A 72,089-nucleotide genomic window follows, 5' to 3' on the forward strand; every position below is an offset into this window, starting at 1 on the left:
AACTTGGGTTACAAGCCATGTCTGAAACCTACACCACAGTTCATGGCAACACCAGATCCTTAACCCACTGAGCAAGGCCGGGGATCGAACCTGCATCCTCATGGATGCTAGTTAGATTCGTTTCCTCTGAGCCACGATGGGAACTCTGATTTTTTTTTTCCTTAAGCTTGGAATGTATGTTTTAGAAGAAATTATAAAGATACTTAGACTTCTCTGAGAGGAGGGCCTGAGTCTGCAAAATTAAAGTGAAATAGTGAGCATAGAATCAGTGTCCTCTGTGTGGTGCTTCTAGGGGTATAATCATAATGACCTTCTCTCAATTCCTGGAACAAACCTAGCTTATTCTCATTGTCAAGCCTGAATATGTCCTAGCCCTATACCTGGAATTTTCTTTGTCCAATTGACTCCTTCTCAAGCATTAGATCTCAACTAAAATGTCACCTACTCAGGGAAGCCTTCCCTGATCACTGCCATGTAGGTTCCTCTGTTATACTGTAATACTGCTGTAATACTGCCCTCTATGTGTCATTTGTTGTGGTTTTTTTTTTTACTTGATTTTTGTCTTCATTCCCCCAAAAATGTAATCTTCATGAGTATAGAGACCTTGTTTATCTTGTTCCCTTTTTACTTCCAGCAACTGAAGCAGGGACCGGCACCCTTCAGGGACCCATAAATATTTGTTGAAAGAGTGAGTGAAGTAGTTTTTCCTAACAATCCTGAATTATCGGCATTGCTGGTAGGGAGCTAGGATTGGGGAATAAACAGAGATGAGGAATCCTGAAGCTGTTACACTGATTTAAATTTTTGTTCAACTTGAGGTATGACTAACAATAAATAGTTCCAATACAAAGTGTACAATTTGAGTTTTGATATATGTATATGGACATTAATCATCATTGCCATCAAGATAATGAACATGAGTCCAGCTTCTCCCACTGCTACTTTGTCATTCCCTCTGCCTTGCCCTCCTTACACATCATCAGACAAATATTAGTATGTTTTCTATGCTAAATATTAATTTTCATTTCTAGAATCTCATATAAATGGAATCAGAGAGTATGTAGGGTTTTTGGCCAGGTTCTTTACACTCAATAAAATTATTTTGAAATCCATCCATGGTATTGCATGTGTCAATAGTTCACTTACATTTGTTGCTGAGTAATAGCCCATACCACAATATGTTTACCTCTTCACTGTTTATGGAGATCTGGGTTGTTTCCAGCACGATAAATATATGTTTGGATTGCTTCACTATTGTATTGAATTGATCTTTTCATTATTAAATAATAATCCTTTTTATCCCAGGTAACATCCTTTGTTCTGAAATCTATTTGATCTAACATCAGTATGGGTCCTCCAGGTTTGTATCAATTAATGTAGGAATGGTGCCTGTTTTTCCATTCTTTGACTGTTAACCAACTCTGTATTTGTAGTTAAGTGGGTTTAAAATAATACTTCCTCTTCCAGCCATCGTAGTTATACCCTTCTACCTAAAACAACTAGAAAACTGGGTAAAATGTGAAACAGTTGTTTTCCTGCATTGAGCAGGGGAGCAACCCTCCAAGAGAGTAGAAACAAATGAAGTGAGTCCTATATTGTAGCAGTTTGCTAGGTGGAGAGTCTTTCCAGGTAGCAGTAGAAGAGGAGGGAAGTAAGACAGAGCCCACTGTTTGCTCCAAGTTTAGGAAATGAAGCTGGAATTCTAAGTAAGAAATTAATAGATCAGTGACATTGTAGACATAAAAATAGACACTATTTAAAATGAAACAGGAAAAAAAAAAGATGATCATCGAGCTGTAGGATAGCTTCAGGTGGCCTAATGTACATATAATTGCGGTTCTGAAGGAGAATGGGGAGAAGGAACAACAGGAAAAAAAAAGATTAATTGCTGAATTTGCTGAATTTTCCAAAGTTTTATAAAAACTATAAATAGATCTAAGAATCACAGTCATCCCCAAGCACACAATATGTAAAGAAAATTACACCAAGGCACATCAGAATGAAATTTCTGGAAGCCAGTGATAAAGAGAATATATTATTAGCAGTCTGAGGAAAAAAATGACACATTCCATACAGAGAAGCAAAGATAAAGATGGCAGAATTCTCATAGGAAACAAGCCAGAAGACAGTGGAGCAGCATCTTCCAAAGTACCTACTGAAAGCGAAGTCTATTAGTGTAGAATTCTATACAGAGCAGGAATATCTTTCAATACCGAAGACAAAATAAAGATTCCTCAGGCATAAATATGCAGAAAGCGTTCATCACCAGCAGACCTGTACAAAGGAAATGTTAAAGTTAAATCCTATAGTCGGAAGGGAAATGATGCCAGAGAGAAAGCCAGATATTCACAAAGGATTGGAAAGCAATGGACACAGGAAATGTGTTTGTAAATATTTATGTTTTTCTTTTTTTTTTGTTTTTGTTTTTTGCTATTTGGCTGCACCTATGGCACATAAAAATTCCTGAGCCAGGAATCAAACCTGCATCATAGGAACAACCCAAGCCACTACAGTGGCAACACTGGATCCTTAACCCACTGCACCACAAGAGAACTCCTGTGTTTTTCTGTATTTAAAGCATATTTTAAAAACGACTGACTGTTTAAAGCAAAAACAATAACATATACTGTAAACTGCAAAACAACCACTGACAAGGTATTGTTTATACACCAAAATAAATAAAATGGAATTATAAAAACGATACCTAACCCAAAGGAAAGCAGTAAAAGGGAAAAAAAAATAGATTAATAACACATCATAAATACAAAAAAAATAACAAGATGAAACCAAATTTTGCCAGTAAACACAGTAAATGTAAATAGAATACCCCAATTAAAAGTCAGAGATTGTAATGTAAGATTGGGTTTTTTAAGAAAAGGAGAGAACAACATCCAACTATTAAGTGCATAGAGCTACTTAGCTACAATATTTCTACTACATTTTTTAATTGTACCAAACAAAAGTATTAACTGTGGAACAATAAAACACACATACATAAAAATACACACAAATTGCCAGATAGATTTATGCATTTGGCTCAACATGAAACTAATGATTTAAAAAGAGAATAACATTTGAGTACAATTTGTAAAAATCACCTATATAACAATAGGTGTGGGGTAAGGTATCATTACGACCCTCCACTTATTCAATCTCTAAGCCCTCATTCCTGCTGGATATACTTACCATCCTAACTAATACACACTCAACTGTTTAATCTTCCCCTTTATCCATTCTTATCACTTCTTTCTGTCTTTGCATAAACTGTTCTCTCTGCCTGTAATCTTTCTGTACTTCTACATTTGAATGAATCCTGCCAGTCTTCCAAGATCTGGTTCATATGATACCTCCTCTGTGAAAACTTTCTCATTTCCTCAAGCTGTTTGATTTACGCATTCTAAATGATACATGCTTTAAACAAAGCATTCTCTTAATCCCATCCTTGAGTCAGGCAATAATAATGTCAAAGAAACATGGGATGAGAAGTTAGATAAATCAAGCAAAGTCATATGTATAACCTATGGCACAATCAGGATTTGAATAGCGGGTTTATAATTTATCCTAGTAAATAATAATTATTTCTAATTCATAATAGTGGACAAGGATATACATATATATATATACATATATATATTATATATATATATATAATTACATATATATATATATAATTCCAGCATTGTTTCTCACTGAAGTAGTTATACATTAAATAAGCTAATGGAAATCCTCCTTGAGCTTCTTAAAGGGCTTATGGTGAGTGTGTAAGTCTCTTTTAAATCAGATTATATGGGATAATATATGTGAGTGCATACAAACAATGTAATACCATTCAAATTCTTTTATAAGAAAATGAGATTCGCTGCTTAAAGTCTTCTATCATCTTCTCCTTATACCTAGAAAAAAAAAGGTAATTGAAATCATATATTTACAAGATACTGGGTTAGCCAGTAGCATTGTACAAGAATAGATTTAGAAGTCTTAGCTTTTCATGAGAAATGATATAGCCCCTAATTCCTAACTTGATCATAAGAATAGCATACAGGACTTAAAATCACTTTCATTTTTCTTCTCATCAAGATTAACACTGTTGCACTAGAGAATTTGCTTTCTACCTGGTGTCTATTATTATATATAAGACTATAACTCTCATTGACTTTCCCCATTGCAGTAGGATTGATATACCTTGCTTAGTTTTAATGCAAGACATTCCAGAAAGCTTACAAAACAGCTGATGGAGAAAGAGAGAAGTGAATAGGCCAGAACTAAGAGACACAACTTGACTATAGAATTGGTCTTTCCAATGATGTTGACAAGCAGGCTAAGTCATAATTTCTAATTGGCAAACTTTTGTCCAATTTGTACTGATATAGATCTTCTAGGTGTAGTGATGGGATTGGTAAGACACATCAATAGAAGATTCCAGACACTGATGATACCCCCAGGGTAGTGGAAGCATCTTCATTTGGTTCAGATTGCCATTAACTTCTCTGTAATAGATCCGTTTAGCAGCCATGTGATTAGATCGGATGAAATCAAAATGCTAGTCAACAATCAGAAGTACAAAAAGAGACTCCAGACATGTCAAGCAGTTTATCTCCTGGCATATCAAAAACTTTGATTTCAGAGCCTAACTTCTTATTAGCTGAAGCTCCTCATTTTTTGTCAGTTTTCATTCTAATTATGTTCATTGGAGCAGAAACTGCTGTTTAAAAGACTTAAGTAACTGCTAGTGAGAATAGCAAATACAGGAAACAGTCAACCATTGATCATGTTATTTAACTATTTCTACTTTTTAATTTAAGCTTTAGTCAATTTTTTTTTTCCTTTTTGGGGCTGCACCTGCAGCATGTGAAATTTCCCAGGCTAGGGGTCGAATCAGAGCTTCAGCTGCCGGTCTACACCACAGCAACTTGGGATCCGAGCTATGTCTTCGACCTACACTAGAATTCACGGCAACACCAGATCCTTAACCCAATAAGCGAAGCCAGCAATCAAACCTGCATCCTCATGGATCCTAGTCGGGTTCATTAACCACTAAGCCACAAAGGGAACTCCCTAGTCAAAAATTTTAAGAAAAGAAAGTCTCTGTCTAGCTTTGAAGTTTCAAATCAACTTATAGTAAAAAGACAAAGGGGGAAAAAAAGTAAACAGAGTACCCATTGTGGCTCAGCAGGTTAAGAACCCAACTAGTATCCATGAAGACACAGGTTCATTGCCTGGCCTGGCTCAGTGAGTTAAGGATTTGACATTGCTCTGGCTGTGGCATAGGCTGGCAGCTGCAGCTCTGACTTAACCTCTAGCCCAGAAACTTCCATATGAAGCAGGTGTGGCCATGAACAGAAAAAAAATTTAAAAAAAGTAAATGAAATTTTCCATAAAATAAAGATAATGCCAAATCAGAATCAAGAAAAGGCTAAAAATGCTTCAAAATTAAAACTAGACAAGTAAAAACATACTTATGAATATTTTGGGAGTTCCAGTTGTAGCTCAGCAGAAATGAACCTGACTAGTATCCATGAGGATGTCGGTTCTATCCCTGGGCCTGATCAGCAGATTAAGGATCCAACATTGCCCACAAGCTGCAGCATAGGTCACAGACACAGCTTGGATCTGGCATTGCAGTGGGTGTGGTGTAAGCAGGCAGCTGTGGCTCTGATTAGACCCCTAGTCAGGGAACCTCCATATGCTGCAGCTAAAGCCCTTAAAAAAAAAATCATACCAACTATTCAGAATTCTCCCAATGTATATTTCCCATTTTTAGGAGGAAAATAAATTCCTTTCATTGAATGAAAAAGTACTAGTAGTGCTGTTAGAGCATTCCTAACCTCTGCTCTCCAAAGCACCATAGTATGGGCGTGTCAGGAGCCAAGACAAGAAGTGTAGATCATGGAGGGAACCAGAATGTCAATGTGACAGTGCCAATAAAATGTGGATGGCAATCAGTTTAAATCAGAAGAAAGACCTTTGACAAATCAGATTGCACCCTGACCAAGACCAGACTAGAGATATATTAAGGAAAATAGCATTTCTGAGAGTTTATTTGACACAATATACTAAAATCCTCTGGTCACTCTTGCCTACTCCCCGACACTGTTTAAAAATTATCTGGTCCAAAGAAAAAAGTACTCTCATTAAAAAATGAATAACCATAACAAATACAAAGAAACTATGTAAGTTTCCTTAAATGAAAAACAGTAGGAGAAAAACGATTCAAATCATAAAATCTACAGAGCAGAGCAGACTTAAATTATGAACTATGTATAAATAAGGAATAAATATGACTTAAAATGCCTTAAAAGTAATGAAAATTAGAATTTCAAAGTGTTCAAAGAAGAGGAAAAAAATACCGCAGAATTAGAAAAAAAAAAAAAAACAGCTGGAAGGGATTAACAAAGAAATGAAAGAGATAAACAATGACAGTGTGAAAGTAAAAGTCACTCTGGAAGGACCAAAATCAAAGTCACTGCAAAACAGCAAAGATAAATAAGGTTAGCTTCAGAAAACTGAAATGGAACTGAAAAGAAGGCATGCTTAGAGAGAAAATAATAGACATAGAAGATGAAGGAGATCAACATACAAATACTTGAATCTCCCAATAGGAATAAGCTAAATAGAAAATAACCAATTATATGTATAGATAACACAAGAATAGTGACAAAAGTGACCAGAATTGTATGTAGTGGAGGTGAGAGTGGGGAAAAAGGAGATGAACAGACATTGTATACAATCAGGGAACAATCAGAAAAGTGGAATCACTGAGCGAGAGCTCTCTTTCTTCTTCTCTTCCACACTGCCCATTCAATATGAGATTTATCTTATGGATTTGAATTTATGCTATTTAATTGTGAGAGGTGGTTAAATAATCTATGAAAAAGAGTTGCTTCTATGTCTGGGGGTATGATTTGAATTCCACAGAGCAGTTGGTTAGGGAGAAAAAATGGACAACCAGGAAAAGCATGGACAAAAGGAGATTGCAAGGATGGACTAAACTAGTATTAGGCTCTCACTACTTCCAAGGCCCCAACTTTTGCGAGAAATGTGACTTGAGGAGAAACTGCTGCCCTCCTTCTCAGAACTAAACACACAGCTGGCCCAGTAGTCAGAGGAACTAAAGGAGGCAATATAGCACAGACTGGAGGAGTTGAATCCTGCTTTTGTCCCACTCTAAAAAAGTAAGATAGAAGAGATACAACAGCCTGTGAGAGCTGCATGAATCTGTCATGCCCTACATCAAACATCTGTGTGTGAAAATTATGACGACAATTTTTAAAAAGCAGTAATTTCTAAGAGTTAGTGGGAGGGAAGGATGAGCAAGTAAAACACAGAGAATGTTTAAGGCAGTGAAATTATTCTGTATGATACTATAATTGACAATGCAGATCATTATACAATTCATCCAAAACCATAGAATATGCAACTCAAAGAGTGAGCCCTATACATAGGGTTCATTCAGTGAAGTATGGATGGTATTATATGTCACTGTAGATTCATCAATTTCAGCAAACATAGTACTCTAGTGAAGGATGTCGATAGTGGGATAGGAGGCTATACAAATGTGGGCACAAGGGGTTTGGGGAAAAATCTCTACTTTTCACTCAGTTTTGCTGTGAATCTAAATCGCCTTTAAAAAATAAAGCCTAGGAGTTCCATCATGGTTCAGTGTAAGTGGACCTGACTAGTATCCATGAGGACACAGGTTTGGTTCCTGGCCTCGCTCAGTGGGTTAAGGATCCGGTGTTGCCGTGAGCTGTAGTGTAGGTCCCAGATTCACCTGGATCCCATGTGCTATGGCTGTGGTGTAGACTGGCAGCTGTTGCTCCAATTCAACCCTGGGAACCTCCATATGCTGCCAGTGTGGTTCTAAAAAGACAAAAGACCAAAAAAAAAATAGTCTATTAAATATATGTATATGCATTTTAAATATATGCATATGTATATAGTATATATATTTATGTATGTACCATAAATGTTTGTGTATGTGATATGGGGGGGGCATGTGTATCCACTTCCTCAACTTTTGCCTTTTGAATCTCATGTTAATTTTCTCTTGTGGCCCATGTTAACCAGATACTATGTATATAAATAGGAAAGAATCTGGAAAACACTGTTCCAGGTTGGTTAAACTGACAAAATATAATTCTACCACAATGTGTTCAGAGTATTAATTGCCTCATCTAAATAGATATCTTTGAAAGATGATGATTCAAATATTCTAAGTATAAATACACTTTCTAAAAGTTAAATTCCATAAATCAAAAAGATAGATAATGTTATAAAAAGTAAAGCACATTGTTCCAAATATGAGGAAGAGAAAAACATTTCCTCTTTCCCCCTCTAACACACACACACACACACACACACACACGTTACTTTTAATTATGGAAATAAAATATATTGAGGAGAAGATAGGTATTACAGTTAGAATTACCAAGAGTTAGATTCCTGGCTGTCACTTTGATCACTTACATGATTTCAGACAAGTGAGTTAACCTCTCCAAACTCAATTTGCACACACCTAAAATGATAATTATAGCACCTTCTTCAAAATGAAAGTGGAAGTGACCAAATTCATGATGTGAAATATGAATTTTCCCCACTAACTTGGGGAAATCTGGATCATTTTCCCCACTTGTTAAATAATTTTTACCAAAATGACTGAGTTGTGCAGTTTATGGAGTGGGAGAGATACAAACCTAAAGCAACCTGGGGGAGTGTCTTTGCTCAGTCAGGATCTCAGACTATTATGTTAATGAAGCCTTTGAACAGCACTCTGTGAGTGGCAGCTGAGCTCCTAACACCTGTTTCAGACCATGAAGTGTTTGGTTGCAAAAAAAAAAAAAAAAAAAAGAGGGTACCAAGTCATCTCACAGTTAGGTAGGAATCAGAAAATTGTGCTCAATCCAGGGTCTCAAATCTTTCTCATACATATATAAGCAGAGATAAACAATGATTCCCTCAAGGACCATGAGATGATCTCCACTTCCTCTTTGGAAAATTGTCCTCCTCAATCTGTATATTATGTTCAGCTGTTGTTCTGATTTTGAAGCCATAGATTAATACCTCCAGTTGTTTTTGTTTTGTGGGGATTTGTTTGTTTGTTTGTTTGGTCTTTTTAGGGCTGCACGCATGGCACAAAGAGGTTCTTAGGCTAGGGGTCCATTTGGAGTTGTAGCCTCTGGCCTACACCATTGCCACAGTAACACTAGACCCGAGCTGTGTCTGCAATTTACACCAGAGCTCACAGCAACACCAGGTCTTTAACCCACTAAGTGAAGCCAGGAATCAAACCTGCATCCTCAAGAATGCTAGTCAGATTCCTTTCCACTGAGCCACGACGGGAGCTCCAATCCCTCCAGTTTTGACAACATATAAACCTCTAGTTTGCTAGCTGAAGCAATGGTCTTGAATGTAGCAAGTCAGTGACCTTGTTCCACAGAAGATTTAGGTTCTAGAAAGAACATTGGAGTCTGGGGAAGATAAATAAGTATGTATGTGGTGGCTTTACTTTCAGCTATTTCCTCAAAGACTTTCTGCAATGTTGGCAGTGTTTAAATTAACAGATTTATTTATTTATTTTTGGAATACGTATTTTTTCCTCTCCCAGAAACAACTGTATATAATGTAAGGGCAATCATAATTTCCCATAGAAAGCCACATGATGCAGTAAACTATCTGAGCACTCTTTTGGCTTCTGTTATAATTTTCTTTATTCAGAGATTTTCGTAAATTATGTAGGTAGAAGCATTGTGCATTTTTCAATATCTCACCAAATATATTTAGAATGCCTAATTGAAGTTCAACCTCTATTTTGTTCAATACACATCTCTCGCTAATAGTGGCGGGAAAAAATATTCTCCTAGGTCAACATCTTATATTTAGCTACTTCTGTTTTCCTTTTTTAAAGCTGAAAAAATGAGGTTCTGAAATGAATTGATATAACAGGAAATCAACAAGGTAAGGAATAATTTTGATGATTTCTTCTTGGCCTTCTTAGCCTATATCTGGTATACTTGATGATGAAATAAACAAATAGTTTAAACAAGCCATTAGTTTTCTTCCTAGCCACACAATTTTAATTAGAAAGCTTTAATTGGACTTGGCTAAAATTTCTCAAGAAGATTGCACAGTGCATATTTAAGTGACTTGTATATAAAAAATGTATTTTTCATCACATTACAATAAATAGCTGCCATCATTATAGATATTTCATGAAGAACATTCTTGTCAAAATTATCTTCTATCACAAAATTTAGTGAAAAACAAAGTTCTCTCAGGGTTTATTAGTTATTAAGCTTTCGCTATTTTAATTGTTATAATAAATAAGATGCATTTTAATATATTCACTGCATTTTATATGATGTTATATTTTTATGGCAAGCAATAAATTTGTTCGATGTTGCAGATACTATTTCATCACTGGATTTTTTTACACTTTCATTATCATGAGGATTTCTGACATGAATTAAAATGACATGCAAATCTGCAAGCTCATTTAATTGAAGCAAAATTGCTAGAGTTGAATTCATAAGCCTTTAATTTTGGGGGGGAAATGGATCATTTTCAAATATTGGTAGAAACCATTATTTCTACCAGTTGTTTGAAGTCACCGTACTATGTTTCCTAACCAATGAACCTTTATACTGCCTAACATTTCCCAAGAGGTATATGATTCACAAAGTATTTACTATGAAATTTTTACAAATGCTTATTTGTGGATGTCTGTATTTCCAATTATATATACTAATAAAGGTGAAATTTAAAATTCTTCTTTAGTAATCAGGCAAAAACATCACTTTTTATTCTCAAAGTCTTGGAAAAGACATTTAGATTTAACCAGAGAGTTATTCAGGGATTTGAAGTCTGCAACTAGCTAATATTTGAATTCATGAAATTCAATTTTAATTTTTTTCTAAATTATTTGTTAACTAAACAAATGCCAATTCTTAATGTAATATTTTTTATAAACTTGCAAAAGTAACCACATAATGGTTAAATATATGTATATTTTAGAAATATATAGCACAAGGAATTTTATGCATTTCCCCACAAGGATACAACACTTTGAAGAGTTTGATACATATTTCCCCAGATTATATATGTATCTTTTATTTTTAATGAAAATGACATGTACACATTAGTTTGCCCCTTATCTTTTTCATTGAATAATGTACTTTAGGAGTGAATAAATCAATCTGTATAGGATTAAAAAAAAGAATTTCATTAGGCTGACCACAGCCTAAGGCTTACATGGGTATCATAAATATAAAAAACACTGTCTCTGTTCTATCACATCAGCACTTCAGTTTATCCCTATAGACACACGGAGAAAGTAACTCTTCTTGTATAAATATGTTAATCAATATTTAATGATAGAAAAATTATGTGACTATAATATATAAATTTCTGGGACTTATCACTAAGAAAAATAGTCATCAAAAGCTTTTCTCTGCCTATTTAAAATATATTTTATACAATTTTTAAAGTTTACTTTCCATTTACAATTATTATAAAATATTGGATATGTTTTCTGTGCTTTGTAATACATCCTTGTGCCTATTTTACACCTTTGTACTTCCTGCTCCTCTACCTCTATATTGCTCCTCCACCCCCTACCCACTGGAAACCACTAATTTGTTCTCTATATCTTTGATTCTATTTCTTTTATGGGGATTTTTAGATTTCACAAGTAAGTAATATCATACAGTGTTTATCTTTCTCTTTTTGAGTTATTTCACTTAGCATAATGCCCTCTAGTTCCATTCATGTTGCTGCAAATCACAAAATTGTGGGGTTTTTTTTTTTTTTTGGCTGTGTGGTATTCCATTGTATATATGGTGTATATGTAGGGGGTGTGTGTGTATGTGTGTGTGTGTGTGTGTACCACAGATTCTTTATCCATTCATTTGTATGGACACAAGATTTTTCAGTGTCTTGGCAGTAATAAGCAATGATGCCACTAACATTGGGGTGCATGTATTTTTGTGAATTAGTGTTTTTGTGTTTGGATATGTACCCAGGTGTGGAACTGATGGATCATAGGGTAGTTCTATTTTTCAGTTTTTTGAGACACCTTCATACTGTCTTCTACAGTGGCTGCACCAATTTACATTTCCAACAGCAGTGTAGGAGGGTCCCCTTTTCTCCACATCCTTGCCAATATTTGTCATTATGTTTTCTTTATCTATGGAACATATCTTGAAATGTGTAAGGCCAGTGAGGGACCTGCTTTGCCTTTATCTCTGTATACTTGTTGGGATCTGCTTTAAAAGTTATCCTGGCTTTACTTTATTGAACGTATTGTGTCAGGCTAATTGTGTTGTAAACACAATAGACTATTGTTAGACTTTTGAATACCCCAAATTTGTAATTATTACCCTATGTAAACTTAATGACTACCTACAATATGCCCAGGGTTTTATAGGCATTTCCTCATTTACTTTAAATATTCAATAAAGTGAGTATTATATTTGCTCTCATGTTACACTGAGGAATCAAAGGCATGGAGCTTAAACAATGTAGCAAATGCTATACTTAGAGGAGGAAACAAGATCTGAAAAGTTGCAATTATGGTCTTGCCTCCATACTCCTTAATGTTACATTCCATGTCACCAAATAAAGCAACCCTTTTTCACAATAATTGAGCTCTACTATACTTACTTACTTGGTAAATGAACTATATCTGCATATGCATTACCCTAGCCACCTTCTTGTTTAAAGCACATGATTCAACTTTAGGCCTAGAAATGTAACAATTTACACAAGCTTTGAAATTTCAGTGATGCTTACTAATGATTGTACCACTTAAAGTTATCTCAGTAAATATTAAGTAAGATTATCTACTGAGTCTACCACAAAGTATGTTCCTTGAATTTTCCATTGAAATGTAATAGTGGTTATTTACACAAAAGTTATTTTGTAGATAAAAAATGTTATATGAAAATATACATTATGTCTCTAAAAATGGGTTCAAATATACAGATTTTTGTTTGCTTTTGACATATTTTATTTTGTAACCATTTTCTTTTTCTTTTTTTAATGATTTTTATTTTTTCCATTATAGTTAGTTTACAATGCTCTGTAAATTTTCTACTATACTGCAAAGTGACCCAGTCACACATACATATATACATTCTGTTTCTCACATTATCCTCCATCATGCTCCATCATAAGTGACTAGATATAATTCCCAGTGCTATAAAGCAGAATCTCATTGCTTATCCATTCCAGAGGCAATAGATTGCATCTATTAACCCCAGACTCCCAGGCCATCCCACTCCCTCCCCCTCCACCTTGGCAACTGCAGATCTGTTCTTCAAGTCCATGAGTTTTTCTTCTGTGGGAAAGTTTATATGTGCCATATAGAGGATTCCAGATATAAGTGATATCATATGGTATTTATCTCTTTCTGACTTAATTCACTTAGTATGAGAGTCTCTAGTTTCATCTATGTTGCTGCAAATGGCATTATTTTGTTCTTTTTTATGGCTAAGGAGTATTCCATTGTGTATATATACCATTTCTTTTTAATCCATTCATCTGTCAATAGACATTTAGGTTGTTTCCATGTCTTGGCTATTGTGAATAGTGCTGCCACAAACATGCGGGTGCATGTGTCTTCTTCAAGGAAAGTTTTGTCTGAATATATGCTCAAGAGTTGGATTGCTGGGTTACTTCTATAGTTAGTTTTCTGAGGTGCCCCCATACTATTTTTCATAGTGGTTATACCAATTTACATTCCCACCAACACTGTAGCAAGCAAGGTTCCCTTTTCTCCACACTCTCTCCAGCATTTGCTAATTGTGAACTATTAATGATGGCCATTCTGACAGGTGTTAGGGTATGTTCCAGTTTCAGTGATTTACACGCAGCTGTCCAGTCTTCCCAGGACCACCTGCTGAATAGACTCTCTTTTTCCCCTTTTATATTTTTGCCTCCTTTGTCAAAGATTAATTGACCATAGGTGTCTGGGTTTATTTCTGGGTTCTCTATTCTGTTCCATTGGTCTGTATGTCTGTTTTGGTACCAGTCCCACACTGTCTTGATGACTGTGGCTTTGTAATATTGCCTGAAGTCTGGGAGAGAGATGCCTCCTGCTTGGTTTTTGTTCTTCAGAATTGCTTTGGCAATTCTGGGTCTTCTCTGGTTCCATATAAATTGTTGGATTATTTATTGTACTTTGAAAAATGTCATGGGTAATTTGATAGGGATTGCATTGAATCTGTAAATTGCTTTGGGTAGTATGGCTATTTTTATTATATTAATTTTTCTAACCCAGGAGCATGGATATCTTTCCATTTCTTTACATCCTCTTTAATTTCCTTGATTAATATTTTATAGTTCTCAGCATATAAGTTGTTCACCTAGTTGGCCAGGATTATTCCCAGGTATTTAATTTTGGGGGATATGATTTTGAAAGGTATTGTATTTTTGTATTCCTTTTCTAATATTTCATTGTTAGTATACAGAAATGCAACTGATTTCTGAATGTTAATCTTATATCCTGCTACTTTGCTGAATTTGTTGATCAGTTTGAGTAGTTTTTGGGTTGAGTCCTTAGGGTCTTCTATATATGGTATCATGTTATCTGTATACAGTGACAAATTTACCTCTTCTCCTCCAATTTGGATACTTTTATTTCTTTTGTTTATCTGATTGCTGTGGCTAGGATAAACTTTTCCTTTTTCATAAAATTTGTTATTAATATGGATCTATGGAAAAGATTTAGGAAAAATACTTGTCTACTCTGAACACTAAAGAACACAAATTTAAATATATTATGACAAATTTAAATATATTATGATATTATGTCAAGAGATTCTAATAACTCTATACTTTTTATATATTTTAACTCAGTCTCAGTTTTAACATTCATAAAGTGACAATAAAAATATGTATTCAATAAAATTTTGGAATATAAATTAATTAATATATATATATGGAAAATTCCTGGAGTTTCACAAACTATTTAGTGTTCTTTCTAGGAAAAGGTAGAGTCTCTTGGGTTTGAGCTAGACTATAATTGCATTAACTGATAATCTGTGGTAGAAATTTTATCTTCTTTAAAAGGGCTGACACCTTTTGAATTGGTGGTGTTAAAGCATGTTGTTATGCATAAAGTGCTGTTGTACCATCATACTGTGGAGAGGACTAACATGTAGTGAGGGTTCCTGGGCATGGAAAGACATGTGACAAAAAAATAAAAGAAGAAGTCATGGTAAATCCAAGTGCCAGGAGTTCCTTTGTGGCTCAGCAGTAATGAACCTGACTAGTATCCTCAAGGACACGGGTTCAATCCCTAGACCTGCTCAGTGTATTAAGGATCCTGCATTGTCATGAGCTATGGTGTATATTGCAGATTCAGCTCTGACCCTACATTGTTGTGGTTGTGGCATAGGTCAGCAAATGCAGCTCTGATTCCACCCCTAGCCCAGGAACTTCCATATGCAACAGGCGTGGCCCTAAAAAGCAAAAAAAAAAAAAAAAAAATCCAAGTGCCAGACCTCTTTGAAAGTGTATACCCCAGATCAAATCACTCTAAATGAAGCTATATGGATTAAAATTGAACCACCCAGAGAAATGTTGTCAACACAAAAGGCAAAATATGGGCCACTCCAAATCCTATTCATCCATTAAAGAAAGGAGAACTAGCAAACATTTCCAAAATGAACTTCGGAAATCAATCAAAGTCTTGCAGCAATGTGAAAAGCATTCACTCAAGAAAAATTGATGAATCTTAGTTTTAAGAGTGAGCTTTTTGTCATCCTAGCTTGTATTATTCTTATCCTCCACTATCTTGCTTTATGATACCCTTGAAAATGGGCAGCCTTGCAAATACTGTAGTCAGTAAGAACAAGCATAGCACCACTGGGAAGTGCAAACAGTTCTGAGTTTCCCGAATCCCATCCCTGGAAAATTTTCATGATTTGACCTGTCTGCCATTTCCCTGGAAACCACCAATCATAGTTTGTCATTATTTCACCTGACTCAGAACCCGCTGACTACACCAATCTTTTCCCAGGACATTTATCAAAAATAATCAGTGGCATTTCAACTGTCTGAGGTGTAACAAGAGTTGATGCAAAGAAGAAGCATACATTACCAAATATGTAAAAGAAAAGTTGATTAGTGATATATCCATAAAAGTCTTTGTAAATCTCCTAAATATCTAAGGACCTATTAGACTAATACTGTGTACATGCCCAGAAAAGACATAGGCATGGCCTACTATCTTACTTCTGGACAGACTTGAGGAATTGTGGAAGCAGAAAGTGAAGACTAAGGCAGAGTTGTAAACTCTTATCACTGATGGTTTGCCCCCAACAAATACTAAGAGTACCTGGTAAATATGGTAGCATTATTAGTTTTAGCCATTTAAGGAAATCTGCCTAATCACTAGTTGGTCACTAGGCTGTAGGAGCAGAGATTTCAGAGACCACATATGGCAAAGATTATAGATTTTACTAAATTAGTTCATGAAATCACTAAACAAACCAGCAGCAACAACAACAACAACAAATCTTGGTAGGGGTCAGGTTCTGGTATTCAGAGTTGCCACATTACATTCTTTAAAATGTCTAGGTTTCAACTAAAATGTATGTGTCATGCAAAGAAATGAGAAATTGTAGCTGATACACAAGAAAAAAGTAATCAATAGGAACTCTACCAGAAAAGCCCCACTACTGAACTTAATATGTCCCAGATGATTTGAGAAAGAAAGCAGAAAGGCTGTATGAATTTAATTAATATATAAAAATGTCTATAATTTGTGCAAAACTTTAACCTGCACAACAAGGATCTCATTGCACTCCAAATAGATAAGCTCAAAGAAATACACACCTAACCACCCCATAATCAAGCTGTTAAAAGCCATAGACAAAGAGAAACATTGAAATTAGCAAAAAGGAAGATTTTCCCGAGGCCAAAAGACAGCAGGATGACATAGTCAAGTGATGAAGAAAAACACTATGAACAGAACAAAGCATTGAATATCTGGACTAACTCTCTCTCTCTTTCTCTCTCTCTCTGTCTCTCTATGAGTTTCCCCAAAGACCCATTCCTGGAAAATTTTCATGATTTGACCTGTCTGCCATTTCTCTGGCAAACAGGGAAAATGAAGGAAAAATAATCCAGATCAAGATGGCAGAGTAGGAAGATCCTGAGTTCCCCCTCCTCCCTTGGACATTCCAAAACTATCTACAGAACATATGGAACATATAGAATAGCTGTGTCTGAGAATGATAAAGACTAGTTGAACTGATTTTCTATAAACAAGGATGTAAATAAAATGCCACATCAAGATGAGTAAGAGGGGCAGAGCTATAGTCTAATCAGACTCCATGTCCTGGTGGGGTGACCCACAGGCGGAAAGGATATCACAACTGGAGAGGTTGCCCCCCTACATGTGGCTCCCGAGCCTGGGAACATGCACAGAAAAAACAAGCCCTCATAACATCTTGCTTTGAAGAATAGTGGGGCTCATATTCATGAGAGTTAGAAGGCTCTAGGAAACTATGAATCTTCTCCAGGATGTATCACTTCTTGGGCCCCAACAAGTTAAGACGGAAATAATACCAAGCATCTTTACCAGCCACAATAGTATGAAATTAGAAATCAATTACAAGAAGAAAACTGGGAAAAACACAAACATGTGCAGGCTAAACAACATGCCCTTTCCACCACAGATGAGTCAATGAAGAAACTCAGGCGGGAATTAAAAAATACCGTGAGACTAGTGAAATTGGAAGCACCATGTTCCAAAATGTATGGAACACAGCAAAAGCAATTCAAAGAGGGAAGTTTAGAGTAATATAGCCTTACCTAAGGAAACAAGAAAAAAAATCTCAAAGAAGCAATCTAACTTTACATCTAAAGAAGAAAAAGAATGAACAAACTCAATGTTAGTAGAAGGAAAGAAAGAATAAAGATTACAGTGGAAATAAATAGAGAATTTGAAAAATGAAAATGATCAGTGGAACTAAGAGCTTGTTTGTGAAAAGATAAGCAAAACTGATAAACCTTTTGTCAGATTCAACAAGAAAAAGAGAGGCTTATTGGGGTTGGCTATACATCACATGTTTGCTCCTTTTCCTCAACCATCAGGCTATATTGGGTATGTTTTTCTCATTGAGATTATAGAATTGAGGCAAACAAATAGTTACACAAGAGGTCTTTTAAGGTCTAGTTACAGATCAGGTTCACTATCATGTCTGTTTTATTTTATTGATTCAAACAAGTCACATGGCAGTGTCCAATGTCAGGGCACAGGCACTACTAAATAATATCTCTAAGTTGGACAAACTAAAAATGTTATGTAACAATGTGTTTGAATATAGAAAATGATAAAGATTTGGACTAATAGAACAATTTATCTCCCAGGCTTCTACAATAGGCCTCCTCTACTATTGAAATAGAAATAAAATAAAACCCCTGCTTCTCATTGATCCTGCTTTTCAAACTCTTTAAGTGTATCAGGCCAGAAACAAAGGTGGAAACAAGAAAAAGAAGACCCCAAGCCGATGTGAGGATGGCAGTGTCCAAATTTCCATGTCTTGTTAACTTCTTTAAGGAAAATAATGAGGTTTCTCTGTTTCAGTGATCTTCACACTTTGCTCCCATATTGGAAATATCAAGGCTTCCCAACAGTGAGGCACTTCATTTAGTGACCTCCTAACTCAAAGATGAAAACTTTCACTAAGTCAACAATACTGAATTGGATTGTGATGATCATTGTACAACTATAAATGTAATAAATTAATTGAGTAATAAAAAATTTAAAAATTAAAAAAATTATATTTATAAAATGAAAACTTTCAGAGAAGGCAGGTTGTTATTCTACAAAAACAATCAATCTAAATGTATTTTCTGATGTTTATTTTCAATATGTAGTGGTTAACTTTGGATATTCACTCTTCTATTAATCTAGCTTTCAAACAAACAGTATATTTGCTTTTAATCTGCCTTCTGCAGATCTTAAATCTTCCAAAAAGAAAATAATTACAAGTATAAACAAACAAAAAAAAACCCACCACTAATAAAATGACATGTTCTCTCAAATGAACAGCTCTTACTAACATTGCAAAGAGTGGAAATATAACATTTTCATAAGGCATTTGATGTACGACACAGTAGTATCTGCTGTAAAAAAAGCAATATGTCTTGGAACTTAAATTATTTTTTAAAAAGTCGTGTAGTTGGATTTCAGCTTGTAGACTATGAAAATGTATGAAGGCTACTCTAGTATTCTTACCAAGTTTAAAATATGGATCTCTGAAACATTTAAAACATAAGATCTAGAGGATTTCTTTAAGAGCCCACTGTATACTTCAAATGACACTTCATGTATTTGAAAGTGAATTGAGGCTCAGGCGTTAGAGAAGTGCAAATCCATCCATAAATTATCTATGAATGTGGCAGAGCAAATGAATACTCAGCCTTCAATTATTTTTAGAATCTTCAACTCGACAAACTAACATAACGCCCATGAAACAGAACACAGGGAGTGCTATTCTATATCTAGGATTTCTCATCAAGATTGAAAATTCTTAATGTATATAACTTTGGTTCTGTATTTTTTTCTTTAAAAATTTTACCTATGTTAAAACATGAGATGCCAATTTTCTTACTTGATTTTATGATCTTGATGATTGAAACATATATACTTGCAAAATATAAATGAATAAAAGTCTCTCTGTATATGTATTTTATCATTTAGCCAGTTAGGTAAATTAACTCATGATTGACCACATTTTCTAAATTCAATTGAATGGTCTAAGTTAAGAGTAGATGCATTTCAAAGCTAGAAATGACTGTACAGATTATAGCCTCCAACCCTCTTATTTTACTGTATGATTCAACACAATACCACACCAGAACTACAATGAGGATAATTCATGTCCCAACTCAGCTTTTACCTTCATGGACAGATTTTATTTTTTTGGTTAATGTTTTACTTTTATTTATGCTATGGTTTTGGGGGGTAATATTTATAAATAAGTGAATACAAGTGACTTAAGGGTGAAAGTGACTAAAACCATGTCTGTAAAAACAAAAACTGAAAGAATTTTCTTTTCCCCTTAAAGAATATCAGTGACAGAAAACAAATATATAATTCCAACACCAGGTGTGTGTCCCGCATATGTAATATGGGATTACAAATATGTAATCCCAACACCAGGCATTTGAGTAAGATATTTATTAATTACTAGCTAGATTCTAAAGCTTTCTTGTTGAAGTGCTATTTAGAACTTCCATTCTTTACTTGGCCAACTTAACCAAGAAAATGATGTTGCACTGGATTTATGATGATAAGTTATGTAATGTCATTTTACTGTATCATTGCCTAAAATCTATTTTCACTATTTTAACTATTCCCTTCATATACCATAAATATATTATCATGTCAGTCTAAATTCAGAAATTTTCCATTCTCTTTTTAGCCTGTGGCACTGCATGATGCCATCCATGTTTATAGTTACTCGGTTCCAATCTACTTCAAATCTCAGATGTGAAAGATGACATTTCTTACACATTAAGATAAACAGTGCATTTCTTCTATCACTTCAGGGAATATGTTAGTCAAGTGCTATAATTTTTGCATTTTTCTCTTTATAATATTAATAGCTATGCATTAAGAACTGTACTATTGAGCTGTCAGGAATGATTTGTAACCAGATGTTGGTATAATTTGCCAGCTGTCAAATTTTAATAATTTTTATTTGCCTAAAATGTGACACAACTTTCATGGTAAATCAAGACATATAGCAGAACTTATCTGATATTACAGAAGCTGGAGGAAAGCTCATGTGTGGCTTGAATTGAGCATACATTCCACACATGGTATTCTGAATGCATCTTTTTATGATAGTGCTTTGCTATGTGCTTTTTATTCACCATGTTTCATGCAGAGCTAGGCAACCTATAGATCTTCAATTGTTATAAGCCAGACACAACAATAAACAATTACATCTTAAAAAATGTTAGTTTCTTTATTTAAATATATTTCATCTTGTTTTCATTCTCTGATAATCTCATGCAAGTGCAAAAACAGAGGAAAAAATTATCCCTTAAAATGAACATGTATTAATGTCTCACTTTAAAATATTTTATTTCCATTATCTACTATATGCTAAGACTAAATGACATAAATTCAGTCTACCAATAATTTTTCTAGGCTCTGTGAGGTTTCCATCCTGGATATCATAAATATAATTACCTCATGACTATAGTACAGATTTGATTTGGTCAGTCCTTTCAACTGACTTGCAGTCTAGTGGGGAAAACAACACCAACAACAGCCTCCAGTGGTGTTGGCTTCACTCCCATTAACTTGCAATACATATAAAAATCTTCAGTGAGTTGTGTTTATGGAAAAGAACGGAACAGAAGTATTCTGTATATCAAGCAGTTTTCCTAATCTGAGATATTTTATTTTTATCTATTTTGTAATCAGTGTCTGGGGAAGGTAAAAATCTATAAAGTAATTTCCATTAATTTCACATTCAATAAAATCTTTAATACTGATTTAGTTGGGAGAGTTTAAATTATTTATTCAATCTAATTACTAGTGATTGTTCTGTTGAGAATTTCTGTTTTTTCCTGATTACGTCTTAGAGGAGTATATATTTCTAGAAAGTTTTCCTCTCTTCAAAGTTGTCCAATTATTTGGCATATAAGTGTTCATAATAATCTCTTTTGATCCTTTTTATTTTGGTGATGTCAATTGTACTTTTCTTTCATTTCTGATTTTATTTATTTGGGCCCTTCCTCTCTTTTTCTTGTTGAGTCACACTTATGTTTTATCAGTTATCAATTTTGCTTATCTTTTTACAAACCAGCTCTTAGTTTCATTGACCAAGAACTTGGGTTTCACCGTGAGTGAAATAGGAGTCATCACCATGTTATGAAAGAGTTACTGACTGTTGTGTTTGTGATAAACTGAAAAAGATAAAAAAAGAAGAGTGGAAGCATAGTTACTGATGATGGCAATCCAGGGGAGAGTTGGTAATATTAGCAATGGGAATTAGTGAGAAATGATGGGGTCTGGATATATTGTGAATGCAGAGTCAGCCCAATATTCTGATTAGCTGTGTGGTGTAAAATAAAGATATATATTAAGAATGACTCTAGAAGTCCTTGCTCTGGCTTACTGGGTGAGGATGTGGGTACGATCCCTGGTCTCTCATAGTGGGTTAAGGATCCTATGTTGCTTCATGCTGTGGCATAAGCTACAGATGTGTGTGGGTCCATTGTTGCTGTGGCTCTGGAGTAAGCCTCACCTACAGCTCCAATTCTACCCCTAGCCCAGAACCTCTCTATGCTGCAGGTACGACCAAAAAGAAAAAAAAAATTTAAAAAGACTCTAAATATGGGAGGTATCTGCAAGGATAGAAATATCATTAGCTGTCATGTAATTGGAAAAAATTTGAGGGGAAGATTGGAGTCTCATATTTCAGTATGTTTGGCTTGAAGATATGTATTATCATCTAAATAAGAGGTATTGAGTAATCAAAGAAATTTGAAAGTGAGCAGATCAGGGAAAAGAGAAACAGATTTAGAAAAAACAGCCAATGTGGTAGAAGAAGAAAAGGAGCGAGTGAGAGAGAGGTCCAGGACGACAGAAGGAGAAAACATTTCCAGGAAGAAGGATGTCTGCTGTGGCAAATGTTGCTACGGGATCAATAAAACAACTGAGAGTTGACTTTGGGTCAGTAATATGAAAGTCACAGCTACTGTAACTATCAATTATGGATGAGGGAGAGGGTATAGATGGAAACATCTCATTGAGCCAGAGAATATAAACTAATTCAAAGAGTCTTAGTCTATATGGGAACAAACAAAATGGCATAAACAGAACAAGGTAAGTATAGCCAAGAGAGGGTTTTCAGGAATACCAAAATATGTCTGCATTGATAGGCATGATTCAGTATACAGAGGAAAAAAGTGATATTCTGAGAGGGGAGGGATTTGCTGGAGTGATGGAGATGGTACTGAGTAGATGTAAAGAATCGGTATCAGGCACAAATGCAAAGGATTGGTCTTGAATGGCAGTGTGGAGAATTCACCTATGATAGGAGGAATAAAAGCAGAGACGGTAGGTGCAAATGCTGCTGAGGTGGGTAGATGTGGTCGTTGAAAGTTTATTCTCTTCCTACTGCTTCCATTTTCTGTAACTACTACCACCATTATTACTGTTACTAGTGATAACTTCCCTCCCCAGATTAAAAAAAAATTATTGGAGTATAGTTTAATTACAATATTGTATTAGTTTCAGTACAACAAAGTGAATCAGTTATACATATACATATATCCTTTCTTTTTTTCATATAGATTATTACAGAATATTGAGTAGAGTTTCCTGTGTTTTTCAGTAGGCCCTTCTTAGTTATCTATTTTATATATAGTAGTGTGTATATGTTAATCCTATCCTTATAATTTATTCCTCCTCCTACCACTGTTTCGCATTTGACAACTCTTAAGTTTAATTTCAAAATTTCTAGTTTATTTCTGTTTTATAAATAAGTTACTATGTGTCATTTTTATTACATTATACATATAAGTGATATTATATGATATTTGTTTTTCTCTGTCTGTATTCACTTAGTATGATGACCTAAGTCTATCCATGTTGCTGCAACTGACAATATTTTATTATTTTTGATGGCTTAATAATATTCCATTGTATATATGTACCATATCGTTTTTATCCATTCCTCTCTTTATGGATATTTACTTCCAGGTCTGAGCTATGTCGATAGTGCCAAATGAACATTGGGGTTCCCTGCCTAGTTTAAACATTTATGTTGATGCCCAAATAAGGTTGTCATTGTAAATTACAGTTATCCCTTGGTATCCTGGGGGATTGCCAGGACCCCAGCAGATACCACTATCTAAGGATTCTCAAATCCCTTATTTAAAATGACTTACTCCAGTCAACCCTCTGTATCTACAGGAGCTACCACAGCAGATATCAAGGGCCAATGGTAGCATTGAAAAGGATTAAATTTTATACCACATTCCACTTTCCATAGATCAGGCAATGAATAAAGATTATGATGTTCCAGACAGTAATATCTGCCTTGAGCTGAACACTTCTAATAACAATGTTTCCTTTAAATTAGCAATTCTTCGACTTTCTTTCAGCTAAATATTGTAATGACATGACAGACTCAAAGGACTCATTCTTCAGTTTAAAAACAGATCATTAGAATCAATGCCAAGATTTACCTTTCCTTGAATGGACTATCTTAATACAATAATATCAGGGCTCTCTAGAATGTAAAGAAGTGATTGGTTACTTCTGAACACATAAGTGAAAATAAACACGAAAATAAATTTTCAATAAGAAAGTCATTGATTGTTAGTAATGCCTATTTGAGAAACATTATTTAGTCCTCAGAAATTCTTCAGAATGTCTTAGACAATCAGTAAGTGGTTTGATTGACACATGAATGGATGAAACTAAAACTTCATGTTACCCTGAATAGTTACCTGTACTCAAGATTTTCTGATACAGTTCAGTGGAAGGGGATTAGGGGGAAATATCTCTTTATAAGGAAAAAAAAATTTTGAGTCTTTTCCATCAAGCACAAGAGGTGGAAAAGATATAAATTTCCTAATCAATGTTAGGTCATAATATGTAAAGAAGAGGGAAGAAAGAAAAAATAATGGAAAAAAATACAGTGTAAAGAAACCATGCATTTCATTGCATCTATTAAATTTTCAGGCTTTCTCTTGCTTTTACCTTGACTTGCCTTTGTCTATAAATGGCAATGCTTTACTACTACATAATCTGTTATTTATATATTTTAATTTCAGCCAGATCTCCATCTATAAAGTTTTCTAGGTTAAGGATTAAGCTCTATATATTAAATTCTCATATTTGGTATCTATATACCTTCTTTCATGAGTACTTGATTTAACTGTCACCACTTCCTCCTCTACATGCCCAGAATGTGTCAACATGCATCTACAATAAAGGCCAATACATTTTTAAATTATGGAAAATCCAGTGCGGGGGAGGATGTATTTAAATCTTCTACTTGGATAGAGGAATTTTTAGTCAGAAGTCTCGTGCTGATCTGTACCATTTGGCTGACCAGAATTATTTCTGGAGAGTGTGTGTCATAACATTGTAATTTAGACAATCCTGAGTGAAAATATCAACGACAAAATAAGTCAGAAATTTGGAAAAGGTTAATAAAGCTCTTCCTGGGTTGTAACACATGTCCCAGTGGTCCCCAGGATCTGTGCTGTGACTCTCTGCTTCTGTGGCATGTGGTGTAGCTTGCTTCTGTGATCATTAGAGTGACAGTCAGCAACTGGATAAATATAACTGTACTTACAGTTGCTTCCACTAATATCTAAAAGCCCAAACCACAGAGAGATGCCTCCTAGGGATTGCAGGATGAAGAGCAACCATTCTGGTGGGTATAATTGAGAGCAGAATGTCCTTTTGCCTCCTGTAAAATCAAAGGCTGTGATAAAAGATCCACCTTAAAATGACCTGTAAGCTTGCATGTATACATTCAGATATGTGTGATGGAAGAGGGAGGAAAAAGACTTCGATGAAAAGATCGAAAGAGACAAGGGAAGTAGCCTTGGGCCCAGATGCATCATGCTCTCTTGTTGGAAGGAAAGAATGACTTAGAGGGGAGGTGTCCCTTTTTAGAAGGAAGAGATCTAGATATTCCAAAAATAAAGTGTTTTCCTCTGACATTTAATGTGCTGAAAGCTTCGCTTGAGGATTTTACTGGGAAATATGTAACTACACATCCAGGACTCCTGGCTTCAGATAGAAAAAAGATGGATTGTGACCTGGTTTTGTCATTTGATAGCTGTGTAAATCCTAGGCAAGTTATTTGCTTCTTTAAACCTCTGTTTGTACAATGGAGCTCAACACCAGCTCAACTTAACTGAAAGAACATTTGGGAGTCTCGCTTGAGGCAGTGCATGGAAAGAACTTTGTGTGGTATGCTGCAACGTGGTCTAATATAAGACCGTGGAATTGAATCAGGCTTCTTTTAAATCCCTGTGTTACTACTTACTGACATTATAACCCTGGGCACATTAACTTCACCTCTCTAAGCCCCATATTTCCAAACAGAAAAATGGGGAAGTTAATCAAACTCACTTCAAAAGTTTTTTGTGATGATTAAATGAAATAATCTATATAAAGTTTTTACTGTAATGCTTAGCATAAAACCTTAATAAATAGTCATTATTAATAACTGGGAGGCATTGTTTATTAACACTAGTGACATCTCACTTCTTAACCTAACCTCTGTGAAAAAGAAATTATAGAAGATGGGTTGTTTGTAAAAAGGAAATGATTCCTTCAGATGATGGCTCCTGCTGTTCCTGCATCCAAATCCAGGGAAGTTTCAAGGCTACATTTACTCTATACAATGCCTTTTTTGCTCCATGCTTCACAATCTTTATTTCTGAGCCACCAGACTTCTGCTTTCATTGGAACATGAGTGGTCTAAGGAAAAACACATTTTTCATGTTAAAATCTGTTAAAAAATTTTAGTTTCTTTTCCCTAATTAGAGCAGTGGAATGTTCTTGGGTGAGCATGTTTCTTATAAGAGGTTCAAGTATTTATCTTTTTTTTTTTTTAGAGCCACACCCGAGGCATATGGAAGTTCCCAGGCTAGGGGTCGAATCACCTGGCCTACACCACAGCCACAGTAACTCATGATTCATCTGTGACCTACACCACAGCTCATGGCAATGCCGGATCCCTAACCCACTGAGTGAGGGAGGCCAGGGATCAAACCCACATCCTCATGGATCCTAGTAGGATTCATTTCTGCTGCTCCATGACAGTAACTCCCTCAAGCATGTAAATTAAACAAATAGCAAACTGAACACCTACTATGTTCCAGCAATTGTAATGTAACAAGTATTATGAAAGCAAATGCTTATGGCCCCTAAAATCTATACTATCATTTCCATTTAAATTAGGAGATAAAATATGCAGAATATGGTAGGATTAAAATAATGGTTTATATTAGGAAAGTAAAGTCAGTGAAAAGTTTGTATAACCCAACCATGGAGAAAGACGGCTTTTTACATTCTACATCAAGAATCACTTCAAAACTTTATGAGAACTCCCAACTTTCTGTAGGCCGATAGAGCAGTAGATAATAATCAGTAGAAAATATTTCCTGATGCTCACTGTCTTTTATGGACAACATCTTACCTTGCAAATATTCAGTCTTTGTGCTCTGTGGACTAGCTACCCAGTGAGGCTACTTGGTTGGCCCATTAACTCTGCTCAGTGCATGCTTTATCATTGCTAAACAGGCTCAATTCCCAATTACAGGGTAATGGCATCATTAGTTTTGCCATCGTTATTTAGTCATAATGATAAGAAACAGAAAATATTGTAGAAAATTGGAGAGAATCTGTGCATTTTAGAGTCTTGATTTTTATGAACATATCATATGCACCTGCACACCTCAGTTCATTAACAGAGACAGAAACTCTTTTTCTAATGCTCATGCTTACTAATAAAAATCAATTGCAGTTGAAGGAGAAATGAATAGGGAATAATCATGCAACATTTTCCATTTCTGTGGCTCAAAACAGAAGCCATACTTAAAAGAATTAAAAAATAAATTTTTTTCCTCAATGGATTTCTCACATCAAAATAGCATTTCCTTAAGGGAAAAAAAGTATCACTTTTCAAGACATTTACTTCTCATAAAAGCTCATCTTCACTTTTCATTTACTGGAATAATATTTTCTTAAGTTGAATTAAAAAAAAATTTTTTTTGATATCAAGTCTTGGCTCTTAGACCAACATTAAAGCCCCATCAAGTAAGAGAACTGTTAAAAATGCATTTCCCCTTGCTTTGTAGAATAGTTTATTTCTTTTCTTTTTTCCTTTTCTGTCCTCTTTTTTTTTTTTTTTTTTTTTTGCCTTAGGGTGGCAGGTACAGTATATAGAAGTTCCCAGGCTAGGGGTCAAATTGGAGCTATAGCAGCTGGACCACACTATAGCCACAGCAATGCCCGATCCATCTGAGCCACATCTGTGACTACCTACACCACAGCACACAGCAACGCCAGATTTCTTAAGCCACCAAGCCAAAGCCAGGGATCAAACCTGCATCCGCAAGTATACTAGTTGGGTTCATAACAGCTGAGACATGACAGGAATGCTTCTTTTTTTTTTTTTTTTTTGATAGTTTTTTTCCTACTGAGAATGTGTTTAAGCACTTATGGCTGGAAAATATATAGATTAAGTCACTATTTGGGTGTACATTTATACCATGGTTACAACTCAACTTTCCAGAGAGTTTTTCTGTTTTTTTTTTTTTTTTTTTCCTATAGGGAGCCCCATACATTAGTGTGACACATTTTGTTCTTCTTCTCCTCCCCCTCCCTGCTCCTTCTTCTTCCTCCCTCTTTTTTCTCCTCATCCTTCTCCTCTTCCATCATCATCATCATCACTGAATATTTTTGTAACAGTTTACATTTTCCAAAGCACTTGGATATGTCTTCATATGTTCCTTCCAATCACTCTGTAGTGTAAACAGAATAGATATTATTTTAAGATGAGGAAATCAAACCACTTTTATTTTTGTATCTAAAAATAATATGGAAGTTCCCAGTTAGTTTACAAACTTAGTTTTTAAAATATCACTTTATGAGGGATCTATCTCTCCATCTTTATGTATTTGCAATTATGATTGTTTTATTTTGGAAAGTTTATTATGGATTATTTTTATTCTTTTTTCCAATTTCTTAACATGTTGGCTTCCTCTTCACCTACTCTTGCTTTTGCCAAATTCACACAATATAGTTCCAAGATTTTTCTTTGTTGCAATGCTTAGACATCCTCTGGCCTCATTACTTTTTCCTATTCCAATTATCATCAGTCTATCCCTGCAGCTCATTTTTGTGCTGCATTTGTTCTGAGTGCTCTGCTTGTTCTTCCCATTCCTGTCTAAGATGGGCTACCTTAGATGGCAAGTGGTGGCCTTTTTTTTTTTCTGACTACTTATTTGTGTCCTGACAGGTGTACAATGTTCACAGGGCCAAGAAGCAGCTTCAATGATGTGAATCAGCAACCTCTCTTCCAGCCCTGAAATGGAGAAGATATAATTCAAAACTATTTGGAGCCTCTTTCTGCTTTTAGGAGACTGAGATAAATCAAATCATCCACTTCAGATACTCTGTTTCAAAAATATATTATCAAGAAATGAATGTTTAAGTTACTGTGATTAATTAGTCCATCTTTTTCTCTTCCTTCTTGATTTTAAATTATTGATTTTACTGCCTATAGCAATCATTTTTCTGTCTAATAAATCCCCGTGCATCAGTACTCAAGCTTTAAAAAGATCTGATGAGGGTCTGGTAATTTGTGACGTTTTTGTTGTTGTAGTTGTTTATTTTATTTTATTTTTTTTGGTAGAATAACTCAGCCTCAGTATATAGATTTGAGCTTACAATTTGTGTTTATATTTTTCGTTACTCTTAACATCCTCAATTATATTCTTGACATTTCAGATTATTAATTTTTTTTGCATATGAAGCATTACTTTTTTATTTTTTTACAGAATAAAATATATACATATACACACAATTACATTCACACAGATTATTATAACATGGATCTTAAGAAACAGATTAAGTGACTCCCACTGGAGAAGTGGAATGGAAAATATGCTGAGACAAATAGGAAATTTATTCTATACTTTACCCCAGATTTATGGCTTTCATCTTTACTACTTAGTTTTATCTATTACATTTCAATTTTTCTTTAAAAATTAGCATTATATTAAATTCTTATACTATGCAACTAAAATTTATAAAGAAGAAAGCCTTATATACCATTAAATATTTTATATAGCATAATAAAAAGAATAACTTAACTGGTAAGCATAACAAAAATAATACACTCTCTGAAAATAGGTAAAATATAAAATGCATAAGTTGGTTAAAAAACAGTGTAACTATATAAATATGTCCTCACAATTTGTTCCATCTCATTGATTTTTCAATGAAGGCATTACACCATTCTAGGTGATGTGATAAACAAGACATTATAGACTTTACATTTTACCATGGAGAGAAATGGTTATTAATAATACAATTGTAGAACAGTATTATTTAATTGTACAGTGGCATTATTTAATTATAATTATCATAAGTTCTTTGATGGAGAGGAAATCAGAATCAGATCTAAGAAGACTTCAGCATTCCAAGAATGATGTCAAATGACCCCTTCATGATGGATTATACACTTATTTACTATGAGATATATTTCTTCTCCAGAGATTCCTTGTTCGTGTATCAATTGTAGATTTTTGGTTTGCAGTTATTCTGAAGTTTTGATGTAAGAGTCTATATGTATATGAGATTGTTTTAAGTTGTTGTTCTCTTAATCGCAAGTTCATCTCTGGTGTCCCGCATTTGTACCCACCTCTTCTCATGATTTCTGATTTTGATGGTATAATTGTGCATGAATGATTTCGTATCTTTACTGTATATATACCTTTACTGGTGAGCCTTGTCATTTGTGGAATTTTTGTTTCCTGTTGCTGATCTTTTCTTTCCTGCCTAGAGAAGTTCCTTTAGTATTTGTTGTAAGGCTGGTTTAGTGTTGCTGAATTCTCTCGGCTTTTGCTTATCTGTGAAGGTTTTTATTTCTCCTTCAAATCTGAATGAGAGCCTTGCTGGGTAGAGTAATCTTGGTTGGAGCTTTTTTCCTTTCATCACATTAAGTATATCATGCCACTCCCTTCTGGCCTGCACAGTTTCTGCTGAAAAATCTGCCAATAACCTTATTGGAGTTACCTTGTATGTGACTTGTTTCTTTTCCCTAGCTGCTTTCAAGATTTTCTCTTTGTCTTTAATTTTGGTCAGTTTGATTAGTATGTGTCTCGATGTGTTCCTCCTTGGGTTTATTTTATATGGTACTCGTTGTGCTTCCTGGATTTGAGTGAGTGGTTCCTTTCCCATGTTAGGGAAATTTTCGACTATTATTTCTTGGAGTATTTTTTCTGCCCCCTTCTCTCTCTCTTCTCCTTCTGGCACCCCTATAATACGGATGTTGGTGCGTTTAACATTGTCCCAGAGTTCCCTGAGACTCTCTTCATTTTTTTTCAATCTTTTTTCTCTTTTCTGTTCTGCATCCGTAATTTCTTCTAATCTGTCCTCCACCTCGCTTATTTGTTCTTCTGCCTCCTGTATTCTGCTGTTAGCTGCTTCTAGTGAGTTTTTTATTTCAGTTATTTCATTTTGTACCTCTTCTTGTTTAAGTTTTATATCTTGTATCTCTTTGGTTAGTGTTTCCTGTAAGTTACCCATCTTTGCCTCCAGTTTATTCCCAATGTCTTGCATCATCTTCAGCATCGACAGTCTAAAGTCTTTTTCCTGGAGGCTGAGAATCTCCTCATTGCTTAGCTGATTTTCTGGGGTTTTTCCATTTTCCCTCATCTGAGTTATAGTTCTCTGTCTTTTCATTTTTACAGGTTTTTGGTGTGGTGACCTTTTTATAGATAATAGAGCTGTAGCCTCTCTTACTTCTGGTGTCTGCCCCCCTTGTCTGAGGCATTACTTTAAATGAAGCATTACTGAATGGCTCTTGTTATCTTTGGTTTCCATGCTAATGTCATTTCTTTTTTTTTTTTTGTCTTTTTGTCTTTTAGGGCTGCTCCTGCCTTAGGGCATATGGAAGTTCCCAGGCTAGGGGTCGAATTGGAACTGTAGCCACTGGCCTATGCCACAGCCATAGCAACTAGGGATCCAAGCTGTGTCTGTGACCTACACCACAGCTCATGGCAACACCAGATCCTCAACCCACTTAACAAGGCCAGGGATCAAACCCACATCCTCTTGGATGCTAGTTGGGTTCATTAACCACTGAGAAATGATAGGAACTATGTCATTTCTATTTTTATTCTTTTAGTTCAGGTTTGACCAAAAGAGAAAAAAAAAACTGTTTTAACATATTCACTTCCCATTCTATCTTAAGAGTTCAACAAAAACCTTCTTTAATTTAAGAAAAGGAAAAACTGCTAAAAAGAAAAAAGAAAAAAAAAAAGAGTTCCCCTCATGGCACAGTGGAAACGAATCCAACTAGGAACAATGAGGTTGTGAGTTTGATCCCTGGCCTTGCTCAGTGGGTTAAGGATCTGGCATTGCCATGAACTGTGGTGTAGGTTGCAGACACACCTCAGATCTGATGCTGTCCTGTGGCAACAGCTTAGCTCCAGTTCAATCCCTAGCCTGGGAACCTCCATATGCCACATGTGTGGCCCTAAAAAGCCAAAAAAAAAAAAAGGAAAAAACTATAAATATATTACCCTCTCACTTTGCCTTTATTCATTGAAGTTCCACAAAGATATCTTTATTGCATGACTAGCTTCATTCTCAGGTATGCAGAAAAACAACTAATTTTGTATAGATATAAAAACCTTTTTATATTTATGAATTATAATGAACTTTTTCCCTTCGGGTAATTGTAGTAAATTGCTCCTTATTTTGCATATAGTATTAATAACATTAAGCTTAGAAGGTAATATCTGAGGAATTGAATGTTATTATCACAAAATGCCCTTTTGATTCACTTGTGAGGCTTATTTAAAGATAGGTCTCCACAATGCTACTGAGTGCTTCTTGAAAATGTATGAATTGAAGGTCTATACCTGGGGATATCTGAGTGGTATAACAGGTTCTCTTCTGTATAATACTGGCTTCCATGCTCCATTTATTCATGTTTCATTTAATGGAGCATTACAGAACAAGGAATAACAATAGTATAACAGTTAGATGAAGAGATTAAATTTGGATAAACCTGAGTTGAAATACTAGCTCTTCTACTTACTAGCCGTGTGCTCCATCAAATACATGAATCCTGTACTACCTACCAAACAGGTTTTGGGGAGTAAATGAAAAAAAATGTTTATAAAATGCTTAGTGCCTGATATATATTTATTGGGTGCTCACTATATAGAGAATTTTATTATTGTTGTTGTTGCTATGGCTATATTTTCAATTATGATTCATTTAGATGCCTATGGCATAATAAAGATGTATATTTTTATCTCACAAGATAAAATTTTAAAATTTTGAAGTCTTTGGAAAATGTCCATGAATTTGGAAAGAGATTTTACTTAGGATAGAGAAGACTATTCTGTTTAGATCATATTAGTCTGTTGAATCTAAAATCCTCAAGAATGGTAGGGATTTTTGGTCCTTCAGATTATCCCTCCTCTTCTCTTGGTTCTCTTTTATTTTGACTAAATATTTCCAAACAGTGTCCAGATACTTTGACTTCTTAAAATATTTGATAAAAGAAAATGCCTCCTCTCTTTGAATCATGCTCTCTTTTGCTTCTCTTAATCGATTCTAGTTCTTCAGTGAAAGCCATACAAAATGAATTTATTCTGAGTGCCCTCTGATAGAACTTTAGATATGATTTTGAAAACTTCTGCTATATCTCTCCTCCCCTTCATGTCTACTCATCTTTCTGTGACATGCTTTCTAATTAATGTGGTTTCTAGTCAATTTGGCATGTCAGTTCCTCTCTACTGAGTGTGCTCAAGTTTTCACAGAAGTGGACACAATACCTGAGTAGCTCATGCAATAGCATATCATTCAGATGCTATCACTTCTTTTTTCTTCATTTCCTTAACACAACATAATACCAACCACATTGTGCCACTAACCAGTAGAAAAGAATTATGCTTTCTTATCCACTTATATCATCCCCTACACAAATCTTATTTCCACCATGAATAGTGGTGTATTTTTTTTTATTGTATGCCCCAAAGTTTATTATTATCTATTATATATTTTCATTGTTACCTTTAGTCAAATGCAATCTTTTCCTGGAATTTGATTCTTTCATGTAAAATATTTACTCTACTGGAACAAATCAGTATATCTATAAATGACTTTACAGCCAACACTCCTTTTGTATAATTCAAGCATCTACAAACCCAGTTGATAGAAGAGGAATAGGATTTACTAATTGATAAGAGTCTGGTGTCCCTTTCCCTAGACTTCAGCTCATAACCCTCCAGTATAAGAGGGTTTTTAACCTTTGCAAATAGTCTTTAATATTTTATAACACAGAATTTAGAAGACAGGCATTGAAAAGGTAGGTGGAAAGGGAGAAAGACTGGAATTGGTCTGAGGATAAAGTGATATGTAAAAGAAAGAATAAGGACTGAGGAAAGTATATATGGGAAATACTTTTTAATTATTTATGTTAGTTACATTGAGCTGCTTTTTCATGATTCCTACAGAAACTAATACATGTCTATTCTAAATTATACAATTATCTTGCATATGTTGTTCCATTTTACTTTTAGAAAGTCATTTTTAAAACATTTAAAACAGTTTTTGAGGTCCACAAAGCCCATGTCTGCTGTTTGTTTGTTTTCCTAGTCTACAGATCCACAAACTTTTACCAAAAAATAAGAACATTGTACTATATGAGGAATCATGGATCGTTTAATCTGTCCTTTTACCTTCAAACAAATGTGCACTTAAATGTGCATATAAGCTAAATTTAGTATGTTTTATATCTTTGTTTACTCATTTTTAAATGCATAAGAGTTTTAATACTTTTTAAAATAAAATTTATAGATGTATACACTAAAAATTAAAGTGACTTGCAGAGATGAATATAAAAGGACTTCACAAATGCATGTTTAAATAAACACTTTTTTTAGTTACTAACACTTAACAGTTAGTTCCACCAGCTGTAAAGACTTGAGTACATACGAAATTGCAAAAATAAGCCCATTTTCTTTTTATGAAATACTTCAACTTAAATATTAGTCTAATTAAGTAGATTTTGCCCGGGGGTATCCCTCATACAGTACATATGTGATATAGAGAGTGTTTACAGGGGCAGAGTGAACAGAAAGAGTGAAAACAGTGACTTGGAATTTAGTGCTATGAATGATTTATTAAATAGGATCAAGCACTCCCTCTTCATTGTCTATGTAGATACAGCATTACTATCATTGCTTTTTCCACATCAGCAAATTTAGTGGTATATGACTGCATATTTCTAATACTTATGTGTAACCTATGTGTGAATTACATAATATTTATAATTAGGCTTATTTTCAAACTCTTATCTGAAAATACTATGAGCAACTTAGTTCCCTAAAATATGTCCTATCTGCTGTCAGTTCTTAAGGTACCTACCCTTTTCACTTCTATATTTCTATTAATATGGCCTTGGGCAAGTTACTCTACCCATTAATATCCTGAGCTCTCAAATAAAGGGTTGGTCTAAATGATCTATTCTTACTGTCTATTGGAAGATATCACGGTAAGGATCTGGTTCTTAGCAGCTGGAACAGAACTCAAAAAGTTCAGGTATTTTAAAAAGGCAAAATTAAAATATAATATCATAATTTTCACTGTAACTCTTTCAAAGTGGCATCTTGTTCTCAAGAATGAGAATTGATGTCAATGTGGAGACAAAGGAAAACAATCAATAGAATTCTTTGACATTAATTGACTCATTGGATATATTAGCATCATAATTTTGTTATGGGCATTTTGCAAGAAAGTCAGCATAAAAACTAAAGAGGCCTAGGGCAGGTTGTGACAGAGAAAAGAAACTGCTTTAATTGTGAAAAAATCAGTAGGTACAGAGAAAGAAAACCAAATTATTCCTAGTATAAGCAAGATATAGTAGAAATAAATGAGCCATAGGAAAATAAGTACTTTGGGTAAATTGCTCAAAGACCTTAGAGCCATCATATAACCAGGTTAACATAATACAGAAGAAGGGATTTTGCAATAAATCTCACCTATTAATTTTATTGTAAGCCAATTGTAAATCTTAAGTTTCATAGAATGAAAATCAAGTTTTTGGAAACATCTTCCACACTGGTATAAAGGAAGATTTTTTGGTGAGTAGAAATTAAGATAAAACTGGACAACATGCTTGCCCTTCTAAGTAGTCATTGATATGTTTGATTTATTCATAGGACTAGCTGGAGCTGATATTGTACACAATTTTTAACAAGTGATGCCTTTTTTTGCATTTCTTCTCTTTGCACCTCTCTTTCCATTCCCATTGTAACTGTTTTCATGATACCTGAAACTGTGTAGATTCCTTGGCCTAACTGAAGCTCCACATACTTTGTGGGACTTCCCTCTGCTTCCAAACTTTACAATACTGCTCAAGTAATTTCTTGTTATACCTTCACACCCATAATGGTAAGACTCATTCAAAAACTATTTTTTTCAGCAACTGTTGCCAGTTGGGCAAAGATCTAGGACCTGGATACAACAGAGATGTGTCCTAAAGGGCCTATAGGATTCATAGGAATTTACAGATTATGGGACTAGAGACATTGTTCAAATAACTATAACTGTATATCAGATGGCAATGTTGCTATGTGGAAACATTAAGCAGCAACACAAGGGAAGGGAGAATAAAGTGGCAGAGGCAATATTCTCTAATGTCAAATGGTATGAATTTGAGAACATGAATGAAAAGAAGGAGCAAATCAGGGCACCTATAGAAAAGGAGGGATTACATCTAAAGGGATGACAATCTCAAAGGTTTTGAATGTCACAAACAGCAAGGAGGCCAGACAAAGTAGAGCAGAGTGGATAAAGGAGAAGGGTAGGAAGTGAAGCTAGAGAAGTGGCTAAGGCAAGATTTTATAGAGCTTTGTAGTGGAGAGGAAATTGGATTTTTTTAGTAAAGCCACGATAGTGTTTTAAATAGAATATTGACATAATCTAATCACACAGGAATCTCTCCTGCCAGAGTGAAGGGAATAGAGTGCAGGGGAACAGGGCAGAAGCAGGGAGACCCATTAAGAGGCTATTGCAGTAATCCAGGCAAGTGATGACTATGGTTTAGATCAAGGCGTTAACAGTGGAGCTGGCTAGAAGTATTTGGATTTTGCATATATTTCAAAGTAAGAACAAGTACTGTGGGTTTTTTGGAAGAGAGTAGAGTAGAGGTATGAGAAAAAAAAATTGGGGAATCAAAGATATCTCTAAATATTTGGCCAGAAAAGGTGGAAACCAGAGGTTACCATTTCTTGAATTTGGAAGTACCAGATAGCTATAGAATAGATTTAAGCAGGAGGAGGTGGAAGAGAACACCATGCCTCAGGCTTGCTCTCAGACTTTTCCAGCTATCACTGTTTTTACTTATTTTGCTCCAAGAAAACTAGATTTCTAGATGTAACTCAAATGTAATGGCACTTTCTTCCTTAGAGGCTTTACATTTATTTAGCTTGGGACAAATTAAACTCAGAAAAGATGTCACATGGGGATTTGGAAATGCTAGATGGGAGTTCAGGGGAGAGGTCTGGACTGCTGGCTGGCATACTTTTAGGAGGAAAAGATGATGGAAATGAAATCCTTAATAAGCAACCAGTTACATAGGAAAAGAATAAAGACCAGTGACCAGGAAGCCTTCTTTAGACCTGTAATCTTTGTTTTAATCCTCAACACCCCCAAAAGAATAGACTACTTGGAGATCAATGACTTGGATATGTTATTCATCAGAAAAAATACTTGCATTGCTCCTAGGGCATACTACATGCCTGGTACATTTCAGGTGCTCAGTAAATACAATTTTAGGTGAAAGGATGAATGAAAGAGGGAAGGAGTAAAGGAAGAAAGGAAATTCCTAGAATCAAAATGTTTCTAGATCCTATTCTTTTTGTCAGGATACTAGTTGATTAATATATGAAATTAATTTCAAGGAAGACTTAATACCCTGTGTTGATTCATTGTGTTATATTTTTATTCGCAAGAATATATGGCTTTTAGTGGGGAATTCCTAGATATAAGTTTTTTTAAAAACGTAAAGGAATGAAATCATGATCTGGAAGCTAGACAGACCTTCCTTTTCACTTTTTATGTTCTACATAAACATAGTTACAGTTTTCTATACACATATTATTGGCCTTTCTTGCAAAAGTAGGGTGCTGGGTGATTTCTAAGCCATACTGTGAGAGCTGCCTGTCTCAAAAAATGTATCTTAGGAGTTCCCTTCATGACTCAGCAGTTAATGAACCCATCTAAAATCCATGAGGATGCGAGTTCCATCCCTGGCCTTGCTCAGTGGGTTAAGGATGCAGGGTTTACATGAGCTGTGCGGTAGGTCGCAGATACAACCTGGATCCGGTGTTGCTGTGGCTGTGGCGTAGGCCAGCAGCTACAACTCTGATTCGACCCCTAGCCTGGGAACTTCCATATACTGAAGGTACAGCGCTTAAAAAAAAAAAAAGTAGCTGAAAAATATTACAGGAATGGGATTATGATATTTTATTATAAGATTAAACTTGAGGATCAAACAAAGTCAAGTTTAGTAGTTCAACTTAGTCTTTATAAAGACTAAAATAAATTGCCTGTATATTTTAGAGATTAATCCCTTGTCATCTGCATCATTTGAAACTATTTTCTCCCATTCTGTAAGTTGTCTTTTTGTTTTCTTGTGGGTTTCCTTTGCTGTGCAAAAGCTTGTCAGTTTGATTAGTCCTACTGGTTTATTTTTGCTTTTATTTCTGTTGCTTTGGAGACCGACCTGAGAAGATATTTGTAAGTAAGGTTGATGTCAGAGAATGTTTTGCCTGTGTTCTCTTCCAGGAGTTTGATGGTGTCTTGTCTTATATTTAAGTCTTTCAGCCATTTTGAGTTTATTTTGGTGCATGGTGTGAGGGTGTGTTCTAGTTTCATTGCTTTGCATGCAGCTGTCCAGGTTTCCCAGCAATACATGCTGAAAAGACTATCTTTTTCCTGTTTTATGTTCTTGCCTCCTTTGTCAAAGATTAATTGACCATAGGTGTCTGGGTGTATTTCTGGGTTCTCTATTCTGTTCCATTGGTCTGTCTGTCTGTTTTGGTATACCAGTACAACACTGTCCTTATGACTGTGGCTTTGTAATATTGCCTGAAGTCTGAGAGAGAGATGCCTCCTGCTTGGTTTTTGCTCTTCAGAATTGCTTTGGCTATTCTGGCCTTTTGTGGTCCCATCATATTAATTTTTGGATTGTTCCAGTTCTGTGAAAAATGTCATGGATAATTTGATGGGGATTGCATTGACTCTGTAGATTGCTTTGGGTACTATGGCCATTTCTACAATATTAATTTTTCCAACCCAGGAGCATGGAATATCTTTCCATTTCTTTATACCTTCTTTAATTTCCTTGATTAATGATTTATAGTTCTCAGCATAGAAGTCCTTTACCTCCTTGTTCTGGTGTATTCCCAGGTATTGATTTTTGGGGGTGCAATTTTAAAAGGTATTGTATTTCTGTATTCCTTTTCTAATATTTCATTGTTAGTGCACAGAAATGTGACTGATTTCTGAATGTTAATTTTATATCTTGCTACTTTGCTGAATTTGTTGATCAGTTCAAGTAGTTTTGGGGTTCAGTCCTTAGGGTTTTTTACATATGGTATCATGTCCCCTGCATAAAGTGACAGTTTTATATCTTCTCTTCCTATTTGGATGCCTTTTATTTCTTTTGTTTGTCTTATTGCTGTGGCTAGGACTTCCAGTACTATGTTGAATAACATTGATGAGAGTGGGCATCTTTGTCTTGTTCCAGATTTTAGTGGGAAGGCTTTCAACTTTTCTCCATTGAGTATTATATTTTCTGTGGCTTTGTCATAACTGGCTTTGATTATTTTCAGGAATGTTCCCTCTGTATCCACTTTGGTAAGAGTTTTGATCATGAGTGGATGTTGGACTTTGTCAAATGCTTTGTTCTGCATCTATTGAGGTGATCATGTGGTTTTTGATTTTTCTCTTGTTAATGTGGTGTATGACATTGATTGATTTGCGTATGTTGAACCATCCTTGTGAACCTGGGATCAATCCCACCTGGTCGTGGTGTGTGATCTTTTTAATATGTTGTGGATATGGTTGGCTATAATTTAGTTGAGAATTTTTGCATCTACATTCATCAAAGATATTGGTTGATAGTTTTCTTTTTTGGTGGTATCCTTGTCTGATTTTGGAATTAGGGTGATGGTGGCATCATAGAATGTCTTTGGGAATGCTCCTTCTTCTTCAACCTTTTGAAAAAGTTTAAGGAGGATGGATATAATTTCTTCTTTGTATGTTTGGTAGAATTCACCTGTGAAGCCATCTGGTCCTGGACTTTTATTTGTAGGGAGTGTTTTTATGACATTCAATTTCATTTCTAGTGATCAGTCTGTTCAGGTGATTTATTTCTTCTTGATGCAGTTTTGGCAGGCTATAAATCTCTAGAAAGTTGTCCATTTCGTCTAGATTGTCAAATTTGTTAGCATTCAATTGTTCATAATATTCTGTTACGTTTTTTTTTTTTTATTTCTGCACTATATCTTGTGATTTCCCTTTTTCATTTCTTATTTTTATTATTTGGGTTTTTTTCTCTGCTCTTCTTGGTGAGTCTGGCCAGAGGTTTGTCAATTTTCTTTACCTTTTTAAAGAACCAGATAACTTGGTTTTATTGATTTTTTTCCTATTGTCTTTTGAATTTTGATTTTATTGGTTTCCTCTTCGATCTTTATGATTTTCTGTCCTCTGCTGACTTTAGGTTTTGTTTGTTTGTTTTTTTTTCCTAATACTTTTAGGTGGTCGGTTAAGTTGTGAATTTGAGATTTTTCTTCTTTTTTGAGAAAGGCCTGTATTGCTATGAACATCCCTCTGAGCACTGCTTTTGCGGCATCCCATAGTTTCTGAGTGGTTTTGTCTTCATTATCATTTGTTTCAAGGTAGTTTTTAATTTCCTTCTTGATTTCCTCATTGACCCATGGGTATTTTAGTAGCATGTTGTTTAGTCTCCATGTAGTTAGTTTTTTCTTGCTTCTTCGCCTGTGGTTGATTTCTAGCTTCATGCCATTGTGGTCAGACGATACTTGAAATAACTTCTACACTCTTAAATTTGTTGAGGTTAGCTTTGTGCCCCAGGATGTGATCAATTCTTGCGAATGTTCCATGTGCCCTTGAGAAGAATGTATATTCTGGTTTTTTTTTTTTTTTTGGATGTAATGTCCTGAAAATGTCGATTAAGTCTAATTTTTCTATTGTGTCATTTAGGATCTCTGTTGCCTTATTGACTTTCTCTCTAAAGGATCTGTCCATTGATGTGAGTGGGGTGTTAAAGTCTCCTACTATGATTGTATTCCCATCAATTTCTCCTTTTCTGTCTGTTAGTATTTGTCAGAGGTATCTGAGTGCTCCTATATTAGGGACATATATATTGACGATTGTAATATCCTCTTCTTGAATGGATCTTTTAACCTTTAAATAGTGTCCTTCATTTTCTTTATGCCCTTTGTTTTAAAGTATATTTTGTCTGATATGAGCATTGAAATTCCTGATTTAATCTCTAAAATATACAAGCAACTTATACAACTCAACAGCAAAAAAGCCAACAAACCAATGGAAAAAAAAAATGGCCAAAAGACCTGAATAGACATTTCTCTAAGGATAATATAGAGATGGCCCACAAGCACGTGAAAAAATGCTCAACATCCCTGATTTTAAAGAAATGCAAGTCAAAAATACCATGAGATACCACCTCACACCAGACAGAATGGCCATCATTAAGAAGTCCACAAATAACAAATGCTGGAGGGGGTGTGGAGAAAAGGGAACCCTCCTGCACTGTTGGTGGGCATGTAAGCTGGTACAACCACTATGGAGATCAGTATGGAGGTACCTTAGAAAACTATACATAGAACTACCATATGACCCAGAAATCCCACTCTTGGGCATATATCCAGACAAAACACTACTTAAAATTGACACATGCACCCGCATGTTCATTGCTGCACTATTCATAATAGCCACGACTTGGCAACAATCTAAATATCCATTGACAGATGATTAGATTAGGAAGATGTGGTATATAGATACACAATGGGATACTTCTCAGCCATCAAAAAGAACAAAATAATTCCATTTCTAGCAACTTGGATGGAGCTAGAGACTCTCAGCCTGAGTGAAGTAAGTCAGAAAGAGAAAGACAAATACCATATAATATCACTTATATCTGGAATCTGATATAAGGCACAAATGAACCTTTCCACAGAAAAGAAAATCATGGACTTGCAGAATAGACTTGTGGTTGCCAATGGGGAGTGGGGGGGAGTGGGAGGGAGTGAGACAGACTGGGAGCTTGGGTTAATAGATGTAAACTATTGCTTTTAGAATGGATTTACAATGAGATCCTGCTGTGTAGCACTGAGAACTATGTCTAGTCGCTTATGATGGAGTATGATAATGAGAGAAAAAAGAATGTGTGCATGTATGTGTAACAGGCTCACCATGCTGTACAGTAGGAAAAAAATTGTATTGGGGAAATAACAATAAAAATTTTTTTAAAAAAAGACTGAAAGAAATAATAGTATCCTGACTTTCGAAACCCTATTCAAGAAGACCCATTTTGACCTAAAATAAATCAGCTGAACCTCACACTGTACTGATCTAGGGAGTATTTTAGAAATGAAATTTAGATGTCAGTGGTCACAAATAGCTGTATTCCTTTATGAAAAAAAGAGGAAACTGAACTGAAAATGATGTTTTTTACTTTACTAAGTTTTCTTATAGAAAGTTTCTTGATCACCACAGCACTTCTAACTAGAAGAAAAATGTATATGGTGTTTTCCAGTTATATTCATGTCTTCAATGTGAGGTAATCACTTGCAGAGCCCTGTGAATGGAATAAATTTGCCCAAATTAAGAGTTAAATCATTCCACATACAGCTGTTTCCTATATTACACTTCTCTATCCAGATCATCTAAGCCTAAGTAAAGTACAGTGATCCCACCATCCAGTAGAGTAAAATATTGACCAGTGGGGTTTATACTATGGTCTTTATTATTCTAGGACTATAAAGAATGCAAGTAGGATATAGGAAGAAATGTGAGAAAAGTTAAAATATTTTAAAGATGGCCTAGAGCACAGAAAATGTACTGTGATATGGTAGAGTGAGGGCAAAGAAATTAATTTAAGACTGGAAAGGTAGACTGAGACCACCACACAAAGGCTCTTCACACTCTCCTAAGGGATTTGAATGTGATTCCATAAGCCAAGGATAGCAGACAAGTCTCATCTCCTTTACTGGCTTTCGTTGGTACTGATAATCTCTTGAAAATATCCAACTCACTGAGCTCTGAAATAAAAATAACCGTTATGAATTAGCAAAATCTATTGGTCAATGGCTTTATATCTGCCTAGTTTTGCCAAACTCTGCATATAAAATAATATCCATTATGCTTTTTTAATTTAATAAATGAAATATCAATGGTTTTCTCTTTGTTTTTGTTTTGTTTTTTGTTTGTTTGGTTGGGTTTTTTTTGGTCTTTTCTAGGGCCACTCCCGCAGTATATGGAGGTTGCCAGGCTAGAGGTCTAATTGGAGCTGTAGCCGCTGGTCTACGCCACAGCCTCAGCAACACTGGATCTGAGCCGCATCTGCAACCTACAGCAGAGCTCAGGGTACGCCGGATCCTTAACCCACTGAGCAAGGCCAGGGATTGAACCCACAACCTCATGGTTCCTAGTTGGATTTGTTAACCATTGAGCTACAATAGGAACTCCTGACGGTTTACTCTTTGGAAACACAACTAATGACAATGAATGAGTACAGTGAAGGGGATGAAGTTAGCAATGGAATAGAGAGATGGGGCTGTGCAGAAATTCAGTTTAGAGAGATGAAGAGGACAAATGATGTCAGTGACAGGTGCAATGAATTTTAAGAACTGAATAAATTATAACAGATCTCTATTCATGGAATACTTTACTAGGTCACAGTGTGTTAATCTGTTAGGTTCTTCTGGAAAAAATCCAACAACTCCCTTAGGCCTCTAGAATAGTGGTTCTCAAATTTTCCTGACATTCACCTTTTTAGGTAGAACAAAAGTTCTAAGACAACAGGAGTGAGAGAATAGACTGCATGGAGCACTGTCCCCCATGTTTTCACTTTCTAGTGGGAATAAAAAATGAGTTATACAAAGAACAGAGAGGGTTGAAATAACAATTCAGATAAAAACAGCCTAGGAATTAAAAGCAAATGGTGACTAAAGATTAATATACAGATAATGGCAATTGGAAACCATGATCAGTCCAATATAACAATGTTCATAAAGAATTTTACTGAAAATTGTGAAAACTGCCTATGTGAGTGTAAGTTTGTAATACTGCTTAGTTTGTGTGGTGATATAACTTTTAAGACAGAAAAAAAATCCCCCATAAACTCTAGTGAGTCCTGAATTTTAAATAATATATTTTAATAATTCTCATAATTCATTCAGAGGATCCTAGAGAGTGACCCTTGGCCACAAGTAATTATGTTATAACAATAGCAGTAACAACAACCAGTTTTCATTGAGTAATAATGTTTCAGACACTACTATAAGTACCATGTAGTTATTATCTCATTTAATATTCATAAAATCTCTTAGAGATGAGTACTATTTCTATTCCTACTTTACAGAATAAGTAACAAAGATATGGAGAAATTAAATACTTCTCCAGAGTGACATGCATAGTAAGTGTTGGTGGTACTAGTTTTCAAACCTGGCAATCTCATTCACATCAGCTTTCCTCCCAATCAGTATTCTCTTTTAAATACATAGTCTACCTGAGTCAAGGTATTGTTTTTTGTTTTTTTTTCAGTTGGCATAGATATCATTTTAGGATCCATCAGAAAGATCCTAATTACTGCTGTCCCTACTTTGCATAGCACTGTTTTAAAGACTCATTTGCTTTCCTGTCAGATACGGCTAATAAATGCTTTCAGAAACCTTGAATTCTTGCTAAAATTCCAACCTTTGCCCCTGAGGGAATCCTCACTGAACTTTACATGACAAATAATGATCTGTGCTTCATTTGTATTTATACATATGAATTTCCAATAATGTATATTAAATTTTCTAACAGGTTTAATTTTGAGTTTATTTTCTAATGTGTACCTAAACTGAAAAAAACTTATCACCATATTACTATTCTTTCTTCAACTTCCTGCAGCTGATCTGGTAGAACCTATCCAGAGGAATAAGTGCAGCCATTTTTATATCTGTATGATGATTACTTTTATAATTTCCAGCAGGAAAATAGATAAACTCTTTATTGCTCTCTAGAACTTAAACATTTAAAAGGAATCTACTGCTATATTTATCATCCTTTACAGGAAATGCAAAGCGTTCAAGACATATAATGAACAGATAGGTTCATAAAAGACATTGCAAATTTAATAAGCCACACTATCGTTTGCTGGTTTCTATTTACTCTGCATGCAAATGGGATTTAGATGGCTCCTCTTTTCGCATTTTGTAATAGGGATTTCAACAGAAGGAACAAAGAAAAACAGTGCAAGCTCAGTGTCTCAGACAATATATTTTTAATTAATTTTTCAGTTTCTTTTAGCATTGTCTTAATAAGAATCAAAATTTCTTTAGATGTTTTGGAAAATTACCCCCTTGCCAATGAGTCAAAGAATCACATATCTTTGTAATAGTAGAATAGTGAAAATGCCTAGAATATATAAAGGTATGCATACTCATATATAGACATAGATATAGATATAGATGCCTATATACACCTTCATATATATATATATACTTTGTTATAGGTACTTTATTTTATCTTTATAATACATTTTCTCAACAAAAGATTAAAAACCACTCCAGCTCCACGTAAACCTGTGATTTCTGATTCAATCTCATGCACACTGAGTCAGTCTTTTAGTACTTACATGATTCTCTGGTTTTGAATCATTTTTGCAGTTAGGAAATTTCAGTGAATTTCCAAAGAGAGAAATTTGAATACACTATGTCAGGAGACAATTGATAACAATGCATACTCCTTTTCTAAAGATTTCAGCACACAAGAATTTATTTCCTGTTTAATGTTCCTTTTTGTATAGATTTTGACAGTTTTACCAGCAAGATTCCAGAGCTTATATTCTTTGTCTCATTCATATCATACATTCCTCATTATTTATGCATAAAACCCTGACAGATACTTATAAAATTTTTAAATTTATTTTTAGTAGCTTTTTTCATTGCAAACACTCAGTTATTACCATCATTTTTGTTGACTATTGTCATAGTTTTATGAAATATTACAGAAAAGAAATTAATTATCTTTTCACTGTCTCTAATGTTGATTAAATTATTAACATTAAAAATGATTGTCATGATAAAAGTGTAAAAATCTTATACTCTGATCTGTCAGTCACTTTCATTATGGTTTCTGGCTTATAAATTGTCATAGTGGCTTGCCTTTAAATAACTAAAATAGTAACTTCAGATAGTTTTACTCATTCTACATATGGATTCTTTTGTATCTGTACACAGTTTGAAATATGAAACTGAAAAATAAATGAGGATCATGTTCATCAATATGGACAAAATGAGAATTTTATATATATATATAATATTTTTAAAATATATGTTAGTATTAGAGAAAATTTAAAGAAAGTTTTGATGAAAAGGAAGAATAATCACTCAGAGTCCCTCTGAGTAAATATTGGAAATCAAGTTCAATGTGATGGACAAGATTAGACTGTGGTTCCCACTAACTTTAATGGGTGACACATGGCTGAATCCCCAATACATATTCTGAAAATGTACTCCTTCCTAGCTTAACAAAAGAGAAAATGTGTAATTATTGTAATTACCAGCTCTTTAGTTATTTATTTTTTGTGTGTGGAAGTTTTATTGACTAGACTGCTCTGGTAAGACAGATATTCTGCAAATAAGATTTAAGAATCATGGAAATTCCTATTGTTAGTGATGGGGGTTATTCAGCAGGTAACAGAATATCAAGGATTTTGTTTGAAAAAATACTTATTTCTTGCTTCATTGTGTTTTGTTCTACCCTGTCTTATTTTGTTTTTTATTTACATTTAAAGGGAGAGACTACTTCAATATATTGATTTGAGAATATGTTAGTATCTTATGTCTTTCCCATATACTGCAAATAAAATTTAAGCGTTGGGCTCAAGAGTTCACTTTTCAATGCCAGAAAATACTATGTTGAATCTCAGAGTCATGGTATTTGAGACCTGCACAGAAACTTCAAGTTCATTTACACAAGGCCTAAGAGTACTTTTTTTTTATTACTCAAATGAATTTATCACATCTGTAGTTGTATAAGGATCATAAGTGAAATCAGATTGTTGAGTACTTTTGAAAGTGCTCAAAGCCATGCTCCTGCCAAGTAGCCAGCACAGCATTTTGACCCATATTTCCTGATTCCTGATGTTTATTCCACAAAAATGATAGCCAAGACTATCATATTTGAGATGTTCATTCATGAAATAATGGTGTTCTAAAATGAATATAAGTCTTGCAATAGCAATCCTAGCTCTGGTGAAATAGAAATCATGGCAAAGAGGAGCTTTTATGCATTTGTAGTTTTTGAGACTTTCTGCAGTTCTTGACAATTCCCAACAGATCAGTTGGGACTGGGTGAGATTGAGTTTGGAGACATCTGCTTTAGAAATAAATTTCCTGTTTAAAATGGGTGGTCAGCAGGAGGGCTTTGTTATAAAGCTCTTAAGCAGTAAGTAATGACACTCTTTAATAACATGAATTTCTTGTTATAGCCAATGCTGGTGGTGCGAAATCACACTATTTAGGTACAATGAGTTATTTTATGGCCATCTTTTCAGAGCTCCACCATTTTTTACCCAAAGAGAAATGTTTTGTCTCTCTGAAAAAAGTGCTGCAAGGATCAATGATAAATCAATGATAAAGAAGATCGATGTAAAGTATTTCCAGTAGTATAAAATAACTATGCCTTACAGATTGGAATCAATATTAGTGAGGCTGACTTTGCACTAATGTAAGTCACTCTCCATAAGATAGTTAAGACTTTATGAGACAAACAGCAGTCATTCAGACAGGTCCATTTTGGGTAATACCATTCCCCTTCATTGGTGGTGAAGAATGGATAGAGGAAACCTTAAATGACATTAATAAAAAGAAAATCAGGTGTGGGTAGCCGATGTGTCTTGGATTCCACATTGTTTTAGCTATAGCATAGGCTGCCAGCTGCAGCTCCCATTTGGCCCCTAGCCTGGGAACTTCCATATGCCATGGTTATGGCCCTAAAAGGCCAGAAAAAAAAAAAGTAAATAGAAGTCAGTGTAATGGAGAAAACAATCTTTGTGCCAGAGCAATAGTGCATATATCTCCTCCTCATCCATTGATAACCAGAGTTAATCTTTCTGATACACCTATTATAGGCTGAAACATCATTTTTATAGGTAGTGCTTCCCAGAGTTGGTGGACAACCTATCAAGAGTTGGAAAACCCAACTGTTTGTGCTGCTTCCTCAGAATTCCTTCTGGCTGTGAAGACGTGTAAATTGTCTTCCTTTTCTCTTTTGTGATGTAAAATTATTATAGACCATGTCATCATTTTTGAAATGATGAAGAAATCTTACTAAGAGGAATTTACAGGGGAGATATGAGAGCAAGTTGCTTTTCTCTATTTCAAGGGTCATGGTGTTGCATAAATCCCACTTCTCATTTATTTTTAATTGTAATCTAAAGTAATGCTGCTTTGAAGAAAAAAAAAGGAAATATTTTAATATTCCCACAGGAAGTGTTTACATTTCTGAAGGACTGTTTTACTTCACAGAGCTTATTTAGATTCTGTTTAATTTGTACAGAGATAAAAACAAGATTCAAGAGTGTTGTTGTGACAATTATATGAACATCTAGAAAACAAAGCTAGATTCTAAGCTACCTCAGAGGGGAATAAGGATTATATATTGAATTTGTACAAAGAAATCCCCCTTCTTAACTACAATTGTCACATGATTTTTGAACTAAGGAAGAGATAATATGGCATTAGAATGGAAATAGAAGCCATTTGGTTCTGAAGTCTAATTGTGAAAGAGTATAACTGATAATGACCTTAAAATGCCCAAAGGATTAGTCTGTTGGAGGAAGGCTTGCGGATGGTGATAAATCTTAACTCTGGGGTTAAGATATGGAAGATAAATATAGAATCTCCTTTCCAAAGGCCTTCAAAACCAGCTCGGGTTATCATAGCTGTGCTTCTCCAAAAAGTAAGCACTAATTAGAAGACTTTTCTGAATCTTTTCTTGATTATTCTAGAGATCTGAAAACTGTCAGAGATACAGTAGGAGTCAACATAAGTTTTAGCTCTATCTAGACATGGTAGAAATTATAAATTCTTTTGCTGTAAATACAGAAATACAAATATAAATGTAGTTATTAGTGGTGGTAATGTTTTTAATATAACAATGTTATATACTTTATATACTTTATATACTTGTACTTTATATATGTATAAGTGTATATATATGTATGTATGTATTTATTTAGATTAGTTACTCACAACCACCCAATGATGGACAGATATTATTATGTTTCTGTGACCAGTGAAGAAATTGGCTCAGGAGTACATTGCTATCTGAAGAAAACAATGAAACATTGGAAAAAGATCTTCCAATTCTTGGCTCGCTGCCCTTTCACTTGCAACACAATATTTCCTACAAATGTGTTTTATTTTTTTTAATCTTGATGAATGTGTAATCTGGGTGCTGAAGTCATCCTCAGTTTTAGTAATTTTAAATAATTAGGAATGTTGAACAAACGTCTCCAAGTGTCTTCTGATAATTCTGAGCCCCTTAAAATCTCATGGTTACTACAGTTAGGAGCTTCTACTTTTGCTGAACTTTCGATCTAACTTGCTTTTCATTTCCTAGTCTTCTCTTATTTTATTTTATTTATTTATTTATTTATTTTGTCTTTTGTTGTTGTTATTGTTGTTGTTGTTGCTATTTCTTGGGCCGCTCCCAGGGCATATGGAGGTTCCCAGGCTAGGGGTTGAATCGGAGCTGTAGCCAGCGGCCTACCCCAGAGCCACAGCAACGCGGGATCCGAGCCACGTCTGCAACCTACACCACAGCTCAGGGCAACGCCAGATCGTTAACCCACTGAGCAAGGGCAGGGACCGAAACCGCAACCTCATGGTTCCTAGTCGGATTCGTTAACCACTGCGCCACGACGGGAACTCCGTTTTCTCTTATTTTAAACCAGATATGCCAGTTTCTGTACTTGGCAGCCTTTCTGAAGTTTTTAAAACTGAAATTTAAAATTAGATCATAGGTATTAGTTGTTAGTTCTTAAAGTCTTTTAGTCACTACTTTAATGTCAGTTCTTGACTGATCATTTTCTTTTGCAGACTCAAGTTTCCACATTGTCTGGCTCTTTCTCCCGTCTTGAGAGCAAGGCTTTTTCTCTCTTCTTCACACCTCAGTTTCTCTTCTTGTACATGAAACTCACTTTATCTATCTCTTTATTTTACTGTTCCTTTTCAATCCATGACATTAAATCCATGGCCTTCTATTCCCTATCATCAATTATTTTCCTAAATAAAAGCAGTTCCTTTTGTAGGATTCTTCAACCAAAATATTATATTTTTTCCAGTTCATACTTAGGTCTGTTGTCTCTTTTCTCTGCCCATTCTTTCTGTAACTAGCTACTGAAGACTCCTTCACTTACTGGCAGACTTCATTTATAGTTAGCACCTAAGTGCTTGTTGGATGAATCAGTGTTTATAAAAGTGTGTAATTTTTCATTTCCTTTTCCTTCAGCTTTGACATTAGCCTCAAGCCTCACTCAAACCTCATCTCTAATCATTTAAGCAATTACATTATTAGCCTTTTATTTTCTCATAAATTTCAAATAACAACTTATTTCTTGGATAATTTTTCTATCGTGTCTTTGGAAAACTCCATGCCTTACTATTTAAATCCATTATTTGTTAATTGGTTTGTTTGCTTTCCAAATTTTCTTGGACTCACCACCTTCATTTCTCATTGCTCTTCCTTCTCAAGTATCTTTAATAATGACCAGGGACCTTAATCAACCAATTGATTAATTGCATAAAGATATACAGAAAAACAACAAAGTAGATGGGCCAAATGGTTCTCCCTTTAAATATATATCTGTGATTCCTTGTGAGTACAAAAACATACTTTTTCAGAGAAAAAAATCTGGCAATTTTATCATATATATAAATTTCACAGTGTATGTATATATCTACCACACACAAACACACACTATGTATTTAGATTTTTAGGGCCACACCCAAAGCGTATGGAAGTTCCCAGGCTAGGGGTTGAATCAGAACTATATCTGCTGGCCTACACTATAGCCACAGCAACGTAGGATCTGAGCTGTGTCTGTAATCGACCCCACAGATTTTGGCAATGCCAGATCCTGACCCACTGAGCAAGGCCAGGAATGGAACCCGCATCCTCATGGATACTAGTTGGATTCATTTCTGCTGTGCCACAACAGGAACTCCTTATTTAAAATATTTATTTAATCTAAATACTTAAATGTATTTATGTTATGAAGCAGAATTCCACTTCTAGTATTTCACCTATTAACATATATATGTACAGTTATGGAAAGTTAAAAATGATGACACTGTTTGCTGAGAATTAGTTAAAATGGTAAGGTACTGGAAATAAACCTCCATAATGTTTCCTATCATACAGTACATCCATAGAATGGAATATTATGAAGCTATGTTTCAAGGAAATCTTTATCAAATTTCCTTTGTTAGGCTAAACTTGTGGAAACTGTAAAAAATTTTAATGACCATGGTTTTAATATTACCAAGATAGGTAGAAATCATAATTCAGAAAGCAAATTAAACATTAAAGGTGGTAATACAAATATCCAAAACTTGGAAAAAGGAAAAAGGAAAACTGTTAGTCCTTTCCATTGCATATAGGGCATTTTTTTAATAAACACATATCCAAGGTCCTACAGCTGCTTTGGGAGAATTGAAGTTTGTTTGCACAGTAGTTTAAGTCCTAGGAAATGTATTGTTCTGGGAAACTTAATAGATATGATTTTACCAAAAAGTTATGTTGGGTTGATTTGGGGTTTTTTTTGCCTTGTAGGCATTAATCTGATTTACATTTTTGCATTCTTCCCTTACTCCCCATGCCAGACAAAAAAATCCCATTTCTCAAATTATCTTTTCTTTGAATTTCCTTTGTCATCCTTCTACTTCTCTCATTAATGAGTTAAAAAAACAGGTCTCAAGTGAGGTGATAGAGCCATGTTTAGACACTATGATTCACAGCCGTCACTGCAACTTATCGACTTTGGGAAAATTTGGAAGTGATTCAAATCAACTCTAATTTGAAACAAAACAACTCCCATTTGCAATTTCAAGAAAAAAATTATGAGTTTACCTCCCCATGGTGTGGAAAGTTCAGATATGGTAAGATTTTTTTTTTTAAATCTCAGAATTAGTATATAACAAAGTGAATGTTATATAATATTTTCTGTGGCATATAAAGTTGTATGATAATCCCTCTCAGTCTCTACATGGAAATGGAGGCAAGATGCATTGTTATATAAAAAAATATTATTTCAAACAAGATTTCTACTATGAACTAAATCTGGGAAAAGATGTATAAGAATATGCCTAGAAAATACACATTAAATTATGTACATGTGCACACCTAATTCTGGAAAATATACACCAAATTATTCCATTTATCTGTGGGATCAAGGAGGAACAAGATTTTTCATTTTTTAGATTATACTTCTCTCTGAGATATAAATTCTTTAGGACGATGAAAGATGAAATAGTTAAACCAGTGACATATTATTTTTTTATGAAAAATTGTGGCTGTTACACACATTGTCCACCCTTCTCCCTCTGTCCATGAAGCTCCAATTTTTGTTTCTATAGATGGTGGATAAAATATACTTCTTTTAAAATATAATAGTACAGCATATTCATAGTAAGGATTATTAATTTCTTTAAGCATTTTGTGGTCTTTGTATATTTAAAGCTATGTGGTATACAAACAAAAGGTTTCACTTTTGAATGAACTCATTCAGCTTGCATGCAAAATTTTGTTCAACTGTAGTATTACTTATTTTCATGTAAGTTGAAAATTTGAACTATCACAATAGTTAAAGACTTAAAATACTATAGGGTTTATATTTAACTTCAAAAATCAAGATAATTTTGCCTCATGGTTCATAAGATTTAGATTAGCAAATATGTGGGAAGAGCTATTAGCCACCTGACACAAACAAGTCTCAGTTATTCAAAACACTTAAATCCTGGAGTTCCCATTTTCACTCAGCCAGTTAAAAACCTGACATTGTCTCCATGAGGATGTGGGTTCAATCCCTGGCCTGGCTCAGTAGATTAAGAAACAGGCATTGCAGTAAACTGCAGTGTAGGTCTCAGTCAGATTCAGTTTAGATCTGATATTGCTATGACTGTAGCATGGGTCCCAGCTGAAGCTATGATTTGACACCAGGCCTAGGAACTTGCATATGCCACAAGTGGAATTGTGAAAAGAAAAAAAGAAAGAAGGAAGGAAGGAAGGAAGGAAAGGAAGGAAGGAAGGAAGGAAGGAAGGAAGGAAGGAAATAAAAAGAAAGAAAGAAAGAAAGAAAGAAAGAAAGAAAGAAAGAAAGAAAGAAAGAAAGAAAGAAAGAAAGAAAGAAAGAGAAAGAAAGCAGCCTAAAACCTGACTCTTGGCTGTTGCAGGTTTTACTTATATCTTTATTTTGCCTACATAAGCATGTATTAATATTGTTGTTAACATTGCTGTTAATAATTTAGGGCAGTGACACTGTGCTATTTGCCTGAAAGTCATGAGTTAAATGGTCAATTAGAATCATCACAGCAATTATACAGAATAAGAATGGAGTTTGGCATTTTAAGTAGGGTTGTGTCTCTTTCACATTGGGGGTCTTTTATCTGAAATGTCACATTGATTTCTAAAACAAGTTGAGATCCATAATCAAACATTTTGCTATTATACAAAATAACAAAATGATTCTTAGCAGCTAAGTACAAAATAGTCTTTTACTGTCAGATTTTTCGGAAATTATGTGAGGATAGAAAAACACCTGATGTAGTAAATCCAAAGATAAATATTTCTATTTGTTTCTCTAATAAGCCTCACAGACACAGTTGATAATTACTACAAGCATAGAGCAATTATCTACAAATTATCATGAGCAAAAGTAATGGTTTTTTAAAAAATAATTGCTAGAATATCTGATTCATAAAAACATAGTGGGTAGCATGTGGGGATTTAGGAGTAAAGAAAGGATTTTTTTATCCTCCTCTGGGAAAGCCCTGGGGTTGTCTCCTTAATGAGATCACAGGGGGATCCAGAATTACCCTTGAATCTTGCCCCTCTCCACATGTTCTCTGTATTGTTCCTCTGGAACCAGAACTCACAGAGCAGACCAGACTGCCTCCTGGCAAGAAGACATGCAACCAACATACCACTACATTATATGTGCCTGGACCATTCAAAATCCTGAAAGCTTCTCTCCCCCACCCCCGCCATTCTGGAACACAAAATTTTTTTGGTTGACATTGAAGACTAGTTTGAGACTTAAACAGAACACTATTTTTCACTCTGTAATATCTCTCCTGTAAACTTTAACTTCGAAAACATTGTTATAGTTTAAAGTGGATCCTGCGGTGAGGGGTGGGGGGGCTTGAAGTCCTAAACCCTACTATCTTTGAACGTGACCTTATTTGGAAATAGAGTTGTTGAGGATGTAATTAGTTAAGTAAAAATGAAATCAGATTGGTTTAGGGTGGGCCTCTAAATCAATATGACTGATGTCCTTTTTAAAAAGACACACACACAGAGAACACCATATGAAAACAAAGGCAGTTATACAGCTGCCAACCAAAGAACACTAAGGATTGTTAGGAAATCATTAGGAGATAGAAAGAGGCAAGGGAAAATTTCCTTATATGTTTTAGAGGTAGCAGGAACCGGCTGACACCTTGATTTCAGATTTCTAGTCACCAGAACTCTGAGACAGTAAATTTCTGTTGTTTTAAACCACTCAGTTTGTTATATTTGATGTGGCAGCCCTAGGACGTAAGTACAGATTTGTCACATAAATGAGTCATTACTAGATTTAGCTCTGGTGTTGCATGATAAAGTCAACTGTCTGATTCTCCTCTGGTGAATAGGATCTAGATAAACTGTAAATATAAACCAAATTTATTAATCTAATTAAAAAACTGTATTATACTACAAACAAATTATATTACAAACTATAACTATTAGCAGTTAACCCTATGATCTGTTACTTCATTTAAATCTGCTGAGCACCAGCTCTGTGCTGAATATCAGGGCAGATCCAGGAGAGATAGAGTAGCCAGTGCTATTCATGCCCCACCCATATTCTACCTGCATGCATTATTCTTAAGCACACTGACTCAAGAATTGTGCTAATATTTTTTAATGATTTTTATTTTTTCCATTATAGTTGGTTTACAGTGTTCTGTCAATTTTCTACTGTAATGCAAAGTGACCCAGTCATACATACATATATACATTCTTTTTTTTTTACATTATCCTCCATCATGCTCCGTCACAAGACCAGATATATTTCTCTGTGCTATGCAGTGGGATCTCATTGCTTATCCATTCCAAATGCAATAGTTTGCATCTATTAATGCCAAATTCCCTGTCCATCCCATTTTCTTCCCCTTCCGCTTGGCAACAAGTCTGTTCTCCAAGTCCATGAGTTTATTTTCTGTGGAAAGGTTCATTTGTGCCATATATTAGATTCCAGATATAGGTGATGTCATATGGCATTTGTCTTTATCTTTCTGACTTACTTCACTTAGTATGAGAGTCTCTAGTCATAAATGTTCCTGCCAGTGGCATTATTCTGTTCTTTTTTATGGCTGTTCTTTTTTATATCCATTTTTTGTATGTACCACATCTTCTTAATCCATTCATCTGTTGATGGACATTAAGTTATCCATGTCTTGGTTATTGAGAATAGGGCTGCAATGAACATATGTGTGCATGTGTCTATTTCAAAGAAAGATTTGTCCAGATATGTGCCCAAGAGTGGGATTTCTGTGTCATATGGTAGTTCCATATTTAGTTTTCTGAGGTTCCTCCATATTGTTTTCCACAGTGGTTGTACCAATTTACATTCCCACCAGCAGTGCAGGAGGATTCCCTTTTGTCCACACCCTCTCCAGCATTTGTTATTTGTGGACTTGTTAATGATGGCCATTCTGACAAGTGTGAGGTGATATCTCACAGTAGTTTTGATTTGCATTTCTCTAATAATCAGTTATTTTGAGCATTGTTTCAAGTGCTTGTTGACCGTCTGTATATCTTCTTTGGAGAAATGTCTATTCAGGTCTTTGGCCCATTTTTCAATTAAATTGTTGGCTTTTGTGCTGTTGAGCTATATAAGTTGTTTGTAATTTTTAGAGATGAAGCCCTTGTCAGTTGCATCATTTGAAACTGTTTTCTCCCATTCCATAGATTGTCTTTTTAAAAAAAAAAAAATGATTTCCTTTACTGTGCAAAGGCTTGCCAGTTTTATTTGGTTCCATTGGTTTATTTTTGCTTTTATTTCTTTTTTTTTCTTTTCAGGGCCACACCCATGGCATATAGAGGTTCCCATGCTAGGGGCCCAATCGGAGCTACAGCTGCCAGCTTATGCCACAGCCACAGCAAGGCTAGATCTGAGCCACATCTGCAACCTACACCACAACTGTGGCAATGCCAAATCCTTAACCCACTGAGTGAAGCCAGGGGTCAAACCCACAACCTCATGGTTCCTAGTGGGATTCCTTTCCACTGCACCATGATGGGAACTCCTTGCTTTTATTTCTGTTGCCTTGGGAGGCTGACCTAAGAAAACATTTCTATGGTATATGTCATAGAATGTTTTGCCTCTGTTCTGTTCCAGGAGTTTGATGGTGTCTTGGTTATTGATGGTTAAGTCCTTAAACCATTTTGAGTTTATTTTTGTGCATGGTATGAGGGTGTGTTCCCGTTTTAGTAATTTACATGCATCTGTCCAGTTTTCCCAACACCACTTGCTGAAAAGAATGTCTTTTGCCCATTTTATATTCTTGCCTCCTTTGTCAAAAATTAATTGACCATAGGTGTCTGGGTTTATTTCTGGGGTATCTATTCTGTACTATTGGTCTCTAAGTCTGTTTTGGTACCAGTACTACACTGTCTTGATTACTGTGACTTTATAATGTTGCCTGAAGTCTGGGAGAGATATGCCCAGGTTCTAGTTCTGTGAAAAATGTCATGGGTAATTTGATAGGGATTGCATTGAATATGTAGATTGCATTGGGTAGTAGGGCCATTTTTATAATATTAATTTTTCCAACCCAGAAGCATGGAATATCTTTCCATTTCTTTACATCTTCTTTAATGTCCTTGATTAATGCGTTATAGTTCTCAGCATATATGTCTTTCACCTCCTTGGTCAGGTTTATTCCTAGGTATTTAATTTTTGGGTGTGATTTTAAAAGTATTGTGTTTTTGTATACTTTTGCTAATATTTCATTGTTAGTGTACAGAAATGCAACCAATTTCTGAATGTTAAACTTGTATCCTTCTACTTTGCTGAATTTGTTGATCAGTTTGAGGAGATCTTTGTGGAGTCCTTAGGATTTTCTATATATAGTATCATGTCATCTACATACAGTGACAGTTTTATCTCTTCTCTTCCAATTTGGATACCTTTTTTTTTTCTTTTGATTGTCTGATTGCTATGGCTAGGACTTCCAATACTATGTTGAATACAAGTGGGCATCCTTGTCTTGTTCCATATTTTAATTCAAAGGCTTTCAGGTTTTCTCCATGAGTATTATATTTGCTGTGTGGTTGTCATAAATGGATTTTATTATGTTAAGGTATATTTCCTCTATACCCACTTTAGTAAGAGTTTTTATAATGAATGGATGTTTAGTTTTATCAAATGCTTTTTAGGCATCTATTTAGATGGTCATGCAGTTTTTGATTTTTATTTTGTTAATGTTTTGTATGATGTTAATTGATTTGTGTATGATGAACCATCGTTGTATACTTGGGATGAATCCAACTTAGTCATGGTGTATGATCTTGTTTATATCTTGTTGGATTTGTTTGACTAAAATTTTATTGAGGACTTTTGCGTCTATATATTCATCAAACGTATTGGGCAATAATTTTCTTTTTTGATAGTTTCTTTGTCTGGTTTTGGTATTAAGATGATGTGGCTTCATAGAATGACTTTTGGAGTGTTTCTTCTTCAACCTTTTGGAAAAGTTTAAAGAGGATGGGTATAAATTCCTCTTTGTATATTTGGTAAAATTTGCCTCTGAAGTCACCTGGTCCAGGACTGTTTTTTGTAGGAAGTGTTTTTTTTTACATATTCAATTTCACTTCTAGTGATTGGTCTGTTCAGTAGATCTGTTTCCTCCTGATTCACTTTTGGTGGGCTGTAAGTCTCTAGAATGTTGTCCATTTCTTCTAGGCTGTCAACTTTGTTGGCATATAATTGTTTGTAATATTTTGTTATGGTTTTTTTATTTATGTAGTATCTCCTGTGATTTCCCTTTTTCATGTCTTATTTTGTTTATTTGATCTTTTTTTCTCCTCTTCTTAGTGAGTCAGGCCAGAGGTTTGTCAATTTTGTTTACCTTTTCAAAGAACCAGCTCTTGGTTTTATTGATTTTTTCTATTGATTTTTTAATCTCTATTTCATTGTTTTCTTCTCAGATCTTTATGATTTCCTTTCTTCTGCTGACTTTATGTTTCATTTTTTCTTGTTTTTCTGATTCATTTAGGTGGTGTCTTAAGTCGTCAATTTGAGATTTTTCTTCTTTTTTGAGAAAGGCCTGTATTGCTATGAACATCCCTCTGAGCACTGCTTTTGCGGCATCCCATAGTTTCTGAGTGGTTTTGTCTTCATTATCATTTGACTTGAGGTATTTTTTAATTTCCTTCTTGATTTCCTCATTGACCCATGGGTATTTTAGTAGCATGTTGTTTAGTCTCCATGTAGTTAGTTTTTTCTTGCTTCTTCGCCTGTGGTTGATTTCTAGCTTCATGCCATTGTGGTCATAGACGATACTTGAAATAACTTCTACACTCTTAAATTTGTTGAGGTTAGCTTTGTGCCCCAGGATGTGATCAATTCTTGAGAATGTTCCATGTGCCCTTGAGAAGAATGTATATTCTGGTTTTTTTTTTTTTTTTGGATGTAATGTCCTGAAAATGTCGATTAAGTCTAATTTTTCTATTGTGTCATTTAGGATCTCTGTTGCCTTATTGACTTTCTCTCTAAAGGATCTGTCCATTGATGTGAGTGGGGTGTTAAAGTCTCCTACTATGATTGTATTCCCATCAATTTCTCCTTTTCTGTCTGTTAGTATTTGTCAGAGGTATCTGAGTGCTCCTATATTAGGGACATATATATTGACGATTGTAATATCCTCTTCTAGAATGGGTCCTTTTAGCATTATTTTTACTTTTTATTTATTTATTTATTTATTTATTTTGTATTTTGTCTTTTTAGGGCCACACCAGCATCATGGAGGTTCCCAGCCTAGAGGTCTAATAGGAAGTGATTACTGCCGGCCTACACCACAGCCACAGCAATTCCAGATCTGAGCTACATCTGCAATCTATGCCATAGTTCACGGCAATGCCGGATCCTTAACTCACTGAACAAGGCCAGGGATCAAACCCACAACCTCATGGTTCTTAGGTGGGTTCGTTTCTGCTGCGCCATGATGGGAACTCCTTTTTTTTTAGGACTGCACCTGCAGCATTTGGAGGTTCAGAGCTACAGCTGCTGGCCTACACCACAGCCACAGCCACACCAGATCCGAGCCTCATCTGCAACCTATCCCACAGCTCATGGCAACACTGAATCATTAACCCACTGTGTGAGGCCAAGGATCAAACCCACAACTTCATGGTTGCTAGTTGGATTCGTTTCCATTGCACCATGATGGAGACTCACCTTTTAGTGTTAAATATTGTCCTTCTTTGTCTTTCTTTATGGCCTTCATTTTAAAGTCTATTTTGTCTGATATGAATATTGCAACTCCTGCTTTTCTGTCTTGCCCATTGGCGTGAAATATCTTTTTCCATCCCCTCACTTTCAATCTATATGTGTCCATTACCCTAAGGTGAGTCTCTTGTAGACAGCAGATTGTAGGCTTTTGCTTTTTTATCCAATCTGCCACTCTATGTCTTTTGACGGGAGCATTCAGTCCATTGACATTTAAGGTGATTATTGATAGATATGTATTTATTGCATTTTAAACCTTGTTGTCCACTTGATTCTATGTTTCTCCTTTGTTCCTTTCTTTTTTTGGTTGGATGATTTCCATTCATTTTATGCTTGTGTATTTTTCTTTTTAGTTTTTGTGAATGTAATGTTTGGTTTTGATTTGTGGTTGACCTATTTTTAAGTACTTTAACCCCTTCCAATATCTGCTTGCTGTAGCCTAATAGTCATTTAGGCTCAAACACATTATTTAAAAACATTTGTATTTTCTTACTTTCCTTCCCCACAATTTATGATTTTGAAGTCCTTTTTTAACATCATGTTTGTCCTTTTGCTCTGCTTTGTGCTTATCTTCATTTTCACAGTAGGTTTTATTTTATTACTTTAGATGTTTTTACCCTTTTAGATCTTATAAGTGATTACTCTCCAACTATGATTTCCTCCATCTATTTCTTCTTTCTTCATTTTTATTTAAAGAAGCTCTTTCAGTATTTCTTTTAGAATCAGTTTAGTGTTGCTGTACTCTTTTAGTTTTTGTTTGTTGGAGAAATTCTTTATTTCTCCTGCTATTTTAAATTATATTCTTTCTGGGTAGAGTGTTCTAGGCTACAATTTTTCCCTTTTAGAACTTCAAATGTATCCTGCCACTCGCTTCTGGCCTGTAGTGTTTCTGTGGAGAAATCAGCTGATAAATGTATGGGGGTTCCTTTATAATTAACCCTTTTGTGTTTCTCTTGATGGCTTTAGAATCCTCTCGTTATCTTTAACTTTTGCCACTTTTATTATAATGTCTTGGTGTGGGCCTGTTTGAGTTCAATTTGTTTGGGGCCCTTTGTGCTTCCTGTATCTTCATATCTGTTTCCTTTAGATTTGGAAAGTTTTCAGACATAATTTCTTCAGATATATTTTCAATCCCTTTTTCTTTTCCTTCACCTTCTGGAATTCCTATTATGTGTAAATTAGCATACTTTATATTATCCCATAGATCTCTTATGTTGCATTTATGTTTTTTCATTTACTTTTCTGTCTGCTATCCTGATATATACTGTCCATATAGCTCAGATTTGACCCCTCACCTGAGAATTTCAATATGCCATAACTGTAGCCCTAAAAAGATAAAAAAAAGATCAAAAGTGAACAAATTAAATATTTTCCAACTGTGTTGAGTGTGATAAGATAACAAGAACTTTTAATAGGAAATGATGGTGAGAGTTTCTCTCCTTTGTGTGGGATGAGCATGGAAGACCTGCCTAAGCTGGTGACATTAAGACTTGTGGGAAGAAGAGTAGGAGCCACATGAAGAGAAGGGTAGAAGACATTACAGGACAATTACAGTAATACAAAAGGCAGTGGATGCTAAGCCATGAGTGAGCTCCACGTCTTTGAGGAGCTGAAAGAAGTTGAGAGTGGCTTGAATTCAGAGAAAATGCACAATGGAGTTCCCTTGTGGCCTAGTGGTTAAGGCTCTGGTGTTGTCACTGCTATGGCTTGGGAGCTTGTAGGCGTCTTTTTGTTTTTTGTTTTTCTGTTTGGGTTTTTTTTTTTTAACCTCTGTATGAAATGAGAAGTCACAGAATAGTTTTAATCAATGAAGAAATGTAATCTAATTTATACTTTGAGATCACTCTTCCATTGGGTGGGGAATGGACTATAAAATGGTCAAAGTAGAAGTAAGGAGATTGAAATCAGTAATGATAAAAAAAAACACTTGTTTACCTGCACTAAGTTGGAAGGAAGAGAGACCATTTACTTGTGCATTCTCTCAAATTTGAATAGCACACACAACATTTTTAAGTTAAGTGATATTTTCTTAACCATATATATTAGATCTGTTTTTATGCCAGTCTGTTAGGATCTTTGTCACTCATTTTAACGGTAAGTTTCAGGTGCTTTCTGCAATCTAGAGTAAAGATTTGAGATATAACTATTAAGGAGCTACAAGGTTTTTTTGATGGATTTAATGAGATAGAAAAATGAAAGAATCTAGGATTGCTACCAAATCTCTCCCTTCTGTGCTATGGTTCTTCTTATGCTGCCAGCATTAATATGAGAAAAGAACAAACAAAAGAAGTGAAAGAGCAAATAATAAAATGTAGACATCATCAAATATGAATACAGATTTGTCCACATCATCTGCAATTGTAGTCTATGTATAGTAGATAACTTTTTTTAGTGAATGAATATGAAAATTGTGCTCCCAAGGAGTTTAGACATATTCATAGACAAGATAGATACACTTATAGTAAGCATTTATTGAGAACTTACAATTTGCCAGGTGCTTTATAGATATTACCTTTATTTTCACCACAAAACTATATGAAATACCACTAAAATTCCTGAGAGCATTGGAGGATCTCAAGCAATCTACGTAAGGAACTGTACTGTATGTTATTTACTCTGATAGAAGAATTATTAAGTATTACCTTTGAAGTCACAAAGGAAATAGCTATGAATTCTAACTGGTAAATGACAGAAAGTTGTACATCCATATGTTTAAAGATCACATGAGGTTTTTTAGTAGATAAAATGGAAGGGTATTTCAGGGAAAGAAAATCTCTTCTTCAGTGGCAGAGATGTGAATACCTTGATCACATTTATACTTAAAGGACCATATTCTGGATTAGCATTTGTTGTCATTATATAATTAAAGTAATTTTGGTTTAATGTTTGCCACTTACTAGATGGTATCCTTCATGAGTGCCTGAATTTCAGCCAAGTTGTATAACATGTGAAATGGGTAAAAGTGAGCAATTACTCATTAAATGTATATGTAGTGAATGAGTAGAGAGTAAATGAATGAATGAGTAAATAAAGGAACAAACATATGCATCCATGAGTCAACTGTGGTGAATATACTACAATTGCCATAAACTGTAGGTTGGAGAAGAGTAGAGTATAGCACAGTGGTTAAGAATATGAACCCAAGAGAAGACTATGTGAATAGCAGCTCTATCTCTTAAGTTGCTGACCAAAATTGAAAAAGCTACTGAAGTTTTCTAAAGTTTAATTTCTTCAAAAATAAACTGATTTAAATAATGGTACTCTTCTCATTGGATTATGCTGATTAAAGCAGATAATGCATTTAAGTCTTAGCTGTAGTGTGTGGCATATACTTGGAATCCACTCAATTTTAGTTGTTAAGTATAGAGAAAGGGTTATTTGGAATTGGTGTCTAAATAGGAAGAATTGTCAGGGCTATGGCATACGTAATGAGACAACAAGAGGAGGCTGGGTTTTGGAGGTTTCCATTAGATATAAATACAAGATTTAAGGTCTGACTAGGTATGGAACATAAGGGTATCATGGGAAATATGTAGTCCTGACTGGGTGTGCACAATTTGTTGAGACAGAATATAGGTGGACAAGCATGGCTTAAGGAAATTACATCCATTTGGAATGTGCTAAACTTGAGGTCATCATTTTCATAAGCCAGACTTACAGGGAATTTTGCTGTAGGCCAGATATTCTGCTTTCCACTTGGAGAGGGTATTTAACAGCCTGTGTAAAGAGAAGAGGTACGTGATGGATGAAATAACCATGTTCCATGCAGTGTCTTAGTTCAGGCTGCTGCAACACATAAACATAGACTAATACATATAAGGATAACCTGACCCCCTTGCTGTACAGTGGGAAAATAAAAAAAAAAGAAAAATAAAAAAAAAAGAAAAAAAACATAGACTAGAAGGTTTAACCAAAAACACTAGTTTCTCATATTTATGGAAGATAGGAAGTCCCAGATCAAGGTGCAAGCAGATCAAGTATTTGGGGGAAAGCCTACTTCCTGGTTTGCAGATAGCTATCTTCCTGTATCCTTACAGGCAGAGAGCAGAGAGAGAAAGCCAGCTCTCTCATGTCTCTTCTTCCAAGGGCACTAATCACATCATTGTTACGCCATTATTGTGACCTAATTACCTACCAAAGGTTCCATTTCCCAATATCATCACTTTGGAGATAGGGATTTTAACATGTGCAATTTTGTGTAGGAGCACAGTCAGTCTATAGCTTATGGCTTTCATTCTAGAAGGAGAATAAACATGCTTTCAAATTAATAACAAAAGGCAGTTTTGATTCCACTTGGAAGTTTACCTTTTTTACTTCTCTAATGTGTTTCTAGATGGTTTTAATTAAGAACCATCTTAGATTGCTTGCCGGGTAGTCAGATATGTATTTATTGAATAAAATGCTTTCACCTGTTTCCTATTGTCATAAAATACTGAATACTAGACCTGGCCAGCTAGATCCTGTGTGCATGATCTCCAGGGTCAACCAGTATAATTTCATGTTCCACTTCCTCATCACCAGCCACCCCTGAGTTCACTTATAATGTTCCTTTTGCATTTGCTTAAACCAGTGGTACTCAAACATGTTTTAGTTTTCACACCCATCAATAAAATTTCTTTAGCATGAGATCCTAATATATGTTTATTCATCACATTTATGCAAATACTAGTAAACTAATACAGTGTCTTTAAAAAGCTGCATAAAAGTAAAACACTTTAGAGTTTGAAACAAGTGAATATTATTAGAAGTTCTAACATTCACTTTCCACACCCAATGGATATGTCATTTAATTCTCCAGAACGCCTTCCTCCCTCCCTCAAGATTCCATAGACTGCCCTTGTATCTGTAATGCTCTTGTCCTGAAAGTAGGAGTGATTCCTGTTTATCTTTTAGCTTAAATGTGACTTAGTCTGTCCTGTCCTTCTCAATCTAGGTTAAATGCTCAAGTACATGTTCTTCAAGCACATAGAAACCACCCCACTCTTCAGCATTTACCATTTTTATAGTTAACATGTATGTGATCTTTGGTTGATGTCTGCTCATCACTAGACTCCAATAACCATTATGTCAAGGTATCTTTTGCCCTGTTAGATCTACCTTTTTGGGTTGGTTTTTTTTGTTTTGTTTTTTTGTTTTGTTTTGTTTTTTTGTCTTTTTAGCTATCTCTTGGGCCGCTCCCGCGGCATATGGAGGTTCCCAGGCTAGGGGTCGAATCAGAGCTGCAGCCACCGGCCTACGCCAGAGCCACAGCAACGCGGGATCCGAGCCGCGTCTGCAACCTACACCACAGCTCAAGGCAACGCCGATTGTTAACCCACTGAGCAAGGGCAGGGACTGAACCCGCAACCTCATGGTTCCTAGTCGGATTCGTTAACCACTGCGCCACGACGGGAACTCCCCTTTTTGGTTCTTAAATCTAACTTATTCTTTAATGAGTGTTGACAATTGGACCTAATCTTATGCCCATCACAATATCATTACCCTCTATTTCATTTCATTCTCTGTTTTCCCATGAAAAGACCATGCATGAGAAGTTTCCACAATGCCATGAAATTTTAGCTAAGGAATTTTTGCAGCTCTTACTTCCATCAGATAAGAAACTACTTAATAATCCTGTCCAAGAGTCCTCATATACTTTAATAGCTGCATTAATCTAAGGTAGTATACCATGGTAGACAAGCGCAAGGACTCTGGAATTCTGTTGTCTGGGTCAGAATCCCAGTTCTGGCACGTATTAACTGTGTGACTTTGTACAAGTCACTTATCGTTTCTTTGCTCAGTTTCCTCATTTCTTAAGTTGGTATTATTGGGTTATGGTTAGTTTTTGATGAATGAATATGTCTAAAATATTCAGGGAAGTGTCTAACAATCGAAAGTACACAATAAATGTTAACAGTTATTAGTACATCTAAAAGGGCTTTTCCGTAAATAACTGGAGGCTTGATTTAATTGTATACTAACAATCCAATCACTTCATTTTATGTATATAGTCACCATCTAACTTTTCTGATTACTACTATATAAGGCACTTTAAAAATATTCCAAAAATTAATTTAAAGAGTCACAGTATTTACATTTCAAGAATTAGGTAGAGCATATTTGAGCTCATTGTGATTACAGGATATTCCAAAGCTGTGACATGGAGACGTTTTATTAAGAGAAGCAGGGATCTTTATTTATTGCTCATTTCTCTTCATGGTTCACAGCTTGTAATAATTTGAACTAACAAAATATCTATTATCAGTGTGTATGCATAGCATATAGTAAGTGTGAAAGATATATTTTCTAGTATTAAAGTCTTCCTTTTCTTTCTTGCCCATAATTGATGCACTCTTTCTGAAGAGGAGTTTGCAGCGGGTCTGAACAAAGATCACAATATAAAAGTAAGTTATGGGATGTAACCCTCAGTGTCTTAATGATAAATTATTTCTCTCTAGTGATGCTCTTTTATATTCATAGGTAGATTTAAAATTTCTTTCCTGCATATTATTCATACAAGATATTGTAGTTAAGGAGCTTGCCTTTTATAGCTGACATGCTAGTATAAAGTCCTGGTTTTAGGTGGGGCAGGAGGAAATAAAAACAGGAACTCTCTCTGCTTCTTTCTGCCTCCATTTACTATAACTCATTACTTCTTTTTGATGTGACTTCTACAAACATTGTCAGTGAGTGATCTAGGAAGAAGAAAAAAGGGGTGGGAGGATATATACTGTGTGAAAACGTGGAGGATTATCACAGGGTTGTATTCCAATCTTTTTAAACAGAAAATCCAACTGTGCTCCCAGACTCTATCTGTTTCATTTTCACTGTGGAGTAACAGTACTCAACAGAGGTTCATAAACATCTAGAGACTTAAAAATGCTGATGACTGAAATGCTGCTATATTTATTATTTTTTATTTTTTTAAAGCTCTTCTCATAATTTTAACATATAGCCAGGGTTGAAAACCAAAGCTCTAAATCATTAGTTCCATTTGGTGAATTCAATAAATTCAGTCCAGTAGGATCACTGAGTAGTCATTTATAGAGATGCAGATGATTTGTAGAGTTGAAGTACACACACCTGGAATTGTCAGAATACAGTACAGGCATAGAATTAGTCTCACCTGATAGAGGTACCCTGGAGCCCATCTAGAAGGTGGAGTTATAAGGCTAGGAGTAAGGCGTGTGCAGAGAATAAAAACTATGCAGAGAGTGCATTATAGTATCCCACCTGAGCAAAAGTTATAAAAGTCATAGAGTTAGGCAGGCAGAACCATCACAATGAAAGTCAAGATGCAATAATAAGCCAAAAACTGAGATCACAGCAAGAAACTAGGAAATTCAGTTGAACTAAGGAAAAGGACAGGATGTAAGCTGAACTGAATTAGGCAGAAATCTTTCTGAGCCAGGAAAGGATATTTTGAAGCAGAAACTGTGCCGTTGAACCAGTTATTCTCAGGGTCTGAGCAATGCAGAATTCGCAGACGGAAGCAGGCTAGAGAAAGACTCTCTTAAATTTGCTTTCTTAAATAATTTCACAGTTAAATATCCACGTAGCTGATTCTATTTTAGCCTAAATACACTAGCTGACCAAATGTTATATGTTAAGTAAACATTAAGCCCTTCAGTCTACCTGATTAATTCCGACTTGATCAATTTGAGAGTGTGATTGGCAGCTGTTCTCCTGGTAATCTCCAGGCAGATTTTTGAAGAATGGACAATTACATAAGTTAAGAATTAGTGAGTGAAAAATAGGATATTTGCTCCTTAATGTTGCTATATAAAGAATTTAAACTGTAGTTTGACTATCAGTAAACAAATGATTGCTTGGAACTATAGAAGTTCACCAATGATATTAACATTACAACCTTGTACAGTCACGAATAAAAGTGGCCATGTGAAGGAACCAAAAACATTTTAAGAGGAAGAGCTCACGTCTGACAATTTTTTTTTTGTCTTTTTAGGGCCGCCCCCACAGCATATGGAGATTCCCAGGCTAGGGGTCTAATCAGAGCTACAGCTGCCAGCCTGCACCACAGCCACAGCAACGTAGGATCCAAGCCATATCTGTGGCCTACACTACAGCTCATGGCAATGCCACATCCTTAACCCACTGAGCGAGGCCAGGGATAGAACCAGCAACCCTATGGTTCCTAGTCGGATTCCTTTCCCCTGGTCCATGACGGGAACTCCATGTTTGACAATTTTGATATCACCATTATTAAATGGAGGTAAAAAGAGGATAACTGAATTAATAAAAAATAATAAGTAATGCTCTCCCTTTGATAAGAGGTGAATATAAAATCCCCTTTCATATCCTATGGATTTTCATTTAATTTTATTAAGCTATTACAACAGAAAACAATAATAAACTCCTCTTTTCCAACTCCCTTCCCAACAGTATCCCCTCCACCTCCTATCCCCACAGATACTTCTGAGAAGTTTAACATCTTAAGTAAAATAAAATTGAGATTGTTCTAATATCAACTTGGTGACCATGAATGTACGTGACACTTTGAACTGATGCAGCCATATCACTACCAGGCTAAGGATAAAAATAACAGATGGGGAACTGAGAAGCAAGAGAACCACTTAGAATATTGAGTGAAACTCTGGCTTGATAATGGCTCTGGAGCTGTCATATGTATAGGGTCTTTGCCATATAAACAAATAAATATTTTAATTGCAAGATATGGTATAAGGAATGGGAATTGCGAAGATATTATGCTAAAAAAGAAAATTATCTGTTACAAGATAATTGAAGATCCACTATTTAAATCTGGCACTTGAAGGATTATATAAGATGGTTGCAAAATGTTTGATTAAACTGTCACATGTTTGGAGGTTCCCTGGTGGCTCAGTGGGTTAAGGATCCATTGTTGCTGCAGCTGTGGCTTGGGTCACACCTAAGGTATGGTTTAGTCCCTGGCTTGAAGAACTTCCACATGCCACAGGCACTACCAAAAATTTTAAAATTTTCCCTTTTTTAAATAGTAGACACCAATGAATTACCCCTTGAAGCTGTAGAATTAGGGAACAGTGATAGGAAAAAATCATACTGCTGATGTGTGCTGGCTCCTTACTAGGATGTTCAGTAAGACTCTAAAAGAAAGAGATGAGCATAGACTGCAGATGACCCTTCTAAAAGCAGAAAGGGAAAATTACAAAGCTTTTGAAAGTGATATTTTTCTTCCATTTTTTTTCCTTTCTCAAAAAAATTATCCAAGGAATAATAATTTGGAGTCATACAGAGTTTTAAAAAAAATGCTGAATTTTAATGTCTATTCCAAGGTAAGGTTCGTACAAATAGAGAAAAATAAATAGGTAATTGGAAGAATATGATCAAACTTTAGTAAAGAATACCAACAAACCAGAGGTTACTTAATATGAAATAGTCAAAAATTTGACATGTATTTTTCAAGATAAAAAGAAACAAGGTGTGAAAAAGATAACAAATGAAAAACCAGGCTTATGTAATTAGGAGAGGAATCTAAAAATCTATGATAAAGATAATATGATCTATGACAAAGACAATACAATTTATTATTTATAACAAATTTGTAAACTTAGATAACATGCTTGATGGTTTGAGACTATATGTTCCAAAAATGCCTCAAAAATGTATTGATAACATACATGTATGAGTAACTGGGTCACCATGCTATACAGTAGAAAATTGACAAAACACTGTAAACCAGCTATAATGGAAAAAAAAATAAAATCATTATACAAAATTTTAAAAGTATAGATAATAAATTGATTAATTGTAAATAAAATAAAATTAAGGGGCATGGTATTAAATATTAAATATCCAACTATTTTGTTCCCAAAAATAGTGTCAGCCCTAAATTATTTATCTAAAAGTTATTAAAAAATAAATAAATAAAACCCCCATGTTATGTAAACTGCCTCAGTGATAAATGCAATTCTTCTAACATCATTTTATAGAAATATAAAAGGAAAAATCCAGTAGTAGACAAATCTGAGCAAGGACAATAGAACAAATAAAAGTATAGGCCAATCTCAGTAATGAACACAAATATAAGTACCTAATTTAGACATTAGCAAATAAATTCCAGCAGAACCTGAAAATAATAATACATTATTTCCAAGTTTGTATTATCTAAGAAATACAAGGCTTATTTAGCACTAGAAAATGCACCAATTACTACATTAAATGATTATGGCAGGGGGAGATCATGTTTAAAAGCTGTTTTATAAAATGTTCCCCCAAATTCTGATTTAAAATTAATATCTAAAATTCTTAGCAAGCTAGAAGTAAAAGGGAACTTCCTTGACTTAAAAAAATTTATTTTCCAGAAAACTATAGAGCGAGCATCACATTTAGTGGTGAAATATTCGAAGCATTTCTTTAAAATCAGTAACAAGAAAAGAAGGTTTACTCTCATATTGTTAATCATCATTGTACTAGATACCCTATTCAATCCACCAAGCCAAGGCACTAAAAAAATAAAATGTATAAATACTGGAAAGAAATAATGAGAAATAAATCATATAAACATTCCAAAAGAGGAAGAAAATGTCATTATATTTGAAATAGCAAAGATGCAATTTTCTATAGCTTTACTATATGCTAGCAATAATATAACATGTAATAGCTGATAGGATCTGCTTCACAATAGCCACAGAACTATAAAATGCATAAAGATAACCCTAATAAAAATAAGACCTATATGAAGAAAGCTATAAAATTTTACTGAAGGACATAAAAGCAGATTTGAATAAAAGGTGAGCAAACTCATATTCTGAATCGGATGGCTCAATATTGTAAAGATAAGAATACTTCTCCAAATTAATCTGTAAATACAGTGCATTGTAATAAAAAATCCTATTAACATTATTCATGAAATTCAAAGCCCTTTTTATAAATTTCATTTAGAAAGGGAAATAATATACCAGGATAACCAAGAGAACATTTTTAAAAGATAAATACAGTAAGAAGAGATTTGTCTACCATATTTCAAAATTATTATAAAAATTGAATAATTAGAAAGTGTAATATTGGCATGGAAATAAAGACATCACAGACCAGATACAGACTCATTAGAATTTAGTACATGAAAGGGCAATAATTTCAGCTGATGGGAAAAGTAGGCAATAGCAATAGACAGTGTTTGGTAAATTGTCTAACAACAGGAACAAAAATAAATTAGATCCTTATCTCCTATAACTTACAAAACTAAATTTATTTATTTCAATTTTAAAATGTAAGAAACAAAATTATGAATACATTAGAAGAGAATATTGGTCATTATTATTTAATGTTGGAATAATACAAAACTACACACACAATGAAACAATATAACACAGAAGCCATAGGAATTAATAAATTTAAGAATATGCAATTTAATCATTCTCTGATATAAATGAAATAATGTTAAAGCTAATAGACAAAATAATATTTGCTCTACAAATACATTTTTATATGTATTGTTATATAAAATTATTAATATATGATCACAAGAATATATATATGCATCATGTATTTTTATAGTGTGTTTACTATTCATACATAAAGAGTAGTGTTTTATTATATGTATGTACATATATGCGAGAACACAGAAATCAATAAAAATTACGTAAAGATAAGAATACTTATGGGCCAAAGATACATAATGGGCCAAAGATCTGAATAGACAGCTCAAAGAGTCACAAAATAGAAAATAAAAATGATCATTTAAGTAATGGAAAAGATGGTTAGGATATTCCTGTGTAGTACAGTGTGTTAAGAATCTTGTGTTACCATGGTGCAAGTTCGATCCTTGGCCCAAGAACTTCCACATACTGTGGTTGGACCAAAAAAAAAAAAGATGAAAAATTGCTTAACTTCCCTAATAATCAGAAAAATGCAAATAAAAATACAAAGAGATCTTTGGTTCATTATCTACATATCTAACAGGCTAAAATTAAAAGTTTTATATCACATTTTGCCAAGGAAACAGGGAAATAGTTCTGTTAGAAGACCTCCATTGGCAATACATATTCAAATTTTACATGTGCTTCCTCTGAACTCTAGTACTACTGTGAAACATTGCATATGGGAGCAAAAGAGTATGTGTATATTAATGACCACACTGTTTGCAGGGGAGAGATGCTGAACACAGAATACATGGTGGAAAGTTTTTAAACACTGAAACTTTTTATAAACATATAAAAATCTAAGTTTGCAGAACAATATATGAAGAATAGTTTCTTTTTATAAAAATACACATATATATGTGTGTGTGTATGTATGCAT

Source organism: Phacochoerus africanus, chromosome 1 (assembly GCF_016906955.1).
Source record: "Phacochoerus africanus isolate WHEZ1 chromosome 1, ROS_Pafr_v1, whole genome shotgun sequence".
NCBI classification, from domain to species: Eukaryota; Metazoa; Chordata; class Mammalia; order Artiodactyla; family Suidae; genus Phacochoerus; species Phacochoerus africanus.